Source organism: Molothrus ater, chromosome 24 (genome assembly GCF_012460135.2).
Source record: "Molothrus ater isolate BHLD 08-10-18 breed brown headed cowbird chromosome 24, BPBGC_Mater_1.1, whole genome shotgun sequence".
Classification (NCBI taxonomy): Eukaryota; Metazoa; Chordata; class Aves; order Passeriformes; family Icteridae; genus Molothrus; species Molothrus ater.
In genome coordinates this window covers 5,116,600-5,172,883 of record NC_050501.2, presented here as the reverse complement: position 1 = coordinate 5,172,883, position 56,284 = coordinate 5,116,600, and the positions used below count along the sequence as shown (strand labels likewise).

Genomic DNA, 56,284 nt, shown 5'->3' with positions numbered 1-56,284 from the left:
AAGGGTGGCACCCCCCTCCCCGTTCCCGGCCGTACCTGCCGCGCCCGCCGCGCAGAGACCCCGGGAGAGGAGCGGAGGGTCCGGTGCTGGATCCCTCACGGAACTCATGGGGCGGGACCCCCGTTCTCCTCCTGCCTGGCCCCCCCCCCCAGCCCCACCGCGTCCCCCCCGAGCCCGTGCCGTACCTGCCGCTCCCGCCGCTGCCGCCGCCCCGCGCCCGCCGCCGGCCCCGCCGCTCCTTATAGCCGCGCCCCGGCCGGGGGGGCGCGGGGAGGCGCCGAGACAGCCGCGACCGGCCCGGGGCGGAGCGCAGCGGGGCGGGGGTCGGGCCTGGGGCTGCAGAGAGGAGCCCCGAACCTGTGGCCCGCTCTGTCCCCGCGGGGCCGGGGTGTCCCCGGTTCCTCATCCCCTCCTCCCGGTGCCCCCCGGCAGTGCCCTCGCCAAATGGGGGGGGGATCCCGGCTATCGGGGCAGCCCCCCCTGCTCCGTGCAGGGCCGGGAGCTGTCCTGGGGAGCTTCCCCATTGCCCAGGTGTGCGCAGAGGAGGGGAGGGGGCTGCATTCCTGCCCCTTCCAGGGGTCCAGCTGCGACAGGGACACCCCAGGCCAGCCCAGGGCACGGGGCTGGTGTCACTTGGATCCAGCCCGGCTGTCAGCGCCCAGCCTCGCCCTCAGGACCACAACAGAGGGGGGCTCTTGGCCACCCCTGCGGCTCCAGCACCTGCTGCGGGACCTCGGCCGCCCACGCGGGGCTCCGGCTGTCCCCGCCCGGCCGGGAGCGTCTCCAAAGGATTCCTCGAGGATGCCTCACGGCAGCCAGGACGGGAGCACCGCGGCGTTCCCCGGGCGGCCACGGGCCAGGGGCTCCGGGGGGATGCCGCGGCCAGGGTGGGCTTCACGCCGGGCCAAGTGGGGAGCACCAAATCCCGCCGGGCACGGGGGCTGCCTGCTCCCCGGGCTGCTCTGGGCGCCTGCACCGGGGTCCTGTGGAGCCCCCTCGGCCGGGAGCCCCTGTTCCAAGCGCTCTTGGAAGGGCCTTTTCCTGTGAGCGCGTCCTTGGGCAGCGCACGCAACGCGGAGCTGGAGCTGCGCAGGAAGGAACTGAGTCCAGCCCAGTCCGTCTCCAGCATGACTGGACTCGCAGGAATCCACAGTGAGTCACGAATTCCCCCAAGACCCCCGGAGAACAAAGCAAAGCCACTGGCACAAAGGACATCCCCGGCCGCTGCTCTGTGTCCTTGTGCCCCCGCCAGCTCCCTGACAGCTCAGAGACGCCGCGGGAGCAGCTGAGCGTTCCCGTAACAACCCTGTCCCCCTGCCAGCTGATAAGAAAGAGGCGCAGAGCGGAGGCGGCAGCGGCGGCGGTCCAAGTGTTTGGAGCATCCCCTCACCCCGTTCCTGCGGCTGGGCTCCGGCGGGACGCGGCCAGCTGGCCCTGCCAGGTCACAGCTCCCTCTCGGTGTCACTCTGCGCGTCCCCCCGGCGGGGAGTGGCAGCCTCGGCACACGTGGGGTAACCAAGGTGCAGAGGGACAAAGTCCTGCCGGGGCACCTTGCGCCCGTGTGACGGCGGGAGGCAGAGCCGAGGGCTGGCACAGGGCCCCTGTCCTGCCCGTGCCACCGTGCTGGGGGAGGGACAAGCTGCCAGCACCCCGTCCTCACTGCTCAGAGCCACGGGAAGACCCCACAGCCGGCTGGCTGTGAAGACCCCACTGCTGCAGGGATGAATGCCCCCAAACCCACCCGGGAAAGCCGCCCGCCCCTCTGGTGGGTGGTGCAGTGCCCCCCAAAGCCAGCCCCCCACTGACCGCACCCCACACATCGTGCTCTGAGCGGAACCGGGCTGCTGGAGCCCCCCCCGAGCCCCCAGCCCCGGGCAGGGCAGCTCTGGGGCGCTGCCCCCGCAGGGCTCGGCTCCGAGGCGATCCTGGACAGGATTTCTTGGCAGGAGGCAGCCAGGAAAGGCAGGGACCGAGCCGCGGCCAGCCCCGGCTTCCTCCCCGGCCAGCGGCACGGGAAGGAGCCGCCTCAGCCCCGACATCGCTGCAGGACGTGCTGTCCCCCGGGGGTGAAGCTTTGCTGTCCCCACAGGGGTCTGGGGGCTCCTGGGGGAGGGGGCTCCACCCTCACCTCCCTGGGGTGGCCTTGGGGACATCGCAGCGATGTCGCCATTGGAGGGGGACACACCAAACAGGCAGGGGGGGCACAGCCCTTCCCGGGGCAGCGACCTTTCCCTGTAAGGTGCCAAAAAATCAGGGCACGGGTCCTTCTGCAGTGACACCAACCCTGCACCCCTGCACGGACAGGAGGGAGCTGGAGCTGCGCTCTCAGCCCCATCTCGGTGGCTTTAAGGGGTCAGGGAGGCGTCCGGATATTTGTGTCCCCTGCTGGATACTTGTGTCATCATCCGGACATTTGTGTCCCCTGCTGGACATTTGTGCCCCCTGGCCGGACATTTCTGACCCCTGCTGGACATTCGTGTCCCCTGCCGGTCATTTGTGTCCCTGGCCGGACATTTGTGTCGTGTCCCCGTCCGGTCATTTGTGTCCCCTGGCCGCGGCTCGGTGGCAGGGCTGCAGTGCCACCTCTCGGGAGACAGACGGCAGCAGGCGGGCGGCCTCTACTCCAAATTTTAATGAAACAAATAAATTAATAAGTTAATCAAGTGAGGTAACTACCGCTGGCTCTGGGCGGGGGGGATCTGCGGGGACCAGCCAGCCCCGGCAGGGGGGTTCTAAAGGGTTAAAATTCCTGCGTGCGGCTGCGGGCAAAGCTGTCACATTGTCACATGCACCTCGCCCAGCGCTGTCCCCTGGTGCGGCACGGCCCGGGCACCCCCGGGATGGGGGGGTTCGAGCAGCCCTGGCACGGCCCGCGCTGGCCACATGCACTGATGGGGAGAGGGGACGAGCAGGGTCGGGAGCGGGAGAACCTGGAGCAAATCCCGCTGTGCCAAACGCAGAGAGGGGGAGCGGTGGGAGCAGCCCAGGACAGGTCCTGGCACTGTGGGGTGACCACCGAGCCCCCCCTGGAGCCGCTCGGGCACAGCCCCAGCGTTGCTGGGCAGCGCAGGCGGCTGGGGCAGCGCGGGAGCGGTGGTGGCGCTGCTGTAGGTGACATGCAGGGACACCACCACCCTGCGGCAGGTCCCCTCCGGGCCCGGCCCGTGCTCCCCGGACCACAGAGGAGACAGGGACGGGGACAGGGACAAACTGAGCACCGCAGGACCCAGCCAGGAGGGAATCCCCTAAGCAGGAGGAGGGGCACAGCGGGAGGGACAATCCTTGGGGACAGCGCTGTCCCCACAGCCCCATCTCAGCTTCCTGGCTCCAGGGCCACCCTCGGGTGGAGGTTTCCCCCCAGCCCTGAGCTCTCAGGGCCTCCAGGGCAGCACAGTCCAGCCCTGGGAGCTGGCAGGGGGTTGCTTATTGCCTATGGCCCCTCGGGTTGCTCTTCCCAGGGGTGTTGCATATTAAGACATTATTGCATAAATATATATATATATATATAATCTATATATATATTGCCCTGGGAGCATGCACGGGCAGGCAGAAGGCTCTGCTGTGCTTCTGGAGAGGTGCAACCTGGGCAGGGGGGACAGTCCCCTGCTCCCCACACTGGGGACCCCCAGTGACTCGGGTAAAACCACCCTGGGTCGTGCCCCCACACCCCTGCACTGGCAGCAACAGGGAGATGGGACCTTGCATAGCTGGTGGTGGCCCCGGCTCAGCTCTGGGGGACCAGGCAGGACCTGTCCTGAGGGCTGGGGATGGGGTTCAAACCAAACCCCGGGGGATGGGGCCAGCCCAGAGCATCCCCACCACAGCTGGGGAGCACCCAGGACCCCAGAGCTGGGGGGGTGTCATCCTACAGGAAGCCAGGAGCACCCCAGGAACATCTCAGGAGAAACCCAGGAACATCCCCAGGAATATCCCAGGAATATTCTAGGAGCATCCCAGGAGCACCACAGGAACATACCAGGAGCATCCCAGGAATGTCCCAGGAGCATCCCCAGGAGCATCTCAGGAATATTCCAGGAATATTCCAGAAGCACCCCCGGAATGTCCCAGGAGCATCCCAGAAACATCCCCAGGAACATCCCAGGAGCGTCCCCAAGAATATTCCAGGGGCATCCCCAGGATCACCCCAGGAACGCCCCAGGAACGTCCCAGGAGCATCCCCAGGAGCCTGGGCTGGCCATGCCCCAGTGCCACCCTGCCGCAGCCGTGTCCCCACAGAGGAAGACTCGGTTCAAGTAACGCCCTGAGTGACAGCGAGGGGACAGCGAGGGGACAGCGAGGGGACAGCGCCCCGGCTCCCCCATCGCCCCGGGTCCATCCCGCCGCCTCCTGCTCAGTCCATGTTGGCGCTGGCCGACCTGGAGCTGCTGAGGGTCTGTGCAGACACGGAGATGTCCTCGTGCTCCGCGGGGCTGTGATAGTCCGAGGTGATGTCGGGCTCGCCGGGCGGCGCCCGCACCGCGGCCAGGCTGAAGGAGTTGCTGGAGCCCTTGCGCAGGCACTGCGAGTAGAGGCCGAGCAGCAGGTCCAGCTTGTGCTCGATGGATTGCACCTGGCAGGAATGAGGATTGAGGCGGTTTAGGGCTAGGATGCCCCCCTGGTTTGTTTGGAATTGTTACCTTGGTTTTTTTAAGGTTTTCTAAGCCTTCTGATGTTGACGTTCTTGTAGTGAACTTTCTCACACACTTTCTGTAAATAACTCATTGTTTTGCATTTCTTTCTGGAGGAGGAGAAAGTTGATGGACTGTTGGTTTGACCAGTGTCATCGGAGAGGTGGCTCTGTCACCCTCCAATCCCCTGTCACTCTTGGAAAACTATAAATGTTGGAGTCAGAAAATAAACTTCTCTTTATCTTTACCTTGAGAACAGCAGTGTGAGCTTGTGTTCTTTCGTGTCCTTTAGTGACAGGAATGGATTGGAGGATGGCAAATAGGAAGTATCATTCGGGTTTGATGTGTGGAGAAGTGACCAGTGGGTTGGCTGGTGTAAAGTTTGCTGGGTCACCCAAGAGGCTGGGGGAGAATAGGGCCAGGGAGACGAGTAGGGAAAGTACCAGTACGAACCCTAGAATGTCTTTAATGGTGTAGTCTGGGTGGAAGGGGATTTTGTCACAGTCTGAGGGGGTTATTTGAGCCTGTTTCGTGGAGGAAGGTGAGATGGACGACTGTGAGGCCTACGATGACGAATGGGAGGAGGAAATGAAGGGCAAAGAATCGAGTTAGTGTAGGGTTGTCGACAGAGAACCCACCTCAGGCTCATTCGACTAGTGTTTGCCCAGTGTAGGGGATGGCTGAGAACAGGGGTGTGATTACAGCAGCCCCTCAGTGACCCCCGGCTCAGCCGGGCCCAGCCCCGCGGGAGGGGTGGCGGGGGCTTGGCTGTCCCTCCCAAGGGACGGTGACACGGCTGGGTGTCCCCTCCTGACCTGCCGCTCCACCTTGACCACGCGCCCCATCATGCTGAGCTCGTCCACCAGCTCCGCCTCCAGCGCCGGCTTCTCCCCCTTCTCCCGAACCTTCTTGTCCGCTGGGAGCGCCCGATCCCTGCCCACGATCTGGTCCACACTGGCAGGGAGGGAAGGAAGAGGCCACCCATCACTGCCGAGACCCCACCAGGGAATGGCCCAGGGTCGGGAAGGAAGGGGCAGAGCCCATCCATTGCTCCCGTGGGCTCAGGACTCCACTAGGGAATGACCCTGGGAATGCCCCAGGGTGGGGAAGGAAGGGGCAGAGCCCACCCATCACTCCCGAGGGCTGGAGACCCCACCAGGGAATGCCCCAGGGTCACCTGCAGGGCACCTCACCGTGTCTGCAGGCTCTTGATCCTGCCCAGCATGTCCAGGTGTCCGGCTGAGTACTGCTCGATGACGTCCTTGACGTCATAGGGACGCAAGGTCTCCTTGAACTTCCTCTTGGCCACCAGGAACTTCAGGATCCTGCAGGGACAGCCGGGATGGAGGCACGGACAGGGTGCCCAGGGTGGGGGTCTCTGTGCACGCTGGGGGACACGGGAGGGGACAGTCTCACCTGACAGCCCGGATCAGGGTTTTCACGGCCGGCATGATGTCCTCGAAGGTCAGCTCGCATGGGGAGCTCCTCTCCTCACCGCTGTCCTCCGGTGGGCAGTCGGCTGTGGGTGACAAGAGGGGGCAGATGGCAGAGCCCCAGGGCTGTCCCCAACCCTGCAGCCCCCCCAGTGTCCCCCAGGGCCTCACTGTTGAAGATTGCAATGCAAGATGTTTTCTATTACCATCTGCATGGCAGATTGCCTTGGTCAAGTGGGCAGTTTGCCTTATCTCTCTCTCTGAGTGACCACAGTCACACCTCCCTCAGGAGGGGACACCTGCTGATAACAGCTCTGGAATGTCCCTGCATGGCTGATAAGAACTACAGCATCCCATTGGCAGATGGGAGCCCAGAGGGAGGAGCCAAGCATTCCTACCCGGATAGAATCTGAGATTTCAAACATTCCTACCTGGATATAATCTGAGATTTCAAACATTCCTACCCAGATATAATCTGGAGATTCTGGAACACCAGCGCAGCTTCTGCACTGGATTGCCCAGAGGAACAGCAGCTGCCTCTTGCCCTGGATCTGCAGAGGCAGAGACTGCACCTTTCTCCAGGATCCCTGCTCCAGCAGAACCAGCCCTGGCACCGCAGGAGGGCTGAGCCACAATTCAATGGTTCTGCTGCCAACACCACACAGGGTGTCAGGTTGTGTTCTGACTCTGGCAGTGTTGTTCTAGTGTACTGCATTGTTTATCCTTTTATTTTTTTCTTTTCCCTGAACTGTTATTTCCTGCTCCCATTTTTTTTTTTTTTGCCTGAGAGCCCCGTTAATTTAAAATTTATAGCAATTCGGAGGGGTGGGGAGGGTTCACATTCTCCATTTCGGGGAGGCTCCTGCCTTCCTTAGCAGCCTCTTGGCTTTCCCAGCCAAGACACTCACCCTCAGTGGGTGTCCGCGGTTTGAGCCTCAGCGATGCTCGGAACCGGGTGCGGTCGTTGAAGCTCCAGCTTTTCTGCACCTTGCTGGGGCTGGAGGCTTCGGGGATGTCCTCGGTGCTGGGGGAGCGGTGCAGGGGCGGGCCCAGGTGCTGCTGCTGGCGGCCGCGGCCGCCCTGGCGCTGCGAGCTGCTCAGCCGGATCCGCTCCTTGATGGCCATCTTGTTGCTGCGCGGGGACAGCGGCGTCAGGGCCGTGGGGACAGGGACAGGCACGGGGTGGCCCCTGTTTGAGGTGGGGGTGGCCGTGCTGAGCTCACAGAGAGCCCCCAGCGGGTGATGGGCACCAGGAGCCAGGTGGTTCCTGCTGGGCAGCTCTGGGGTTGTTCCTTTAAATCCCTTTTATTTTTTGGTCCCAAGAGCAGAGAAAGGAGGTGACAGACAGGGAGAGAGGGGACAGATGGGTGTGGCAGCAGGGGACACGCGGCAGAGCCACCGCCGAGCTGAGCAGAGCTCTGCTCCTGCTCCATCCCTCCAAACCCAGCCAAGCTGCTTCATCCTCCTCCTCCACCTCCTCCAGGCTCTGCTCCTGCCCTACCGCGAGTTCTGCTCCCAAACCCAGCTGCAATTTCGGGTTTTGGGGGGAAACACCAGGCATTGTTTATGCAGGACCTACTCAAAACCCCCAGATTTTGTATGGTGAGAGACCCCAAATGCAGCTCAAGGGGACGCACGGGGAAGGACCCTAAAGCTGGGGAGGGCATGGAGTGAATCCCACACCCTCTGCAGGACAGGATCCATAAAACCCGGGTGTTTGGGGAGGTTCCTGGATTTCCTCAGGCAGGGCAAGGCAGGGATAGAGGCAGGGTCCTGGCAGGGATACAGGGAGGGATTCAGGCAGGGTCCTGGCAGGGAAATAGGCAGGGATGGAGACAGGGATACAGGCAGGGATTCAGGCAGGGATTCAGGCAGGGATTCAGGCAGGGATTCAGGCAAGGTCCTGGCAGGGATACAGGCAGGGGTAGAGGCAGGGATACAGGCAGGGATACAGGCAGGGCACGGGGCTCCCAGCCCATCCCTGTGCTGGCAGGGGGGGCTGCCACCCATCCCACACATTCCCAGGCTGGGAAGGGCTGTGTCCCGGGAATCAGGCCGCAGCACACAGCTGGGATTTATGGGATTTATGGGATTTATCCAAGTGCTGGAGGTGATTGCCACCACCCCGTTCCCATCCACATTACAACGGGGAAACTGAGGCAGTAAGGGACAGCGGGACAGCTCAGCCCAGGCCATGCACAGCCTCCCTGCCCTCAGAGGGACCCCCAGTCCAGCCTCCACCCCCTGTCACGGTCCCAGCCCCGTCCATGCCGCAGGCACGCAGGCAGGCGGTGCATCCATGCATCCCGAGGCTCTCAGCAGGACACGGTACCTCCTTCTCCACGTGCCCCACGTCTGCAAGAGCCTCCTCTTACCACTAAAGATGGGGCTGGAGGGGCAGGGCCAGGAGAAGACACAGGAGAAAAGAGAATCAGCCCCGGTGGGCAGGAGCGGAGCGTCCCGGGGCCACCGCCCGCTGTCCCCGCGGTGCCACCGCTGCGAGGGCAGGATGCTCGTGTAGGTCCTGCATAAACACCTGGGCGCCGTCTCGGCTCGGCCAGAAGGATCTGGGGACAGTCCCCGAGCAGAGGGACCGCGGTGGGGGCTGCCCGCGGCCGGGGGCGAGCGTTACCTGAGGCGTAAACACCTGTGGGGCTGCGCGTCCTCCTCATTCCAGCTTGGGGAAGGGCGGAGGGATGGAGAGAGGAGGAGGAGGAGGAGGAGGAGGAGGAGGGTGAGCGGGAGAGGGGAGGAGAGAGAGAAGATGAGATGTTATGAGAGGTGATGCTCGCGGGGGGAGATGGGGGGGGTTCGGTCCTTCCCCTGCCGGTTCCTGGTTGGTCACAGAGCCCAGGGAGGAGCCCCCCCAAGCCCCGAACTCACCTGGGGGAGCCGGTGCCGCTCATCCCCACAGCTGCACGCTCAGCCCTGCTGATGGGGCATCACAGGGGAAACTGAGGCACGAGGCCTCTCCCCACCTAACCCTGGCGCTGTCCTGGGGGGTGGCCAGCGTTGGTGGCACCCTGGGATCTCCTCTTGAGGGCAGAGGGGACAAGGGACACGGTGCAGAGCAGCCGCCGGCAGCAGCAGGGCAGCCCCAAGCCCTCCCTTCTCTCCTTAAGGGCTCAGGGAGCCCTTCCCAGCCCCAGGCTCTGGGATTTGCTCCTTCCCAGGCTCTGGAATGTGGCTCCATCCTGCCAGGATGGCACCGCTGCCCCTGCCAAGGGGTCTCCTGCCACTCTCAGTTGCCCTGTGCCACGTCCTGGGGTCACGGCCACATGGAGAGGGCAGGGAGGTGACCTCACAAAGGTAAAACAGCCCAGAGGGTCCCCTGGGATCAAATCTGCCCCTTCTGGAGCTGGAATGGAGCTGGGTGTCAGAACTCAGTGCATCCCTCCGGGTGTCCAGAGTTGCCAAAGACCCTGTTGGCTCAGAGACCCTGGCACACAGCCCAGAGCACCTGGGGATTTGATTGTGACCGTTGAGCAAGTTACCAGCTTTGTATGAGGACCTGAAAGTCACACAGGTTTGAATGGTGTAATAATAAAATGATCACAGGGTGAAAATGTAGATTTTAGGATTTTTGGTATGGGGGTTATGGGGACAAGATGGAGGAACTTAGGCGTGTCCAGCTTTTCTCCTTCTTCTTGTTCTCCATTTTCTGCAGTGATGTTGGCACTTTGGGATTGGTTTAGAGTAGAAGTGCACTGTCTAACACAGGTGATAGGTATTGGGAATTAAGTGTCAATATGTTATATGTAGTTTGTAGTATAAAAGGACAACACCACCCTTGGGGCGGTCACAGTGCCTGTGGCTGCCCTGCTGAGCAGATCTCGGCTGGGCAGAAAGAAAATTTTATAGATAAGAATTAATGAACAACCTCAAGGCCGAAAAGTGAAGAGTCCAGACCCTTCCCTCTCCAAGCAGAGACATCCTGCACATCTCAGGGCAGCAATTAACAACCAAAACCCGAGGGCTGGGAGCAGCAGCAGGAGCAGCAGGGGTGCCCAGCACCAGGGGGGAGCAGGGGACACTTTGGGGTGGTGGCACTCGGGTCTGGCCTGGCAGTGACAGTGACATCTCAGGAGGGCACAGAGGAGACAGAGCAGAGAGGAGGGAGAACACGGGGGCTGCCCCCTCCTACCTTTCCCCTGAACACACGGCCAGGCTGAAGCTTTTCTGGGCAGGGGTGGAGCAGTGATAGGGTGGTGGGGCTCTGTCAGGCCATTTTTTCACCTCTGAGTTCCTAAATCCTCCGTTGCGGACCCGGTGCAAGTGGTCAAACATAAGGACCAGCTCTCTGAGGTCGGGGTGAAATAAAAACGGGGAGAAATTAAAGTTTCCAAAGCAAACAAAACCAGCAAAGCGAGGCTGAGCAGCGCTGGGTCCTCCTGAGCGCAAACCAAAGCAAAACCAGAGGAAAACAGAACAACAAAACAAAAAAATCAGCATTTTTGTTCAAAAGATGGTTTCTTAACTGGGGGTTATGGGGCTGGGGAAGAGTCCTGGGACAGGATTGCACTGAAGGATGGGCTGGACGTGCTGAGAGGGATGGATCAGGAAAGGACAAATCTGGGACGGGGTGGGGACATGGGGACCTGTCACCATCAGATCCTGGGCTCCAGGCAGAAGGGGAAAGCTCCGACCCAGCAGGGGTGGAATCTGGCTCTGTGTGAATTCCGCTGCAGGGAACACAGCTCCTGGCACAGCAGGAGGGGCAGCAGAGCCCCCAGAGATCCCCAGGATCTGGGGTGATGCTCGGGAAGCTGGGACTCAGGGCTGTGGATGCTGAAAGCTCTGCCTTTGGAAAAACTGAGAGTGGGACAGAGGGATGAATTTGTCACAGAGCCAGAGCAGGGCGGGCAGGAGGGCAGGGATTGCTCACAGAAACCCTCAGGATCTGGAAGAGAAGTCTGGAAAACCTTTGGGAAGCCTTTGATCCACCCACAGTGCCAAAATCCCAGGGATCACGGGAGGGGCACGGTGCAGGCACGGGACATGGGGCTCCCACTGGATCCCCCCGTGTCCAGAACTGGAACCAGCTCCTGTCCTGCTGCAGCTCCACCACCACAACCGTGGGGTCCCCGAGGCACCACCCCATTCCCTGTGCTGCTGGAGGAAGGCTGTGGATGGAGTGAGAGGGGATGGGACGGGCGCTGTGAGGATGACGAGGATGAAGGAGGCTCCTTCAGCAGACTCCCGTCTTGGGAAGGTGTGGGCGCTGCTCGACCCCACCGAGCTCCTGGGGGTTCCACAAGGTCCCTCCTGGTTTCCCAGGCCGTTCATCCCCACGGGGAGCCCCGGGAGCCGCCCAGCCCTCTGCCCCGCTCCCGCCTACCTGAAGGCGGGCAGGAGGCTGTCGTAGTAACACCAGGTGGCCGTCAGGTAGCCCCGGCTGGCATCCGTGGAGTACAGGCGCCAGGCAGCCTGCAGGGAGCGAGATTCCCGGGAATCCGGGTTAATTGGGACGGGAGAACCCCCCCGGCCCCCTCCATCCATCCTGGCCCCCGCAGGCGGCAGCAAACAACCCGCAGGATGCCAGTGCTGTGCCACAGACGTGGTTTCTGAAAAATCCCTTTCCTTAGGATTGTTCCTCCTGAGAAGCTGAGAGGCCTCAGGAACAAAATGCAAACATTGATTATCTGCTGCTGTGGAATGCAACAGGTGCATCTGGGATTGGGCTCATGTGGTTGTTTCTAATTAATGGCCAATCACAGCCCAGCTGGCTCGGACTCTCTGTCTGAGCCACAAGGCTTTGTTATTCATTCCTTCTTTTTCTACTCTTAGCCAGCCTTCTGATGAAATCCTTTCTTCTATTCTTTTAGTATAGTTTTGATATAATATATATCATAAAATAATAAATCCCTAAATAAAATAAATATTAAATTAATATTTTGATTTGATTAATAATTAATTAATATTTTGATGAAATCCTTTCTTCTATTCTTTTAGTATAGTCTTGATATAATATATATCATAAAATAATAAATCCCTAAATAAAATAAATATTAAAAAGAAATAAACAATAAAATAATAAATAAATAATAAAATAATAAATAAATAACAAAATAATTTAAAAATAAATAAATTTTATAATAAAATATAAAATAAAATAAAATAATAAAAGCCTTCTGAAACATGGAGTCAGATCTCGTCTCTTCCCTCATCCTCAGACCCCTGTGAGCACGGTCACAGTGCTGGATGTGGGGCCGGGGGTTTGGATGGGCAGAGCAGAGGAGGGGACAGCAGAGCATTCCTGGGAAGGGGTGGGGTGGGACAGGCCAGCCCTGCCTCACCTGGATCAGGTTGGCTGCTGGAGTCCTCCTCTTCTCAAAGTGCTTCTGCCGATGCTGCTCCTGCACTTTAAGGGCAAAACCGGAGCCCAGGATCCCCTGGGGACAGGAGGGGACAGGACAGTGGGTGCCAGCACAGCCTGGGCCCCACACAGAGGCAGCTCTGCCCCTTTCTCCCCCCTGCTTTGAGCTCTCCCAGCCCTACTCACGGCGGGCAGGGCGAAGAAGGAGATGCCGAGCAGGGCGAATCCGGCCGCCAGCATCCGGCCCAGCCACGTCTGCGGCGCTTTGTCCCCGTAGCCGATGGTGGTCAGGGTCACCTGCCCGGGGGCACAGCAGCCGGGGGCCTGCAGGGCGCTCCCCCAGCACGGCCCCGTCCCCTCATGTCCCCGGGGAGCCGCGGGGGCTGAGCTTACCGTGCCCCACCACAGGGAATCGGCGTAGGTGGCGAACTGCACGTTGGCGTCCTTCTCGGCCAGGTAGACGAGGAAGGAGGCGAAGATGAGCACCAGGAAGCCGATGTACCAGGCAGTGATGAGCTCCTGCAGGGCATGGTGAGGCTCAGGGGGGTGTCCCTGGGTGGTTTTTTGTTGTATTGTGCTAAATAGTTACTTATTTGTTTGTTTTGCACTGGGCGATTGGAGATTTGCGCTGTGTGGTCTTTGTATTGCACTGAATTTTATGTTATGTTTATAAGTTTATGTTATATCACAGGTGTGTCAGTCACCTCTCCTTTCCCCTCCTGGCACTGTCTGTCACTCCTGGCATTCCAGAGGGCATTGAGTGATTGGCAGATTCAAAGGATGCCCTCTGCCCCTGAGGAGCATTGGGCCATCCAGGTGTCCTTTGTCCCTTTGTCCCTCCCCTCCTGTCCCTGCTTGGTGCCTCCCTGCCCCTTCCCTGCCCCTCTCCCCGGGGTTAAAGGAGCAGCAGCCACGGGCTCAGGGAGTTCTGTTGGAGCTGGTGCTGCATTCAGAGGCCTGAGGGCCAGAATAAAGCTCTGGATCCAAACCCTCCATCAGAACTGACTCCTTTCCTTCACCATCCCCTTAAAGCTTCTCTGCCAGAGGGAAACCCCAGGAGCAGCCCCTGCTATGGGGGGAAGCTCCATCCCAGCACCACCAGAGCTCCTGCAGGCCTGGACTTGTCTGCAGTGCCAGCTGCAGCACCCAGGCAGCCAAAAGTGTCTGTGGGGTGAAACACCACACACCCAGCCAGGCAAAAGTGTCTGTGGGGTGAAACACCACACACCCAGGCGGCCAAAAGCATCTGTGGGGTGAAACACCACACACCCAGCCAACCAAAAGTGTCTGTGGGGTGAAACACCACAGTGCTGCTGTTTGGTTCAGACACAGGGGCCAGACAAGCCAAGGAACCTCCCGTGCGCAATATTGGTAACAACAATATCTTACAATTTTTCTCACCTTGCTGTGGGCGTAGACGACGGAGCCCAGCAGCTTCCAGGTGCCGCCGCGGCGGTCCATGCGCACCATGCGCAGGATCTGCAGGAAGCGCATGCTGCGCAGCGCCGACGTGGCAAAGATGTTTCCCTGCGTGCCCGCGGCGATGACGGCCACCGAGGCGATGAAGACGATGAAATCTGAGGGGGCAAAGAGGCTCAGGGGGGGTACGTGAGTTATCCAGAATTCCACCCGTAAAAATCGAAATCGTCGTGTTGTGGTAACGTGTTGTATTGTTAATTTATTATTGTGAGGTTGTCATGTGGTACGAACGTGTTGTATTGTTAATTTATTATTGTGAGGTTGTCATGTTGTACTAATGTGTTTTATTAATGTATTATTGTATTAGCTGGTAAAGGGTTTGAACATAAGTCCTGTGAAGAGCAGTGGAGGGAGCTGGGGTTGTTTAGCCTGGAAAAAAGGAGGTTCAAGGGTGATCTTAGCACTCCACCGCTGCCTGGAAGGAGATGTGAGGACACAGGAGTCTGTTTCTTCTCCCAGGCAACCAGTGAAGGATCAAGGGGAAATGCTGTGAGAAGCTCAGAGGAAAGAATGAGAAACAATTCTCATCTTAACCTGCTGCACCTGGTGTTGTGCACATGAGGAATGTGTTATGGAGATTTGTTTACCAAAGGGTGATTTCTTAATTGGCCAATGGTGACGGTGTTTGGATTCAAGAACCAATTAGATCAAAACTGTATTGGACTGTCTGTAAGGGTGATGGGTTTCTCAATTAGTACCTTAAAGTGATTGATCAGCCTTCTGAGAATCATGGAGTCAATGCTAATTATTACACATGGTTTTTCTCTTTGTCCCTGATCCCTTCAGCACGCTTTGGAATAAACCTTCACTGAAATCCATCGTACAAAAACCCTTCCTGTCCTTCCTCTGCTGAGCTATCCACGTCGTGTGCGTGTGCATGGACTTGAAATGGCTGCTCTGGTGGCCTGACCCTGAGCAGCTTCTGGGGGAGACACCTCAAAGAAAGTTGCAGCATTTCTACCACCCTGCCACGCTGCAGCAGAGAGAGCTGGTCGCACTGGCAGACCGTGTGGTGATAAGCTAGAAAGTTGCAAACTTCTCTAGATTTCTCCAAAACTGAAGCTGCCGGCAACTAGGACCCTGTAAGTCCTTAGAGCCCCAAAAGTCACCTTCAAGTAGATACCCAGACCCTGAGGAAATCACTTTATCCCATGGAAAATGGCCTCTGTTTGCAGCCGCTCGCACTGGCAGATAGGGCGGTGCCAAGCTAGAAATTTGCAAACTTTTCTGGATTTCTCCAAAACTAAAGCTGCCAGCAACTAGGAACCTACAAGTCCTTAGAGCCCCAAAGGCCACCTTTAAACTGACACCCAGACCCTGGGGAAATGACTTCTTTATCCCATGGAAAATGGCCTCTGCCTGTGGCCACTCACCCTGGCCGACAGGACAGTGCTTAGCTCGAAATTGGCAAACTTTTCTGGATTTCTCCAAAACTAAAGCTGCCAGCAACCAGCACCCTGCAAGTCCTTAGAGCCCCAGAGGCCACCTTTAACCTGACCCCCGAACCCAATGGAAATGAGTTCTTTCCCCGTGCCAGCCCGTACCTATCACGCAGAAGGGTTTCCTGGCGAAGCGGAAGCGCCCGCGCCAGCCGCGGTAGCGGCAGCAGCAGCCGGCGGCCCACACGCGGATGATGTACTCCATGCCGAACACCACGATCATCACAAACTCCTGCCAGGGGGAAAAAAAAAACGGGGGTAGGGAGAGTGGAGGGCTCCGATTTGATGGGGGAAAAGCGAACGGGGCTGAGCGCGGCGCGGGGCGGGCGCGGCAAGGCCGATGGAGCTGCCCCGGGGGATGAGGGTGATGGGACGGAGCTGTCAGGGCTGTGAGGGAATCGCTGCTCTCCTCCTCACCCTGAGCTGGGTCCTTTTCCTCCTCTGTCAGCATTGTCCTCCTACCTCTCGCACAAACAAGCCCCCGTTCTGCTTACTCGCAGGAAAGTCACAAGGACCTTCCCAATTTAGTCTCCGTCACTCGGGAGAAGTCCCTGCGTCAGCTCTTTCTGACAGTTTGGGGGAAAGTTGCCTTTTTTAGCCCCTCGTGCCCTGCCTGTTCCAGCGGTTTTTGCACAGGGAGACAATGGTGGGGTGGAGAGACAATGGTGGGATGGGCTCTGGTGACACCCACGGCCAGGCCACCCCCGAGGTGCCATCAGCTACTCGTGATGAGGTCACAGGGGCTCTGTCCGTGATCTTCCCCGATTCTCTTAGGATATAAAGCGGGGAAAAGAAACCTGAGGAGCAGCCCCGCTCGTGCATCACTCACCAGGATGAAGAGGCACTCGTTGGCCAGTTTCTGGTGCTCCTGGATGGTGGAGAAGACCGACAGCACCAGGCAGCTGAAGACGAGGAGGAATCTGGAAGGACAAAGTGTCAGTGGGGGCACAGGGACAGCCAGGAGACCCCAGCCCACAGTGCTACCCCCCTCCCCTGAACCCCCAGTCAAGACCTCCCCAGGCCGTGGCAGAGCCGCTGGGGACACGTTTTGCCTCTAGATGGTGGCATGGAGCCTTTGGGGAGCCCAGGAGCTGCCGTGGGGCTCGGTGCCAGCTTTGCTGCAGCCCTGCAGCTTCTTAATTAAAGGCAGGGAGGGACACGGGGGGCCCGGCACTGTGGAGGGCCCAGGAGCTGCAGGAAGGGCACCAGAGCTGCTCAGGACTGTCCCCAGCATCACGGCCACTGTGGGCACCTGCCAGCAACGCCTGGGAAGTGTCAAAAAAAAGGGGAAAAGTCCCCAGGAACAGCTCTGAGGCTGCTCCTCCCCGAGCGCTCAGGCACGAGGGGCTTTGGCCCATTTAAAGTAAGGAGGGGAATTAACAAAAAAAAAAAAAAAAAAAAAAAAAAAAAGAAAAGAAAAAAAAGAAAAGGAAAAAAAGAAAGTCGACTCTGAAGCTGAAGCAAATGAAACCTCCAAAAATACATTTTTTTCCCCTGATCCAGCGATTCTAAAAAAGGAAAGCGGAGGGCTTGTGCCACCAGCCCACGTGACACAAAGGGCCACTCGCTGCTCTGTCTCCACTGCCCTGGGTGGCACTGGGGACCATGGGCACACCAGGGACCATGGGCACACCAGGGACCATGGGCACACTGCTCTGAGTGGCACCAGGGACCATGGGCACACCAGGGACCATGGGCACACTGCCCTGGGTGGCACCAGGGACCATGGGCACACCAGGGACCATGGGCACACTGCCCTGGCTGGCACTGGCACAGCCTGGCTGAGCCCTGGTGGCCCTGGCACCTTGGTGGCACCCATCTCAGCCCCATGGCTGTCTTCTCATGGTGACAATGCCCAGGGGCCACCAGGGGTGGATGAAATGTCCCCAAGACAATAATGAAGACCCAATGGGGAAGGAGAAATCTCCTCAATTAATCTGGGGGTTGCTGGGGGCTCATCCCCCCCTCAGGAGGACATTCCCATCTCTTTGTGTTGTTGATGTGGGATTTTTGGGCAGAATCAGCTGCCTGGGCCATCAGAGGGGTGAATCCTGTCCCAGCTGTCCCAGTGGCACTGGGAAGGCCCCAGGGGACACAACAGAGAGGGGCTGATGCTCTGCCCCTCAGTGGGACCATCCAGGACCCCCCCCTGACCCACAGCCTGTGTGGGGCTGGGGGCTCTCAAACCCAGCCCTGCCATGAGGGGCATGAGGGTGGCACAGCCTAAAGGGGACCTTCTCTGGGTCCTTTTCCCCAAAATGCTGCTGGAGGTGGGACCCACAGCAAAAAAAATCCTCAGGAATGGGAGAAGGGCTGGATGCAGAGCAGGGAGGAGGGAGAGCTGGGACCAGGAGGGGGCCAGGGGTGTCACAGCCGTGTCACCACCCTGTCCTCCCTGCGCTGCTGCTCTCCCGGGCACTCCCCAGCCGCAAGGCAGAAGGTTGGAGCCAGCTCCTTCTCCCTCTGAATTATTAATTGGGTTTTTTTTTTCCTCCAGCACAGCAGTTCTGGAGTGAAACCCCACAGGGAACAGCAGCACCCCCGTGGCACGGGCAGGAGGTGCCAGGCTTTGAGCTGAGGAGCAAAACACGGCCCAGGGCAGAGCTCAGAGCTTGGAGCATCATCAGCAATAAAAGATTACCCAGGCAGGATTTAGCAGGCAATTACACGGGCAGCGAAGCACAAAGCAGAGGAGAAGGCAGAAATCTCCCAGCTTGCAAAGATTTGTGCCCCTTCTGCAAAGATTTGTGCCCCTTGCCTCACGCAGAGAGCCTGGGCACATGTGGGGACTCTGCTGTGGGTGGCCCTGGCCCTGGAGCACCACCGTGATGGGGTGGGGAAACCTCCCCGGAGTCATCCCGTAGGATTTGGGGAAGGACACAGGCAGGAGAGGCCCCACGGGGCTGGCTGGGAAAGGAACTTTCTGGGAACACATCACCTGCTAGGAATTAACTCGCAAAGCCTGGGCAAACGCCCCGTCCCGGCTGCCCGCAGCGCTTAAGCGGCTTAGGGAAGGGTCAGATGCCTGAAGGCAGAGAGGGGAGCCAGGAACCAGCGTCCCCCCGTCCCTCCCGGGCAGGAATTCCGCTCTACCAAGCACCCAGGGGGGATTTTTACACCCTCAGCCCTGCACCGACACTGGCAGGGCTGTCCCTGTCCCTAACCCTAACCCTGTCCCACTTTGCCCTCGCCCCGGGGTTGGCATGGGGGTGACACCGGCCCTGGCAGGGCTGTCCTGGTCCCCACTTTCCCAAATCCCTGGGGGTGACACCGGCCCTGGCAGGGCTGTCCTGGTCCCCACTTTCCCAAATCCCTGGGGGTGACACCGGCCCTGGCAGGGCTGTCCTGGTCCCCCAGTTTCCCAAACCCCCCATGGGACAGGCAGTGCCAGGCTCCCATCCCAGTCCGATGCTCTTCCCACCCTCCAAGAGGAGCTGGAGAACCCAGGAATGCTGGCAGGGGAATGGGGAGGGGGCAGAGAGAGGGACAGGAACTGCAGGGCTGAGGCTGAGCTGGTTCTTCACTTCTCCCAAATAAAATTCCCATCTCCAGCCCCCTCCCCGCAGGGTTCAGCACGGACACGGGGACAGGACCCAGCAGGAGCAGAGCCCGGCCCCAGCAGCAGCGAAACCTCCCCGAAACAATAATGAAAACCCGGCAGGGAAGGCAAAATCTCCTCAATTAATCTTCATTAGGGTGGGCTTTGCCATCTGCTGCCGCCCGAGCCAGCCTGGGAACAGGTGAGCCCGGAAAGCTGCTGAGCTCAGGGGAAGCAGGGCCAAGTCTGCATGGGCAGGCGGGCACCACTTGGCTCCCAGTGCCCCCAAAACACCGCTGGGCAAAGGGGCTGCACCCCAAAACAGCCTGGGATGAGCCAAAGGAGTGGGATCCTTGGAGCTGGTGGGGTGGGATGGGGCAGCACAGCCCCCCCGGGATTCATCCCCAAAGCCCCGGGGTTGGCACGGGGGTGACACCAGCCCTGGCAGGGCTGTCCTGGTCCTTGCTTTGCCCTCGCCCTGGGGTTGGCATGAGGGTGATACCAGCCCTGGCAGAGCTGTCCTGGTCCTGCTTTGTCTTTGCCCCACGACTGGCATAGGGGTGGCACCAGCCCCATCAGGGCTGTCCCAGCCCCACTTTTCCCACTTTGCCCTCAACCCAGGGTTGGCACGGGGGTGACACTGACCCTGGCAGGGCTGTCCTGGTCCCTGCTCTGCCCAAACCCCCCAGGATTGGCACGGGGGTGGCACCAGCCCTGGCAGGGCTGTCCTGGTCCCCACTTTCCCAAATCCCTGGGGTTGGCACAGGGGTGGCACCGGCCCTGGCAGGGCTTCCCTTGTCCTTGCTTTGCCCTCGCCCCGGGGCTGGCACGGGGGTGGCCCCAGCCCTGTCCCGGTCCCGCTTTGCCCTCGGGGATGCCCCGGGCAGGGGCACAGGCAGCGATAACTCAGCGCAAGGCAAGCACCATCCAAACAGCTCCGCCGCGGGACGAGCGAGCAAACCGGCTCCGGGAAGGCACGGATCCCTTCCCCGGCAGCATCACAGCACCTAAACCGTCCCCTCCAGCTGTGCCACCGCTGGGAATTCGGCGTTTGGCCCAAAACCGCCCGAGCGCAGCTCCAGCGGGGATGGGGATGGCGTTTCACCCTCCCGGCTCCCCAGGCCGCGAGGTTCAGCTCGGTCTGCAGCTGTATAAACAGCACATCGCATAAATCCCCGTCCCTCGGCCCCGCAGCCCTCCAGGAGAGGTGGAGCAGGGGGATATAAATAACCGGGCTGTGGCGGCCCTGTTTGCGCCCGTAACCATGGCACGGAGCGTCCCACGCCGCCCAGAAGAGAAGCAGAAAAGCTCCGGGAGTGTTTCCCCACGGGCAGAGGCGCAGCAAAGCCCGGCACACGCTCAGAGCCCGGCCCTGAGGCGTTATCAGAGCTGTTATCAGGAGAGTGATGCTCTCAGAGCCCCGGGGAAGAGGCAGCACGGGATGGCCCCCGAGATGTTATCAGAGCTGTTATCAGGAGGGTGCTGCTCCCTGAGCCCCAGGGAAGAGGCAGCACGGGATGTTATCAGAGCTGTTATCAGGAGGGTGCTGCTCTCAAAGCCCCTCAGCCCCACCACAGAAGCAGCACGGGATGTCCCCAAGCTGTTATCAGGAGGCTGCTGCTCTCAAAGCCCCACAGCCCCAGTGGAGAGGCAGCACGGGATGTCCCCCGAGATGTTATCAGAGCTGTTATCAGGAGGCTGCTGCTCTCAGGGCCCCCCCTCAGCTCGGATGTCCCCCGAGATGTTATCAGAGCTGTTATCAGGAGGCTGCTGCTCTCAGGCCCCCCCCCTCAGCTCGGGATGTCCCCCCAGATGTTATCAGAGCTGTTATCAGGAGGGTGCTGCTCTCAGGGCCCCCCCTCAGCTCGGATGTCCCCAGCAGCCTGGGGAAGGCAGGCAGCAAAGCCAGGATGCGAAGCCTTTCCCCCACCCCATGGCAGCAGCCAGAGGCTGACGCCCCACAGAGCACCCAAGCCCTAAAATCTCGGTGTTTTGGGAGGAGAATCTCGCTGGTGGCACCCCCGTGGGCGGCAGGCGGCACCGGCCGTGGAGCCCGGTCACAAGGCTCCTGCGGCCGTGCCAAGGCGCTCACACGGAGCAGCCGGGATAGTTTTGCTCTTGGATCATCTGGCAAGGAACGGGCTGGAGCGGGGGGGGAAGGAGCCAGAGTGTTTTCTGAGGCGCCCCAGCAGAGAGAGAGATCGGGGCTGTCACCCTCTGCCAGCACCTGGGGGGACATTTGGGGCACGGGGGTGCGAGTGACCCCAAAGAGTGGAGGGGAGGTTTGGGATCAAACTGAGGGGGACAAAGAAGCAAAAATTCTCCAGCATCACCCCTGCACCCCACTGGGGTGCCAAACTGGCACCCCCTGCACTGGTCTGGGGGCTCCAGAGGGAGAGGGAAGAGGGGAAAAAGGAAAAAACCCAGAAGGAAAAATCAATGCACCGTTTCATGTTGCGCCGAAGTCGCTTAATTTTATGCCCCGGTGACACCACATGGGGCTGGGGAAAATGCTGTGCCGGCTTCTCCTGCCGCTGGCGCTGCCCCTGGAGCAGCTCCCGTTTCAGCCCCGGGCAAGGTGGCCCTGGGGGCACAGCCCCAGCTCGAAGGGAACAGCCCGAGTCCCTCTGGTGTGGCCGTGCCACCACCCAGCTGGGGGACACACCGGCGACGGCGAGGTAAAAACCTTCAACCAGCTAAATTCAAAAGGGGAGGGTTCAGAATTGAATTCAAGAGTTTAAGAGAGGCTGAAGAGTTAAATTGAAGAGTTTAAGAGAGGCTGAAGAGTTAAATTCAAGAGTTTAAGCGAGGCTGAAGAGTTAAACTCAAGAGGTTTTTCCAAGCAGGCGTGGAGAGTCAGCACTGAGCAGGGCTGGAAGGATTTTCCTGCAATCCATGCCGGCCTCAAGGCCTAGGAATTGCCCAGGGGGTGTTGGCAAGGGCTGGGCACTGGCCATGGTGGCACTGATGGGGGTTTTCTGGCTCTCCAAGCGGTGCTGGAGGGATGTGACACGGTCGGGGAGTTGCGGGGGTGACAGCCCTGTCCTGCCCTCCACACCTGGCTGGAACAGGAGCTCAGGGATGCTCCAGGAGGGACAGACTGCCACCACCCAGCTCCCTGGCCACAGGGGAACACGTCCCACTGCCACTGCCCCAAACCAGCCGGGATTTCCCTCTGGAGGCCAACCCTGAGCAGGGACAGCCCGTGCCTGGCACCCCTCACCCCGTGCCAGGCTTGCCCTGCGACTCTGCCACCACAATGCCACCAAATACCCGGCAGGGACAAGGCTCCTGTCCATCCCTTCAGGGGAATTCCTCTCCCAGAAGGGAAATAAACCCCAAGAACCAGGGAAATTCCTCTCCCAGATGGGAAATAAACCCCAAGAGCAGCACAGAGAGCTGGGCCTGGCACAGGGGACGCTGCTCCAGGCAGGGGATTGCGGCTGCTCCTGGTGCTTGCCGCTGGCTCAGGCTTCCCTAATTTGCTCCAGGTGAAACTGTTCTGCACGGAAATGCTCCTCCAGGACCGGCAAAAGTGCTGAGCCCAGCTGCTGGTGCCGTTTCATAACCATGGGCACCAGCAGACCCTGGGAGCCGCCGGGAATTTGGGAGCCTGGCGGGTGGGCAGGGACAAACCACAACGGGAATAGCTGGAATTGGACACCTGGAAAAATTCATGGAGCAGCTCCAAGGTGCAAAAAAACCCCTGGCAGGGCAGCCCCTGCCCACGGGCACGCAGCCGTGCCCGTGCCAAGCCCGCAGCAGCTTTGCCGGCAGCAGGGAAGAGCCTTCCCGCCCGCGAACGAGGAGGAGATTGCAGAAAGGAAGTTCTTATTTTGCCTCCTGGCTCTAAAGCCTCTGGCTTAATGCTCTGGGCTCCCTCCCGGATTTGCTCCGTAAGCTCCAGGGCTGGGAGTTCTCATTCCAAGCGGGCGAGGCTCGGCTCGGTGAGGCCGGGCAGCGCCTCCCTGCATGGGCTGGAGGGGCTGGGGGACACCTCGGAACTCGGATTTCCACCTGCACGGGCTCCCATGTCCTCACCACTCCCCTCCCGGAGCATGGGGGGCTTTGGGGACGTACATCAGAGCCCAAAAGTGGCTCCAATCCCTCCCAGCCCCCAGGGCCAGGAGCTGCTGCAGAAATGATTCAGTCACCAAAGCAACGGAGCCCAGAGCAGGTGCTGGGATAAGATTTGGGATCAATTCGCCGAGACAGAAAGAGGCTGAAGTCGGTCAATAAGCGCGATGGGCTCGGCCCCGCTCCGGGGAGGGAAGCGCGTCACTTCTCAGCGGGTATTTCCATTTTTGCAGCTTTCAGCCCTGTCTCGGAGCCAGCCTGCTCGGGGGAGGCAGCGCTGGGGACCCGTTTGTGCCACCAGCGCTGCCCCGACCTCGGGCCGGGGGCTCCGTCCCCTGCCGTGCCTCGGGGTGGGGAAAAGGGGAGGGGGTAACACCTTCCTCCACTTTTGTTAAAACCCAGGGACTGCGGCACACAAATCACCCCCGACAACTTCAGAGCCGCTGCAACAGCTTCGCAGCTCCCATCTGCTGCGAGAGAGAGAGAGAGAGAGAAAAAAAACCAACAAAAAAAAACTTGGAAGAAGCCAGAAATGAGCAACATTACGGGAGAGGCTTCACAGAACAGATGTCTGCACCTTGCACCCACCGCGGCGTCTTCCCACAGCATTCGGGGGGTCCCTGGCAGGACTCTGCCCTGCAGCTGCCTAAAATTAAGCGAGCAAGTGAACAAAAAGCCTCCCCAGCAAAGGCTGGAGACGTTTGGCTGCTGCTGCCGGCGGCTGCACATCTTGTGGAACAAAGCCCAGCACCCGGGAGCTGAGGCCAGGCACGCTGGGGTGGCAGGGGAGGGACTGGGGGGGCTCTGCAAATGGGGCCGCTTGTGCCACGTTGTTGTTTTTGGGGTAAAACAGGCTCGAAGCGGTGGAGGATGCTCAGGGGTGGGTGTCCCAGCTGGGAGGTGAGCAGGGGCACGGCTCTTCCACTTTCCATGGGGGTGTGTGTGTGTGTGTGTGCCATCCATCCCCACCGCCTGCCCTGGCAGGGGCTTTGGCCGCCTTTCCCTGCTGGAAAAGCTCTTCCCAGGGTGGGATTTTCCACGCAGGGATTCTGGCGGTGGGAGCCCGCTCTGGAGGTGCGGTTTACAAATGGGCCCCGGGCTCGTGTCCCGGCTCCCTGGGGAGCTCCAGGTGCCCTTTCCTCCAGTGACAAATCCCTGCTGCCATCTCGATGTGCTAACTTAGGCAAGACCCATTTTCCTGCCTCTTAACGAGCTCCGGCTCCCGCAGCACCCCAGGAACGACGCAGCCCCGCGGCACCGCTCCAGGTGAGAGGGAAAGAGGCGAAATCTTCCCTCGTGCCCTCACAGAAGGTCCGTGCCCACACCTGGAACGCACCAGGCAAAGAGGGGAAAACACGTCCTGCCCCTGCAGCTGTGATGTCCCGGCAGTGTCCCCAGCAGCGTCCCCAGCTCCTGGCTTGGGACAATCCCAAGAATGGAGCCCCCCCTGTCCCTGCAGCCTCCAGGTGTGTTGGGGACCTCCCCAGCTCCCTGTCACAGCCCCCCCCGAGGCAACAAACCCGAGGGGTGAAGCTGTTCTGAGCCCCGAGCTGAGCCCGCACGCCAGGAGCCGCGGGATGCTCGGATCCAGCGAGGGAAGCTGGAGCAGAGCTTAGGAAAACACCCGGAGCAGGGAAAGGAGCAGGTGCGCTCCCGGGAACATCCCTCCGGCCATGGAGAGGCATTTCCAGTGCTGGGGATCCACGGTGAGCCAGGAATGGGCGCAGCTCTCGGGGTACAGCAGGGACAGGGTCACCCCCGCTGTCGCCATCCCAGCCCAAGGGTGGCACTTCTGCGTTGTCCCAGCAGTGCCACAGGTACAGGACAGCAGAGTGCCCCCGCTCCCACCCACAGCTGTCACCCCCCTGCCTTTGAGGGTCCCCCCACGCCCAGAGACCCCGGCAGAGCGGGACGGTGACACCGGGAATGGACTCGGGGCCACCCCGGAGGTTGAGTCCCATCCCCGGGGACGCGCTCCGCTCCTCGCCCCGGACCCTCCGCCACCGACCCGGGACCGGCTCCGGGGCAGGAACGGCACCGGAGAAACTTCCCGGTGGAGCCCGGGAGGGGTCTCCCGGTACCCCCGGTGCTCCGGGCAGCCCCGGGGCTGCGTGTCCCCGTGCCCCGCTCGCGGAGCCCGGTACTCACATGAAGACGTGGTAGATGAACGCCCAGCCGCGGGGCCGCTCCAGCACGTTGTACAGGCAGTTCTGGAGGCGGCGGCGGCAGCAGCGCGGGGCCCCGGCGGGGCGGGGGGCGGCCCCGGGGCGCGGCCCCGCCAGCAGCAGCCCCCGGCGGCGGGGAGGGGGCGGCGGCGGCGGCGGGGGGGGGCCGGGGGTCCCCTCCGAGCCCTCGGTCCGCACCGCCGTCAGCGCCGCCCGCCGCTCCCCGCCCGCCGCCGCCCCGGCCATGGCCGCCCCGCTCAGGCCGCCGCCCTCCGCATGGCCCCGGCCACCGCGGGACCCCCGAGCCAGCCCGGGGCCGCTCCCGGGGCCGCCACCTGCCTTTAGCTGCCCGCCGCCGGCTGCGGGCCCTCCCCCGCCGGGCCGGCCCGCCCCGCCGTACCTGGCCCCCGCCCCCGGGGCTCCGCGGGACGGGGCGGGCGGGGAAAGCGCCGTGCGGGGCGGGGGGGGGCGCGGCTGTCACCGCCCGGGTGTGTGCGGGGCGCTGCCGGGGATGGGCAGAGTCCTGGGGCACCGCATCCCGACCCGCGTCCCGCAGCTCATCCCAAACTGCGCCCTGCACCGAGCGGCATCCCAAAGCGCGTCCCAGCCTCATCCCGCAGCGCAGCCCAAATCGAATCGCGTCCCAAAGCACGTCACTGCCTCCTAAACTGCAGCCCAAATTGCATCCCAAACTGGATCCCACAGCACACCCCAAACAGAGGGTGGGGAGCACCTCTGGAGGAGATGGGGCATCCCTGGAGGAAATTGAGCACCCCTGGAGGAAATGGGGCATCTCTGGAGAAGATGGGACATCCCCGGAGGAGATGGAGGATCCCCGGAAGAGATGGAGGATCCCTGGAGGAGATGGAGGATCCCCGGAGGAGATGGAGGATCCCTGGAGGAGATGGAGGATCCCCGGAGGAGATGGGGCATCCCCGGAGGAGATGGAGGATCCCCGGAGGAGATGGGGCATCTCTGGAGAAGATGGGGCATCCTTAGAGGAGATGGGGCATCCCTGGAGGAAATGAGGCATCTCTGGAGGAGATGGGACATCCCTGGAGGAGATGGGGCATCCCTGGAGGACATGGGACATCCCATCCCCTCCCATCCTTCACAGACTGAGCCTCGAGCCGGGCTCCAAGTGTTTCCCAAGTTCTGCCCTTTGCTCTTCCACCTCTCCCCAACACGGCGGGGAACTGAGGCAGGGGCTGGGAATTCCCTTTCCAAGCTGGATCCCAGCTGGCTCCGTGTGCTCCCGCACCTTTGGGGGGTCTGAGTGCCCCACTGCACCCCTCCAGCTCCTCCTGGAGCAGAGATGGAGCTCAGGGCTTTGGGCAGTGAATTATTTAGTGGCAGTCAGAGATCCTGGCGCAGCACGGGGCCCTCGTGAGCACTGCGGGATTTGGGAGGCCTGGGCAATCACACACACAATAAATAGACAATTTTATTGACTTGGAGGAAATGGTGCTGTTAAAGCCACAATTCCCCCCCAAGGACGCCACAAAAACTCCACACAGGTGGGGTAAGAGCCGTGGAGGCTGAAATGCTGAAATCCAAAGGAATTTCTCTCCTCCATCCATCCCTAACTCCTGCATCCCTCCCAAAATTGCATCCCAGAGCATCCCCAGCTGCTCTGGCCCTGCTCCAGCAGGAGCACCCTGACCTTCATCCCGCTGCCTTTGGAGCAGCACATTCCCCTCACTGGAGGTTTAGGTTTCACCTGGGATTGATTAAAACCTCGGGGCTGCGGGGGGAGCAGGGTTGAGGTGACCTGGAAGGGACTTGGTTGGGTATTCCTGGGGCTGGGGGTCACCACACGTGGCGGGGCAGGTGCCATTCTCACCTTGTCACCTGCCCAGAGCCTGGGAATCTCCATGGATCTGGGAGCTGGGAGGTTTTGGGATGGAGCCAGGCAGTCTGAATCAACATGGCACCAACCCATCCGTCAGATGGGTGGAGGTTTTGGGAAGGCATCCCAGGATTTGCTGATTTTACCCCACAGCTGCCCGGTTTTGGGGGTCCCACAGAGCCACTCGTGTCCCCAGCCCTGAGGAGACTTTGAAGAGGATTCCAGAGGCCGGGAATGGCGAGGGGGAGGCCTCTGTGCTTGGAGCCTGCTGCCCTCTCGGGATTGCAGCTCGAGTTCCTGGCACAGACCGGCGGCCAGGATTTGCATCCACAGGATTTCCAGTAAGTTTTGCAGGCTTGGAATGCAGCTGCAGGGCTGCGGGGCTGGGGACAGGGGCTGTGGCACCAGGGACAGCCAGGACCCCTCACCGGGACACAGAGACCGGGGACAAAGCCCCAGTTTGGCTCCCTGGGCGGGGGATACCGGGAAGACACCGTGGAGGGGAGGATTAATCCATTGTGAGCGGGGCAGCCCGACTGGGGTGACTGGGATGGGCAGAGCTGGGGACAGCGGGCGCGGGGGTCGCAGGGGTGGCATTGTCGCGGTGGGGGGAGCGCTGGTGACAGCGGTGACAGCGGCGAGGGGAGCGGGGAGGGCTCAGCACCTGCTCGGCCTCATCCCAGGGCAATCAACCCCTGGCAGCGGCGCTGGGACAAAACAGCGCCTGGGACAGCCCGGGATGGGGAACCCCGAGCAGGGGATTGGGGGCTGCTCTGCCCCAAGGCCACCCGAGCTGTCCCCGAGCTGGGACAGCTCCAGCGGCACCGCCCGGAGCTCGGGCACGGCCGAGGAGGAGCAGGGAGGGGGACGGGGCAGGGCTCGGCTCCGCAGCTCCGGAGGCGAGGAAGGAAGGAAGGATGAGGACGCCGAGCGCTCGCCAGCGCCGGGACCAAACCCCTCCGGTCGTGCCAGGTCCTGCGGAGATGGAGCAGAGCGGAGATGAGGCAGAGCCGATCCCCGGGGAACGGGACTTTGGTGGCGCTGGCTGCAGGTGGAGACTCCAGGACCTTCACCAGGAGCGCCTTCCCCTGCTCCAGGGTCCCTCGGGGGTCCTGCACCCACAGCGGCAGCAGGACCCCCACGGCAGGGAGATTTCCTTGGAAAAGGGTGGCCGGAGGTGGCAGATTCGGGTGGGGGGACAGCAGCCCTGAAAGGGACAGCAGCTCTGGAGGGGACAGCAGCCCTGGATGGGGACAGCAGCACTGGAGGGGGACAGAAGAGCAGCTCTGGAAGGGACAGCAGCCCTGGAGAGGGACAGCAGCCCTGGATGGGGACAGCAGCACTGGAGGGGGACAGCAGCCCTGGAGGGGACAGCAGCACTGGAGGGGACAGCAGCCCTGAGGGGGACAGCAGCCCTGGAGGGGACAGCAGCACTGAAAGGGGACAGCTGCCACCAGCCAAGCCCGCAGCAAACCGAGCGTGGCAGCGGCCGGTGCTGCGCTCATCACCCCGGTGAGAAACGGGATCTCGAGCCGCTCCTTGGCAGGGGAGCGCTGCCTCCTCCTCCTCCTCTTCCTCCGCCTCCTTCTCCTCCTCCTCCTCAGCTTCATCCCGGGTCCCTGGGGGTGCGACCAGCTCTGCTCCTGTCGCACTTGCCCCGCAGAGAGGTGGCACTCACAGTGTCACACACAGAAGGGCCGGTGTCCCCCCCGCGGGTGCCACCGCTCTCCGCAGGGACGCGCGTTTGCCTCTGTGCCATCCCACGGCGCCCGATTTGTCACCGCGGTGCCCTGGGCAGATCGAAGGAACCTTCCTTGCAGGGAAGGTCTGGCTCCTGTCAATGCCCCGGGTTCCAGTCCCTGTGACAAACGATGCTGGCTGTCCCCGAAGCACCCATCCCGCCCCAGTGTCCCCTGGGAGGGCAGGCAGAGCTTTGCCTCTGTTATCACCTAAATAAAAAAAGAACTTTCGCCCCGTTAAGGTTCATTTAAATATTAAAACCCACATCTTGTATATGCTAATGAGGTTAATTAAATACGCACTCTGACGTCCATGATTATTGCTCAGCTCTCTGCCCAGACCCGTGAAGGAGGAGAAGATTCCATCCTGAAACTCTTTCTGTGCCTTCAACAAACTCTATTTTTGTGCATCTGATCGGAAAGTTTTTTATTGAACATGACCACATTTCCCATGCCCAATTCGACACAATCAGGAATTAAAATAATCATCCCGGCCACCCCCAGCCCCTCTGATCCCTCAGAACTCAACAGGGTTTATTTCCAGCCAAATTTCATTCACTTCATGCAACAGCTGGAAACTCCCTTGGGGGAGCAGCGTCTCCCTCCCATTTTCTGTCCTTTAAACGATTTATTCCCATTCAAATTTAACCAATTTCCAGCAAACCCGGCTGCTGCGGGTAAAGAGCTTTTCCCCAGCAGCCGGGGGCTGATAAAGGCGAGCGGCGCCCGTTCCGCTCTCCAGCTCTGCCTTCCAGGTCTCTCTCCATCCCCACAAGCGGATTCCCAGCTCTCCCAAACCCGAGGGATGCTTTTCCAGAGGGGTTTTGGGGGGCACAGGAGGTCACTCATCTCCTCTGGCTACGGGGAGGGCGGTGGGGCAGCCCCCGATGGGTGGGATCAGCTCTTGGGATCGGAGATCCAAAACCCCATCCCTGGAGCAGAGGCAGGGCTGGGGCTGCCGGGAGAAGGCACCTCCGAGAGCCCAAATTCCAGGAAAGGAGGGACCTCTGAGCCCCCAGATCCAGGAAAGGAGGGACCTCTGAGCCCCCAAATCCAGGAAAGCGACCTCTGAGCCCCCAAATCCAGGAAAGGAGGGACCTCTGAGCCTCCAAATCCAGGAAAGGAGGGACCTCTGAGCCCCCAGATCCAGGAAAGGAGGGACCTCTGAGCCCCCAGATCCAGGAAAGGAGGGACCTCTGAGCACCCAATTGCAGGGAAGGGTCCTCTGAGCCCACAGCTCCAGGGAAAGGACCTCTGAGCCCCCAAATCCAGGAAAGGAGGGACCTCTGAGCCTCCAAATCCAGGAAAGGAGGGACCTCTGAGCCCCCAAATCCAGGAAAGGAGGGACCTCTGAGCCCCCAAATCCAGGAAAGGAGGGACCTCTGAGCCCCCAAATCCAGGAAAGGAGGGACCTCTGAGCACCCAATTGCAGGGAAGGGTCCTCTGAGCCCACAGCTCCAGGGAAAGGACCTCCGGCACCCGAATTCCAGAGAAAGCAACTCTGAGCCCCAATCCCGGGTGCCCCATCCCTGCTGTCCCATCTCCCTGTCCCATCCCTGCTGTCCCATCTCCCTGTCCCATCCCCACTGTCCCATCCCCACTGTCCCATCCGGGTGTCCCATCCCCGCTGTCCCATCCCGCTCCAGCCCTTCCCACGGGGGCCCTCTCGTGGCCAATCTCACGCTCGGAGTTTTCCCGAAAAGTTCCTTTTCCACCTCAAATCCATCTTTTCCCAGCCCAGGGGATGCTGCTCCAGCCTGGCACATCCCGGCTCTGCCCCGCACACCGGCGACGCTCCGAGAGCTGCAGCTCCTCCTTCCCTTCCCTTTCCTTTTCCCTTTCCTTTTCCCTTCCCATCCCTTCCCTTCCCTTCCCTTCCCTTCCCTTCCCTTCCCTTCCCTTCCCTTCCCTTCCCTTCCCTTCCCTTCCCTTCCCTTCCCTTCCCTTCCCTTCCCTTCCCTTCCCTTCCCTTCCCTTCCCTTCCCTTCCCTTCCCTTCCCTTCCCCTTCTCCTTCTCCTTCTCCTTCTCCTCCCTCCTGCTGCTCCCAAGAATCTGTGAAAATTCGGGGAAAAAACTCGGGAAAAAAATTCGGGGAATCAGGAAAAGGGATATTTAGAAAAATTGACAGATATTTACAGATATTTACAAATATTTACAGATATTTTCAGATATTTACAAATATCCCCAGGAGAGCCAAAGGCTGAGGCAGAGCTTTGCTCCTCTTCCTGCTGGGTCTGGCAAGGGGCACCTGTGCCAGGTAAAGGGGACATCTGTGATGGGGTATGGGGGACACCTGTGCCAGGTAAAGGGGGGCACCTGAGCCAGGTAAAGGGGACACCTGAGCCAGGTAAAGGGGACACATGTGCCAGGTAAAGGGGGACATTGTGCCACACCAAGGGGGCACCTGAGCCAGGTAAAGGGGGACATTGTGCCACACCAAGGGGGCACCTGAGCCAGGTAAAGGGGGCACTTTTTTCCAGGCAAGGGGGACAACTGTGCCAGGGACAGGGGGACACCTGTGATGGGACAAAGGGGTCACATGTGTCAGGATAAGGGGGGCAACTGTGCCGAATGTCACAGATTTACCCCCAAACCCCTCACATCACCCGAGCTCTCAGCCAAGCCCTTTTCCAGGCGTTCTGTGGCTGATTTCCCTGCTCCAGGTGTAACAATTCCAGGGGTTCAGGCTGCTCCTGGCCCTGCATCTCATGGACAGCACACACAGGATCTGACAAAAAGCAAATTTATTTCCTTTCATGAAGCTTATATTACATGCACGGACCAAAGCCAGGACAACAGGTAACAGCAGGGTTGGGGTTTTGTCCAGATTCCATCGGTTCTTCTGGAATCCAGAGGCCAAGTTCAAGGATTTTTTGCTCTTAAAAAATACAATCATAATACAAGGAATGTTTGTTGTTTTTTTTTTTTTTTTTTTTTTTATTTTGTTTCACTTCAATTCCTCCTCCTCCTATTCCCTGCATACAGCAAATGCTCCAAAAAAGGAGGCAGGAGGGAAAAAAATTCTAAACCACACACACTCCCCCCTCCCTAAAAATTCCCTAAAACCCACTGAGATGGGAGGACCAAACCTAGCTCTATCCAGAAAAAAAATAAAAATACAAACAGAACAGCAGGAATAGAGCTCTGACAGGAGCAGTACCCTTAGGATTCTCCTAGAAATAAAAACATTTCCCACATTTGTTCAATGAGATGCTCCAAATCCCTTCGGATTGCTTCTCCCAGGGTTTGGAAAAAGCAGCTGGATACACAAAGATTGGTTTGGAAAATAAAAATATTGCATTCTTGGCAGAGTCTGCTGGATATCCTGGATATTCCCACAGCCAGCAGAGCGAGGTGGAGATGGCAGAGCCTGCCACAGGCTCAGTCCCAGGTGTGTTGCTGGGCCCAGGTGGGGCTGGCAGAGGTTCAGGGCTGGATTTGGGGACTTGTCCCCAGGTCCCTGCTCAGTCCCCTGTCACCTGTGTGGCCTGGGTGTCCGAGCTCTGGTTGGTGGACTGGATGAACATGGGCTGGGTGATGTCCTGGCCCGCGGGCATTGTCACCTGCTGGATCTGGTACAGCTGCTGCAGGCACACGAGGTGACAAAGGAGCCTCTGTCAGTGCTCAGCACACCCACAGCTCGCCCACATTTGGTCCCTCTGAGGTACCCTGAAACCCCAAACCCACCGTGAGCTGCCACCAAATCTGCTGCTAATTCCCACCAAAGTCCTTCTGGGAATTGCTGATGCCCAGGCTCACATCAGGGCCCCTCTGGATTTCCCAGAGCAGCTGTGGCTGTCCCAGGATACCTGGGAAGTGTCCAAGGCCAGGCTGGGCAGGGCTTGGAGCACCCTGGGATGGTGGAAGGTGTCCCCCACATGGCTGGAAGTGGATGAGCTTCAAGGTGCTTCCAACCCCAACCATTCCATGATTTATGATACTTATAGACCATCCAGATGTTAAAACCTTTATTCCTTAATTAGGAATTCAGGATTTCACCCAGAGTGCCAGGGACTGGATTAATTCAGAGCAAAGGCAGCAGAACTTTAAAAATCCACCTGAATTTAGACTGGCACAACATCCCCTTACCCTGCTGCAGGCCAGCAGTGTTTTATCAGGAGGAACAGGTGGGTTTAGGACAGTCCCTGTGCCCCTTGTGCCCCCCAGCTCTTACCTGTCCATCCGTGAACTGGCTGAACTGCTGCTGCCCCTGCTGCACCTCCGTCTGCGTTATCTACAGAGATGAGAGCAGCTGATCACTGCCAGCCCTTCCCAGAGGGTCACAACCCCACCAACACCATCCTGCTGCTGCCTGGCAAGAGGTTTTTAACCTTGGCCAACTTTTCCAGCACCCCAAACGCGAGAGGACACCTCCAGACCAAACACCACCTTCCAGACCAACACCAGGTCCTTCCAGACCAACACCAGGTCCTTTTAGAGCCCAAACCAGGTCCTTTTAGAGCCCAAAACCACATCTTCTCTGCTTCCCCCAAGGAGAACGTGGCCTCCAGATTTTTATTTCTTTTTTCCTCTAACAGGTGTGGTATTTTGCAGCTGGGAAGGATCCCTCAGCCTCAACGCCGCTGCCGACGTTCTGCCTTTCCTGCACCCTCACCCAGGCAAGAAGGAGAAGGAAAGAGAAGGTTGATGAGCCCAAAATGTCACCTGCAAGCAGCTCAAAAGCAGCGGGGGCTTCACCCAGAGCCACACACACACACACACACACAAACGAGCTCTGCATGCACCTCTCACCGACACCTAAAGGAGGTTTCCGCTACGCTCCTTTATTTTTAAATAAAACCACTCTGACAAAAAAACAACAGGAAGAAAAGAAAAGTAGGAATCCTAAGCCAAGAGGTGGTTGAAATCCCAACTTCAGGAGCTGGGGAAGGAGCCTTGGAGGCAGCTCTGTGGAGTGCATACCTGCTGTGCATTGGTTGCAAGCGTCTGGATCTGCCCCTGGACTACCTGGGTGCCTGACACGGGTTGGGCTAAGCGGATATACTGCAGCTGGCCAGCATTCAACTGGACCTGGAGACAGGTGGAGGGGGCAGGGAAAGAAAATGAAACAGGTCACTCTGCACCCTCAACACACAGCAAAATTCCCTGCTCGATTCCACCACGGGAGCTGGAGTTAACGGGGGAGCTTTCCCCCGGAGCTCCGCGGAATTCTGAACCACCACGAGGGACCCTAAAGGCAAAACCCCAGGGCACAGAGCTCCTGGGTAGGCACCACATTCCTCCTTTTTTTCCAGCCTGGGAAGGGTCAGTTAGTAGCTAAAGCATATTAATGGCTCAGTTTCTCAGGGATTTAGAAGCAATTTTGGTTACAAGGATTGAGTTTTACTCCTTTGAGGCAGCGTTTGACATCAACCGTTAGGAGCTGGCGGCACCAAATCAAATCCTGCACCCCTACCAAATCCTGCACCCCTACCAAATCCTGCACCCCTACCAAATCCTGCACCCCTACCAAATCCTGCACCCCAATCAATCACATCTGCCAAAAATGAAGGAATAGACAGGAATTTTCCCCACAAATAAAGCCAGCAGAGATGGCAAACCCCAAAGATATTTTTGGAGGCTTTGAAGGCAGCTCTCTGCTCACACCTGTCAAGTCCCACCTGGCACAAGGTTTTCAGCTTTTTGGTGTCAGTGATTCATGGGAGAGATTCAACCCCAAATTTATTCCCTAAATCCCCTCATTTTGGATCCTTGGGAATGTGGCACATGGAGAAAATACAGTTAATACACACCTGAGAGCAATAAAAATGTCACAGATACCACTGCTGAATTTTCCTTCTGTTCTTTAACTTTACAACATTGAAATTCACAGCTTTCAGGGTAATTTTATACCAAAAATCTTTTTTTTTTCCTTTTTAAGAAGGGGAAAGAACACACAGAACACTCTAAGAAACTGCTGACTGATAAAGAAGTGCCTGGAACGTGGTCCTGGCACCAACTCCCTCATTTGTGTCTGAAAGCTCCAAAAATTATTTCAAGAGCAAATAAACTTCCCCTGAGCAACAAAATTTCAATAAAGAATTGGTTTCTGCCTTGAGAACTGCAGGGAGATCAAGTTTTCCATGCTGGGGGGAATTAGGTTTTAATTACATGATTAAAACACGGTGGAAGAGATTTGAGAAAAGCTCTTCCAACAAGGAGAGGAAGCCCTAAAGAACCTGCCCAAAATGAGGCCTGGCTAAGACAAAGATTAAATTTCACATAAAATTCATATGGCCAAACAATTATCACTTCATTGATGGATTCCCTTCCAATTTTTCTCTGTTAAAAATTCCCTTTTCCACTTCATTTCTGGAATAAAGAGCAGCAGGAACATGTGGAAAATCAGGAGTAAGATGCTCCCAACACAGCAGAGGCAATTCCAGTTTCAGGAGAGAGTTTCCAACTCTTGTTTGGGTGATCCAAGATTCTCTGCTGAGCCCTCAGAGTGCACAGAGCTGTCAGAAGATGGCTCTGACTGTGCCAAAAGAGAAAGGAAATAAAAGGACAAAATAAAAGCAAAGCAGAAAGAGCAGAACAGACCAAGGACTGGAATTTCGTGGAGCGAAATCCAAGTTTTCCTCCAAGTTTTATTTTATTTCACTTGCTGGAAGCTCCTTCAGCACCAACTGTGGCTCTTCAATAGAAGAATCCTCTTGGTTGCAGGCAAACAGGATCTCTGCTGGATGGGGGGCTGGAAATTGGGATTATTCCATCCCATAGTTCAGTCTTGAAGCTGTCAGAGATCCAGGTATTCCCAAAAAGATTCCACACTCCAAATCCCTGGCAGCTCCTGAGGAGCAGCCACAGCTCCCTGTTCTCCCACAGTCCCAGGGAAGAGGGAGGAAAAAGCAAATCCTTGGTCAAAACCAGACCCTAAAACCCCTGCAGTCTGTCCAAAAGCACAGGATCGCTTCCCAAAGGATCCCCTTGGATGTTCTTCAGGAGGTTTTGGCTCCTTGGTAAGGAATTCTTCCTCCCAGGAGATGTCCAAGCCCCTTTCTGTAGTTCCAGTGTTCTCTGGGGACAAATCTGAGCTGTTCTTTTTCTTGCTGAGGATCCACTGGGGATCTCCTTCCACGATTCTTTGAGGAACAAGTCTCTCAGAGAGATTTTCACAAGGAAAAGAAGAGAAAAAAAAAAAGAAAAGGAAAAGAAAGGAAAAAAAAGAAATGGACAAGAAAATGAAGAGAAGAAAAAGGGTTCCTTGTAGTAAAAAAGACAAATTGGGAATTTCTTCCTTCCTGATCAACACCTCAAGGCAGCAGGAATCAGCTGAAGACTCAAGAGGATGAAAAGAGCTGGAAAAATCTGGCACTCCCCCAGTCCAAACCCTTTCAAGATGCTCTGGCCACGAGCAGAGGGAAGCTCAGGCTGGAAAGGCAAAACCTCTGTGAAAGCTCCAATTTCACAGCACAACTGAAACCCAAGTGAAATGCCTGGCCCTGGGTGACCTTTGGGTTCTGGAACACAGAAATGGCTGATTTTTATTTATTTTTTTCCTCTAACAGGTGTGATATTTTCCAGCTGGGAACCAAAAGCCACAGCTTTGTTGTAATTCTAAGTTAATGTGACTTTTTTAACTTCTCTGTTTACTTAGGACACATTTCAGAAAGTTTGGGTTATACTGGGCACCCCAAATCCCATTTTTAAGGCTGATGTAAAAGTGAGGAGATATCTCCTGGTTCTGCAAAGCCATTTCTCCAACCAGCTCCAAATATTTTGGAGAAATATTTCTTTTAACATCAAAGTTTATTAATAACTCCCAGATGGCAACTTTCCCACTCAGCCTGCCAGGTCACGATTTCAGATTGCAGAGGCACAACCAAGTAAAGGCAAAAGAAATGAATTCTCTTTTATTCAAACCAGGCTGTGGGTGAAGAGCTGAGGTTTACCCAGGAAATCTTTTGATTTATTGCTTCCTAATCACAACTATTTCACTCAGGGGAAGGTGTTTGGGGGTGAGCAACAAGTCTGGATTAAATGAGTTAAGATTTATTTCCCCCTTCATGTCACACTTGGTTGGTTTTCCTAAGTGCAGGAACCACACCACTCAATCCAAACTTGCTCTGCCAGTTAACAAAGCAAACAGAAACAAGCCTCATGCTCACAAATTTGCTCAGGGGGGACTTTTCCACCTCTATTCCTGGCCAAATCTTACCGGGATTTGTTGGATTTCTCCCGTGTTGGTGATGATTTGCTGCATCACTTGCATGGTTTGTCCTGTGCCGCTCTGAGCCTGCTGGCTCTGGCCCTGGGGCTGGGCCTGCACGATCTGGACCTGCTGCCCCTCTCCCACCTGCATTGTCACAGGGGTGGTCTGCACAAAAAACAACAGGGATGAGGGTCAGGAGGTGGAAAATCCATGGGATGTCAGGATTGGGGCAGACTGAGCCTGTCCTACACCCACAGACTGTGGGGATTAAACCACCACAGATGGAGCTCAGAGCCTGGTGAGGCACTGTCCTGGAGGATCTGACCCAGGAACAGGACCAGGAACCCCATTTGGCCCTGAAAAGCTGAGGTTGTCCCACAGAAACGTCCAAGGTAAGGCAGGACAAGGATTGGAACAACTTGGGACAGCAGAAGGTCCCTGATCATGGAACAGGTGAGATTTCAGTTCCTTCCCTCCTGGAAGGATTAAACCCATAATTTCCATGCTGTCACTGATGTTCCTGAGCAATCCACCCCTGAGGACTCTGTCCTGGAGGATCTGACCCAGGAACAGGACCAGGAACCACATTTGGCCCAGGAGAGCTGAGGTTGCCCCACAGAAATGTCCAAGGTGAGGCAGGACAAGGATTGGACCAGGGTGAGGATTTCAGTTCCTTCCCTCCCAACCCAACCCAACCCAACCCAACCCAACCCAACCCAACCCAACCCAACCCATCCCATAGGTTGAACCCATGATTTCCATGATGCCATTGTTGTTTCTGAGCAATCCACCCCCAAGGATCCCCCTCAGGCCTGGCTCACCTGGCCCTGCTGGGGCTGGGCAATGATGATCTGGCCCGGTTGGATGGTGGTGGTGGCCGTGGTGGTCTGCTGGCCCTGCTGCTGGCCCTGCACCTGCACCGCTGCTGGCTGCTGGGCCAGGGTGAAGTAATACTGCACGGGCTCGGCCGGGGTGACGGCCTGGCGCACCTCCTCCTGCAGGGAAACACCAGGAATGGGCATGGCAACATGGCACCCACCCCATGGCCAAAGATCCCCCCAGACACCTCCCTCAGAACACTTCAACCCAGTCAGGGTGAGCTGCTAAAAATTTGAAACCTTTTTACCAGGCTTGAGCTGGTAAAAGTTTGGTTGTTGAGCTCTGTGGAAATCAGGTGCCCTGGTGCACCTCCTCCTGCAGGGAAACATGGCATGGGAACATGGCAACGTGGCACCCATGGCCAAACATCACCCCCAGACACATCCCCTGGCAAAGGAGCTTCAACATCTCCCTCAGAACACTTCAACCCAGTCAGGGTGAGCTCCATTGCTCAGCTCTGTGGGAATCAGGTGCCTGGAGCATCTCCTCCTGCAGGGAAACATCAGGAATGGGCATGGGAACACGGATCCCTCCTGCCCCACAGCCAAACATTCCCCCAGACACATCCCCTGGCAAAGGAGCTTCAACATCTCCCTCAGAACACTTCAACAATCAGGGGGAGCTGATAAAAGCTCCATTGTTGAGCTCTGTGGGAATCAGGAGTGTTCCCAATAAAGTGTGGATAATGTGCTTTAAAAACCTCAGCCACCTCACTGCTGAGGTGGAGTCACGGTGAGGAAGAGGAGGAAATGAATCAAACTACCAGAGCTGAAAGCCATGGAACTTCTTCAGGGGTGAATTCCAGGCAAACACCCCAGGAAAACTGACAGAGCCACCCAACCCCTCATCCTGAGCTCATTCCCCACCTTCCATTGAGCTCTGCTGTCAATACAAGTTATGATCTGACGCTCACTGTTGTGCCTGGAGTTATTCATTTAAACCCAGCTTTTCCAGGCTGACAAACATTCCCTGCTGAGGGAGCAGGGATAAATCAGCAGTGGGAAGCCCCAGAGGGCTCTGCTCTGCCTCCCTGGCAGCAGCAACGCTGCTTTCTTTCACCTCAGAGCAGAGAAAAACCCCTCACGATCAACGACATTCCGGGATATTCAGAGATTATGGGATGCGAATACTCCAGGATCACAATTCCTGAGCTCCTCAGAGCAGTTGGACGAGGGCAGGTGCAGCTCCCAGGCGTTGACTCCATGGCAGAAGGCGTAAACAATCCTCTCCCAGCCACCTCGAGTTCACAGCTGAGAGTGTAGGATGTTTACACGTGCTACAGCATGGGACATTCCCACTCCAGCAGCCTGCTGGAATCCCTGCTTTTCTCAGGCTTGCTCATGGATTCCCCTCCACTTGATCCAGCTGGGCAGGAAAAGGAAAATTCACATTAAACAGGAGCATGTCTGGGTGGGCATCAGGCTGGAGTGAGGAGTTTGTTGGCTTAGAAGTTGTTTTTTTCGGGGAGCAGAACAACTCAGGAGTTGCTCCTGGGAGGTTTCCCAGAGTAAGAATCCCAAAATTCAACTGATCCCAGCTGGTTGTAAAAAAAGAGACCAACTTTGAGCCTGGCTCTCAGGGTAAACATCATCACAAGCACCACCAAACACAACAATTCCTACTCCTCCTCCCTGTTATTCCCATTCCTCCGAAGGAAAGGAGTAATAATATTCAAGATATTCAAATCTATTTTCACCAGGGCAGGTCTGCAGTGAACCAGAGCTGGGGCTGCTCTAAGCCCAGTCCTCAGGTTATTTCTGGAGTGCCCCAATCCCCAATTCCAGCTGAATCCTGAAATAATGAAGGCCACTGAGCCCTTCCCTGAGCATCTATTCCAGGGTGCTCAATCCTGTTTGCAGGAATGGCTTTAAATCCAAATCTGCTTCCACTCCCTCCCACCCCAGCATTTGCCATCTTTTATTTCCAAGCTGGAGCTCCCAGAGCCAACACAACCCCAGGATTTCATTCCCAGCTCCTCCAAAAACCAACACTGCCTCGTCAAAGAAGAGATAAATACAGATTGTAACACCAGGAAAAATAAAATTAAAAAAAAAAAATTAAAAAATATCCAGGCACGGGCAGCTTTTCCACAGGATTTTCTTTGTAAATCCTTAATCTACATTGCTACATTTAACTTTTCCTGCTGGAAAAAAGCATTCCTGGTGATCACAGATGGGTGAGGAACATCTCCTCAGCCTCATTGCTCATTTCCATCCAAAATTCCCAGGATTTCCTGGCTGGGATGGATCAGAAGTTATTCCAGATGCTGAAGGCACTCCTCAAGTGCTCCAGGAAAAATTCCTTGGATTCCAGAGCTTGGATGTTCTGTAATCACAAGGTCCCTGATGGGAATCAAGCAAGGAGAAGCCACAGGGAATGCTCTCCCCTCCCAAACATGGTGCACTGCTAAAAATAGAAAAGGAACAGGAATGAGGCACCTCAAGGATAAAAAAAAAAAAAAAAAAAAGTGGATTTCCAATGCCAGAATGGAAATTTCAATGATTCCAACTGTAAAAGAAATTTTTTGTCTTTTAATTAACAGCAAACTAATGAGTTTGGGAGGAATCATGAGGATTTGTGTTGATATTTCTGTTTGATGTTGAGTTCCCAGCACACCTGGCACGCTGATTTTAAGCCCAGGAGCAGCAGGATGGACTCTCCCAGATTTTGGGACATGGAAAAGTGTTTTCCTTGTTTTCTAGACCTTCTGGAAATGAGGATGGGAAGTTAAAAGCCAGCTCAGGGCAGCATCCCAAAGGAAGAGGTGTGGATTTTATTCCCTCCCACCACTGTGACTCCAGGAGCAGCACCAGGACACAAAATCCAGCTCCAAATGGGAACACTGCTCTGTGCACGCAGAATTTTCCATGCTAGCCAGGGTTTACAGTGGAAAAGGGGAAAAAAATTTCAATTTTAGAAACAAACTTCCAAGCCAAGATGTTCCACAATGTCCCAAATCCCTCAGGTTTTTTTTTTTTGGGACAACTTAAACTTTTCCACACTTCAAACCTCGAGAAGCAGCAGGAAAGAGTTTGTTTAAACAATAATTTTAATTTTTACTTTTGCAGGAGGCAAGGAGCAAAATGATGCAAAGCTTGAGGGGGACCCAGAGGTTTTGATCCAGCAGGGAAGGGATAAGAAGGGATTTGCAGGAAAGGGATGGGGAATTGTTGCAGCTCAGCTGAGAGCAGCAGCCTGCTGCTGTAAACATCCGACTGAAAGCTCCTTCCAGCACCTTCCAGCTTCCAGTCAAGGATGTTTACAGAGGCACTGACTGCCCCAAAGGATGCAGGAAGGGGATTTTTCAACCCAAAATACACAGAAATCCAATTTTTTTTTCATGTTCAATTCTTCCCACTGGCACCATTTGGGATCAGGAGTGGGTTTGGTTTGTTGGTCAGACTGGTGTGATCTCCACTAAATCGCTATTTCCATAAAAACCCAGTGGGTTTTAGTTTTATTTATCAGTTCTGTTTTTATTGAAGAATTTTATTTTTATTTAAGGACTTAAGAACCTGAAATTTGAAAATTTTAAAACTTGAAACGAAAGAATTTAAGAACTTGAAAGAATTTAAAACCTTGAAATTAAAGAATTTAAGAACATCAAATTAAAGAATTTTAAACCTTGAAATGAAAGAATTTAAAACCTTGAAATGAAAGAATTTAAAACCTTGACATTAAAGAATTTAAAAACATGACATTAAAGAATTTAAGAACATGAAATTAAAGAATTTAAGAACATGAAATTTAAGAATTTAAAAATATGAAATTAAAGAATTTAAGAACATGAAATTAAAGAATTTAAAACATGAAATTTAAGAATTTAAAACCTTGAAATTTAAGAATTTAAAACCTTGAAATTAAAGAATTCAAAACTTGAAATTAAAGAATTTAAGAACCTGAAATTTAAAAATTTTAAAAACTTGAAACGAAAGAATTTAAAACTTTAAATGAAAGAATTTAAAACCTTGAAATTAAAGAATTTAGGAATATGAAATTGAAGAATTTAAGAATATGAAATTAAAGAATTTAAAACCATGAAATTTAAGAATTTAAAACCATGAAATTTAAGAATTTAAAACTTTGAAATTAAAGAATTTAAAACCTTGAAATTTAAGAATTTAAAACCTTGAAATTTAAAAATTTAAAACTTTGAAATTAAAGAATTTAAAACCATGAAATTTAAGAATTTAAAGACATAAAATTAAAGAATTTAAGAACCTGAAAACCACAGAAAATAAAAAAGAGAACAAATCTCACGTTTCAATCTGTGTTTCTTGATCACCTGTCTTCCATCAGAGGCTGAAGAAAAGGATAAAAATTGCAGAATTTTGTGTCTCACCTGCCTTTTTGGAGGCTTCAGCTCATCCCTGGGGACGATATCGATCAGGAAATCAAACTGATCAAATTTGGTGATGGCCATGGCGATGTCATTCCTCTGCAACAACAGAAGGAAAAAACTTTCCTCAGCTCCAGGAGGAATTCAGGGGTTTGGCACGGATAAATGAAATCAGAGGTGTTTAAAGCTGATGGGAAAAAGGGGGGAATGTCTCCTGCAGGTCCCAGCTGGTGGAAATTCAGTTTTGTGCTGAGCAAAGCCTCTAAAATGTGCAATACAAAAGGTTTTTAGCAACTTTAGCCCAGTTTAATGGATACCAGTCATGGGTGCCTGCCTCTAAATCAGCAATTCCTGCCCAGGGACAGAAGAGCTGATGTGGGCCTGAATATCCCAATTCTTCCCCTGACCCGAGGGCTGAATTCATGGTTATTGCATTTTCCAGCAGTTCTGCTCAATATGTAAGACTAAAAGTGAAAACCTCCTCTTTTTTTCCTCCCTAAAATGACCTTAATAGTTCTATTTTACTCTTTACTTAAGAGTTATATTTTACTCTTTACTTAAGAGTTGTATTTTACTCTTCAACCATTAAAAAAAATACAGTATTATTGAGGAAATGGATTCTCTCTCCAATAATCTGTATTTTGTTGTATTTTTATTTCCACCTCCCCACTTCAATCACCACAAAGCAAACCTCTACAAATTTAAATCACAGCTAACAAACAAAACCAACCAGAAATTCAACAGCTGCAGCTGTTCCAGCAGGTCACAATCAGCTGAGAGACGGAGATTTATGTTTGGGTGGGTTTATTTTAATTAAATTAACAAAAAAAACCCCTTTCAGCTGGGCAGTTCTGTGTACAAAACACGGGTGGCGTTATGGAAACAAGGAGTGGGGAAGGGATTTAGGAGCAGCTGGGATTTAGGAGCTGCTTTACCTGCAGGGTCCTGCGTTTGTTGTCCTCTGTGTGGATCCAGGCTCGCAGGGTGAGCTCGGTGATGAAAATCTGAGCAGCTTTTGCAAACAGCACAGGGGCCTCTGCACTGATCATCTGCCACAAAATCAGATTATTGCAAATTTTAGCGCTCGGTTTTAACGGGGCGAGGAGGAATTTCACTGCCTGAGTGGAAATTGGGTGGTTAAATGGGAATTTGGGGGAGTTTTCACCTCAGGATTTCCTCAGGTGTGACTGAGTTAAGATGAGCTGGGTATCTAAAATATTCTCTGGGTATCTGAAATATTCTCTGGGTATCTGAAATATTCTCTAGAGGAATTTTTGTATTTTTTTCACCAAATTTCCTTTTCTTAAAAAAATATCTGGCTCCAGTTTAACTCAAATGAAGGGGGAGTTTTCACCTCAGGATTTCCTCAGGTGTGACTGAGTTAAGATCATGGAAGAAGAGTTCTGGATATGTAAAATATTCTCTAAAGAGAATTGTTTGTATTTTTTTCACCAAATTTCCTTTTCCTTAAAAAAATATCTGGCTCCAGTTTAACTCAAATGAAGGGGGAGTTTTCACCTCAGGATTTCCTCAGGTGTGACTGAGTTAAGATGAGCTGGGTATCTAAAATATTCTCTGGGTATCTAAAATATTCTCTGGGTATCTAAAATATTCTCTAGAAGAATTTTTTGTATTTTTTTCACCAAATTTCCTTTTCTTAAAAAAATATCTGGCTCCAGTTTAACTCAAAAGAAGGGGGAGTTTTCACCTCAGCATTTCCTCAGGTGTGACTGAGTTGAGTTGGGTATCTGAAATATTCTCTGGGTATCTGAAATATTCTCTGGGTATCTGAAATATTCTCTAGAAGAATTTTTTGTATTTTTTTCACCAAATTTCCTTTTCTTAAAAAAATATCTGGCTCCAGTTTAACTCAAATGAAGGGGGAGTTTTCACCTCAGGATTCCCTCAGGTGTGACTGAGTTAAGATGAGTTGGGTATGTAAAATATTCTCTGGGTATCTGAAATATTCTCTGGATATTTAGAGAATATCTAAAATATTCTCTAGAAGAATTGTTTGTATTTTTTTCACCAAATTTCTTTTTCCTTAAAAAATATCTGGCTCCAGTTTAACTCAAATGAAGGGGGAGTTTTCATCTCAGGATTTCCTCAGGTGTGACTGAGTTAAGATCACGGGAGAAGAGTTCTGGATATGTAAAATATTCTCTAAAGAGAATTATTTGTATTTTTTTCACCAAATTTCCTTTTCTTAAAAAATACCTGCCTCCAGTTTAACTCAAATGAAGCAGTTTGGTTATCAGCTGCCTTGGCATTAAAGATTATTAATTAACATTTAAATAGGAATATTCCAGACAGGCCAGAGGCTTTCCCTGTTCTCCACTCTGCCTTAAAATCTCATTTTCCCCTTTTTATCATCACAAATTTGGCATTTTCTTGGTTCAGACAATGAGTTGGGCCCTCAGAATTCTGGGATCATCCTTTTCCAGGCAGTCTGAACAGAGAATTTTCAGGATCTCATTTAAAGTAAGGGATGTCCTGACAGGAGGATGGTGTCACAATGAGGGAAAAAAAAAAAAAAAAGAAAAAAGGACAAAAATTCTCTTTTCCCTCAGGAATTAAGTGGCAGTTTTCCAAATTAAAACCAGGGATGAGTGGAGCAGCACAGAGTCACAAACTGCAGGTGATTCCTTTTTCCTTCTTTCAGTGTCAGGGAGTTTTCATCAATTTGTGTGTCCTTGTCATCAAAATCCCAAATACTGGGATCAAACCCAGGTTATCCACCTGAATTGTTGCTTAATTTTCCATAAAAAAAACTAAAATAAATGGCACAAATTTAAGTGATGTCAATCTACTGGGATTAAACCCATGTTATCCACCTGGATTATTCTTTTTCCATAAAAATGGAATTATTGTGGCACAAAAATCACTCTAAATCTTTGTGAGAGTGGAGAAAAACAAAGAGGGAACTTGAGAGGAGATAGTTAAGCACTAGGGAAAACAGGAAATAGCCAGAATTATTTTTGTATTTATTCTACCCTTAAAGTGGTATTTATCACAAGAAAACAAAACTGCAAAATCAAAACCAAAATCTCAAATATTTCTGCTTTCCCAGCCCAGTTTAATTACACAAGGCCAAGGGAATTTTGCTAAAAAATGCTTTAAAAATTATAATAATGAGAAGAATAATGAATTTCAAAGAACAATGGGTAAAATATCCAGGAAAAGGATCATAAATTCCAGGTAAAAACCCTGAATATACCTTCACATCTTCATCCAGCTTCATGATCTTCTTAATCCGAGCCAGGGGCAGCTCCTGGACTCTGAAATCTTTCTGCAGAGAGATTTGAGAGACTTTTTACTGATATTTAACTAAAATAAAGGTAAAAAAAATGTTAAAACAATCAGTGTTTTCTGGGATTGATGATTCCAGCGTTGGGATCCTTTCCTGTTGTCTCTTTTCCTTCCCTGCCCTCAGTCCCCAAAACCAGGGACCAACAGAAGTAATTTCAATAATAAACAGAATAAATTTCAATATATGATTCCACAGCATTAGAATGATTTCCTATTATCCCTTTTCCTCCCTGCCAGGGACCAACAGGGGAGCAATTTTAATAATAAACAGAATAAATTTCAAGATTTGATTCCACAGTATTTGGATTGTTTCCTGTTATCCCATTTCCTTCCCTGCCTTCAGCTCCCAAAAATCAGGGACTAACAGAATTTTCACCCCTACATCCACAGGAGTAATTTCAGTAATAAATTGAACAAATTTCAGGATTTGATGATCCCACAGTGCTGGGATCTTTTCCTGTTATCCCTGTTCCTTCCCTGTCCTCAATCTCCAAAAATCAGGGACAACAGGGGAGCAATTTTAATAATCCCAATATTGTAGAATCAAATCTTGAAATTTATTCTATTTATTATTTCCTGTTATCCCATTTCCTTCCCTGCCTTCAGTCCCAAAAATCAGGGACCAACAGGGGAGCAATTTTAATAATAAATAGAATAAATTTCAGGATTTGATTCCACAGCATTGGGATAATTTCCTGTTATTCCTTTTCCTTCCCTGTCCTCAGTCCCCAAAAATCAGGGACCAACACAGGAACAATTTTAATAATAAACAGAATAAATTTCAGGATTTGAAGATCCCACAGTGCTGGGATCTTTTCCTGTTATCCCTTTTCTTTCCCCGCCTTTAGGTCCCAAAAAATCAGGGACCAACAGATTTTTCCCTCCCTGCTCTGCTCCTTTCACACCCACATCCACAGCAATAATTTCAATAACAAACAGAATAAATTTCAGGATTTGAAGATCCCACAGTGCTGGGATCTTTTCCTGTTATCCCTTTTCCTTCCCTGTACTCAGTCTCCAAAAATCAGGGACCAACACAGGAGGAATTTAATAATAAACAGAATAAATTTCAGGATTTGATTCCACAGCATTGGGATTATTTCCTGTTATTCCTTTTCCTTCCCTGCCTGCAGTCCCCAAAGATCAGGGACCAACAGGGGAGCAATTTTAATAATAAACAGAATAAATGTCAATATTTGATTCCACGGCATTGGGATTATTTCCTGTTATCCCATTTCCTTCCTTGCCTTCAGTCCCCAAAAATCAGGGACCAACACAGGAGGAATTTCAATAACAAACAGAATAAATTTCAGGATTTGAAGATCCCACAGTGCTGGGATCTTTTCCTGTTATCCCTTTTCCTTCCCTGTCCTCAGTCTCCAAAAATCAGCGACCAACACAGGAGGAATTTTAATAACAAACAGAATTAATTTCAGTAAATTTCAACAAATTGATGATCCCACAGTGCTGGGATCTTTTCCTGTTCTCCTTCCCTGCCCTCAGCTCCATTCCCAGTGACTCCTGAGCTGGCAGAGCAATAAATAGATCCAGTGACAGTTGAAAATGAAGCTGCCCATCCTTGATAAGCTGTAGAATAAACCCCTTTCATGTGGAGATGAAATTCCAGCTCACAAGAATCCTCTGTGCTGAAAGAGCAGAGTAATTAATTCTGGTTATGCATACAAATTTCTACATCTGTTTCTTTAATCAACTATCTGCACACAGGAAAAAAAAAAATAAATAAATCAGCTTATCCTGGGCCTGGTGGGTTTGGGTTTTTTTGTACTTTGAAGAGCCCAGCTTGGACTTGGAGTTCTTTTGTTTTCAGCTGCATTAAAAGCACCAGGAGAGTGATTTTTGGATCATAGGAATGCATCAATCTCCCCTCCAAAGTAGTTTTTATTAAGTGCCCTTGCTCCCACAGCTCTTGTGGGGATGGAAAGGAAAAGAAGTTCCTTGGTGCAGTTGTTAATCTCAGCCTAGATGGGATTTTTATATCAGATGTCTTTCATTTAATAACACAACTGATGATGACACACTTGGAATCTGAGTGATTTCAACACTTCAGGGCTCTCAGAGGCTTGGAGCTTAATTTTTCTCCAAATCTAAATATTTTAATTGGGATAGTGGAATTGCCAAGGAAGACCTGGAATTGTTCTATTTTAATTCCCAGTTCCTGTGCCCAAGGGACAGGGACAACCCTGAAGATCTTTTCCAAACCAAACCATTCCATGATTTTATGACTCTGCCACAATTCCATCTCCATTTTTTGGAGATTCCTGGATTATTCCTCACTCCCTAAACCATCTCATCCCACAGAAACACTTCCCAGATCCCAGAGCATGAAGCTGAGCTTTCACAGGGGTTTTTCCATTATTTTTTTGGGAATATCTCAACCCTGGGGATGCTCCTGGTTCTATTTTAATTCCCAATTCCTGCACTTAAGGAACAGGGAAAATCCTGATTTTTTCCAAGCTAAACCATTCCATGATTTTATGACTCTGCCACAATATTCCATTTCTATCCCCCCTGGCTGATTATTCCTCACTTCCTAAACCCCCTTATCCCACAGAAACTCCCAATTTCCACATCCCAGAGCAGGAAGCTGAGCTTTGACAGGGATTTTCCCTGTTTTTTTCTGGGAATATCTCAACCCTGGGGATGCTCATGGTTCTATTTTAATTCCCAATTCCTGCACTTAAGGAACAGGAAAATCCTGATTTTTTCCAAGCTAAACCATTCCATGATTTTATGATTCTGCTACAATTCCATCTCCATTTTTTTGGGTTTTTTTTTTTGGAGATTCCTGGCTGAGGGATTACTCCTCACTTCCTAAACCACCTTATCCCATAGAAACTCCCAATTTCCACATCCCAGAGCAGGAAGCTGAGCTTTGACAGGGATTTTCCTGTTTTTTTCTGGGAATATCTCAACCCTGGGGATGCTCCTGGTTCTATTTTAATTCCCAATTCCTGCACTTAAGGAACAGGGAAAATCCTGATTTTTCCAAGCTAAACCATTCCATGATTTTATGACTCTGCCACAATTCCATCTCCATTTTTTTTTGGGTTTTTTTTTTTTTGGAGATTCCTGGCTGAGGGATTATTCCTCACTTCTAAACCACCTTATCCCACAGAAACACTTCCCTGATCCCAAAACAGGAACAGGTTCAAGCTGAACTTTGAGAGGAATTTTTCTTCATTTTTCTGGGAATATCTCAACCCTGGGGATGCTCATGATTCTATTTTAATTCCCAATTCCTGCACTTAAGGAACAGGGAAAATCCTGATTTTTTCCAAGCTAAACCATTCCATGATTTTATGACTCTGCCAACAATATTCCATTTCTATCCCCCCTGGCTGATTATTCCTCACTTCCTAAACCCCCTTATCCCATAGAAACACCAATTTCCACATCCCAGAGCAGGAAGCTGAGCTCTTGACAGGGATTTTCCCTGTTTTTTTCTGGAATGCCCCAGCCCTGGGGTGCTCACCACGGTGAGGTTGCGGATCTCCTCCATCACCCGTGGCCAGAAGCTCTGCAGGCTCTGCTGGGCATCGCTGTTCCCTGTGCCAAAGCCACCGTCCGTGGACATCCTGGCACCTTGGAGAGGGAAAAAGAAACGGGAAAAAAACCATAAAAAATCAGGAAATAAACAGGAGGAGGAACAGGAGGAGGAACGCTCAGGAGTGGCTTCAAACTGACGGTTTAGGTTAAAGATTGGGAAGAAATTCCTTCCTGTAAAGGGTTGGGATGGATTTCCCAGAGAAGTGTGGCTGCCTCATCCGTGGAAGTGTCCAAGGCCAGGTTGGAGCCATGGATCCATCCATTCCTTCATCCATCCATGGATCCCTGCATGGATTGATCTGTGGATCCATCCATTCTTCATCCATCCATGGATCCCTCCATGAATTTATCCATTCCTTTGTCCATCCACCCATCCATGGATCTGTCCTCCTCTCCATGGATCCATCCATCCATGGATCCCTCCATGGATTTATCCATTCCTTTGTCCATGGATCCATCATTCCTTCATCCATCCATGGATCCCTGCATGGATTGATCTGTGGATCCATCCATTCCTTCATCCATCCACAGATCCTGCATGGATGATTGATCTGTGGATCCATCCTCCTTCCTTCCATCTCTTCATCCATCCATGGATCCCTCCATGGATTTATCCATTCCTTTGTCCATCCATCCATCCATGGATCTGTCCTTCTCTCTATGGATCCATCCATCCATGGAACCCCTCTATGGATTTATCCATTCCTCTGTCCATCCATCCATGGATCTGTCCTCTCTCCATGGATCCATCCATCCATGGAACCATCCATGGATCTCCATGGATTTATCCATTCCTCTGTCATCCATCCATCATGGATCTGTCCTTCTCTCCATGGAACCATCCATGGAACCCTCCGTGAATTTATCCATTCCTTTGTCCATCCATCCATCCATCCATCCATCCATCCATCCATCCATCCATCCATCCATCCATCCATCCATGGATCTGTCCTTCTCTCCATGGATCTCTCCATCCATCCCCTCCATCTCTGGATTTCCTCCCTCAGGATCCCTGATCTCCCAAGGTGTTTAAGCGGAAAGCAGCCGCTCCAACCCCAAATTCTGCTGCCAAACAGGGAACAGATCCAGGAATGGCTGGAGCTGTTCCAGAGGGGATTTAGGTTGGATTTGGGGCAAGGTTCTTCCCTCAGAGGGTGCTGGGCACTGCCCAGGCTCCTCAGGGAATGGGAACATTCCCAAGGCTGCCAGAGCTCCAGGAAGGTCTGGACACCACTCCCAAGGATGCCCAGGATCTGGATGATCCTTGAGGACCCTTCCAGGATATTCCAGCTGTGCTGGGATGAGCTGAACTTTCCAAGGGAATGTTCCCATTCCCTTGGAAAGCTTTTCCATCGTTCCCTGCTGGTTGGGATTGGATTTTTGGGAAGGGTTTATTTCCTTCAGAGCTGTGTCCATGGATCTCCTCATTGGGATCCTCCCAGCCTGGATTTTGGGTGCTTCAGCTCATCCCAGCACAGCTGGAATATCCTGGAAGGGTCCTCAAGGATCATCCAGTCCAACCCTGACTGGGCATCCTTGGGAGTGGTGTCCAGACCTTCCTGGAGCTCTGGCAGCCTTGGGAATGTTCCCATTCCCTTGGAAAGCTTTTCCATCGTTCCCTGCTGGTTTTTTGGGAAGGTATTTTTCCCTTCAGAGCTGTGTCCATGGATCTCCTCATTGGGATCCTCCCAGCCTGGATTTTGGGTGCTTCAGCTCATCCCAGCACAGCTGGAATATCCTGGAAGGGTCCTCAAGGCTCATCCAGACCCTGGGCATCCCCAGGGGCTGTTCAGGGCTGGCCTGGGTGATGGAGTGAATCCCAGGAAAACCAGGATTCACCTCCATCCATCCCATCCTCACCACCTCTCCAGACAGGAAACCATTTTATTTTCCCAGACTGAGAGGAAAAAACAAAAAGCAGGAAAAGCTGAGGCCTCGCTGATCCCCGAGCAGATCCCGGGAATATCCCAACAGCTGCTGGAGCTTTTCCACCCACCAAACATCCAAAGTCCCCAAATCCTGCAGAGCTGACAAAACCTGGGAGGGTTTCGCTTCGTGGAGAGCAAAGGAAGCGTGAAGGAGCCTCTGGATGGGTTTGTTTTGGGGTTTTTTTGGGGTTATTTTTTGCTTTTTCTGCTCTTTTTTTGTTCGGGCGCCCTGGGAAGGGGGAAGCAGCCAAACGGAGCCGGCTCCCCTTGGATTTGGGAATCCCTTGGGAAATTTGTCACTTCAGCTGCTGGAAAACACAACCCAGGGGGAAAAATCCCAATGAAAAACCCAAAAGCTCTGAGCCTGCAGTTCCACCCTGAGGTTTTTTTTCCCCTTGGACAAACACCAGATCCAGGGCACAGCCACATTCCAAGGGAGGTGGGATGGGGACAACGGCCCCATCCAGGGAGGGAAGTGGCACAAGTTTGAAATTTTTGAAGATTTCTTTTCATTTTAAATGTGATTTTGAACTTTTGCCAAGTTCCTCCTGTGTAAGAAGCCGAGCAAATCCTGAATTTCCAATGTTTGGAAATTTGTCCAAATTTTCCAAAGGATTTGCAAGCAGGGAATGTCAGAGGGAAGGAATCCGGGGGATCACAAATTCCAGCTGCTTTCCATACAGAATTCCCCAAATTCTGGGGAGAATCCCATTGTTTTCTATGGAAAAAGCAGCAATTCCTGCCCAAAATCCCATTTTTCTCTGTCCTCTGGCACTGGGAATTTATTCCCCCTCCTCCCTTATCCCAAATTCCTCTCCAAAGTTGTCCCAATAAAAATAAAGCACAAAAAGTTTAATAATTCAAAAAATTAAATAAATGAATAATTATTAAATTAAATTATTAAAGCTAATTAAGCACTGAACCCACAGCTTCATCACCATTCCACTGTAATTATTCAAATATTAAAAAAAAATCCCAACATTATGGACAAGCAAACAAATAAAAAACCAATTAAAACCAACCAGAATAATTAAGATTTTTTTTTTACATTGAACACTGATTTATTTATCCAAAAAAAGATTCTATAAAATGATGTTCTAAAATCCAGCAGAACAGTGGGAAATGGGGATGGACACAAACTCAGGGGAGGCTGAAATTCTGTTTAAAAAAACACAATTTTCAACTGAATTTTAAGCGTTTAAAAGGTTATTTGAGAATTAAATGAGGATATCAGAGGTTCAGGCTGCAAATTCTTGGGTTGGTCTTGGAAAATTCAACACCTGAGCACTCCAGGTGCCTCCAGGAATATTTAGAATTTTTCCAGCTTTAAATTTCCATAAATTCTGCACCACATCCCCTGTGCTGCCAGCCTGGGACTTTATAGGGGAAACTTTAGGAAATTTATAGAAAAGCCCCAAAGGGAGTGGGGGGATCTGGATCCCAACTTCCAGCTCCTCATTCCAAGGAAATTTGGTACAAATAAATTATTTTAATCTGTATATTTCTATAAATTCATTTATTTCTGTGTCTATTGAGAAATATCTATTGAATCCTATGATATTCAATACTCCTATTGCTGCCTTTAATCAATTTTATAAATGAAATCATCCAAATGAAAAATTAATTCTTTTTATAGAAGTTTTCCAATCAAACCCAACCTGAAGTGCTCCAAGGCAGCCAGGATGGTTTTAATTCCTTTTTTTTTTATTTTTTTCCTTTTTTTTTCTTTGATTTTTTATTGAAATCAAAATATTTTGGTGTTATCAAGATGCAAATCTCCCATAAAAAGGGACAATTCCTGCTCTGATTTGAGCGGGAAGTGAAATAAACAGAAAATCCAAGAAAATTCCTTGGATTTTGGGAATAACTCCCAAAAAAATCTCATTTTTGAACTCCCAGGATGCTCTGGAATGGGGCCTGAAGGGTTTTTAACCCTTTGAAATAAAAGTTAAATTATTCTCGATCATAATTCAAAAGTTGAACTAATAAAGAACATTAAATCTTTAAATAATTGATGATTTTTGGTTCAAAACTCCCCAAATTGAATTGATTTACAACACAATGAACCCTGAAACGAAGAAATCACCTCGTGAGGGAATTGAATTCAAATCCGGATGTCAGCCCCATTATATAATTCTAAGGTATCAGCTTGATTAAATGAAATAAAAATCCAAATTTAGGGGCTGGAAGGTGACCTCATGTGGGCACCCAAACTCCTGCCAGGCTCAAGTTGGGGACAGCAACGTCCCCTCCCCAAAAGTGTCCCCAAGACTTTGATTGGTGCAAAACAAAAAAAAAAAAAAAAAGGGTGAAAAATTAAATTTAAAATAATAAAAAAAAGGGTGAAAAATTAAATTTAAAATAATAATTAAAAAAAATGGAAGTTCCAGGTTAAAATTTGAAGGGGAATTAAAAATTGAAATTTCCAGGAAAAGCAAACTGCTGGGAAATCAGGGGGGATTAATTAAATAAATTAAGTTTAGAGAGAATAAAAGAAAAAAAATCAAATTTGTATAGAGAATAAAAGTAAAAAAAATCAAACTCGTAGAGAATTAAATTTAAAAATCCAACTTCTAGAGAATAAAGTTAATAAATCCAAATTATAGGGGATAAAATTAAAAAATCAAACTCATATAGAGAATAAAGGTAAAAAAATCCAAATTATAGGGGATAAAATTAAAAAATCAAACTCATATAGAGAATACAGGTAAAAAAACCAAACTCAAAGGGAATAAAACCAAAATAAAACCAAACCCATAGAGAGTAATATTTAAAAATCCAACTTCTAGAGAATAAAGTTAATAAATCCAAATTATAGGGGATAAAATTAAAAAATCAAATTCATAGGGAGAATAAAAGCAGAAAATCAAACTCGTAGAGAATAAAATTTAAAAATCCAAGTTCTAGAGAATTAAGTTAAAAAATCCAATTTATAGGGCAAATTTGATCCAATTTTAGTATAAAACGAAAATAATCAAACTCATGGAGAGATTAAAACTAGAAAATCAAACTCTTAGAGAATAAAATTTAAAAAATTCAACTTCCAGAAAAGAACAACACAAAGAAATCCCTGGAGATTTTTGGAGCAGAAGGGCCAAAATTCACTCCTTAAAACGGGACCTTCCTACCCCTCCAAAGCTGGAAAAAATCCAAAGGAACTGGAATAATAATAAATCATAATTTATTTGTTAATAAATCCATTTCCAGATTTCTTGCTGCTCTTGACCTAAAAAGATCAAGCAGAACTGATTCTTCCTCAGCCTCCTGCAAGCTGAAAGCATCGAAATATTCCAAATTTTGGGTGGAATCAAGATTTCTGCAGGATTTTTATTGGGATTTTTTTATTCTGTAGATTGTCCTCGTGCGCTGCCAACACTTAAAGCTGGATAAATCCTAATTTCTAGGGAAATCAATGATTCTAGGGAAATAATTCTAGGGAAAAAAGAAATGATTGTTAAGGAAATAATTTGAATTTTCTTCTTTTTTGCTTCAAGATGCTGACAATGACCTTCATGCTCACGGGGAATTCTCCAATCCTGGCCCACAGGCGGCTCCAGAAGTTCCTCCAACATTCCCCAAAATATGAAAATGGGATTTTTTTGGGGACATTTCTCCTCTTATTCCCTTCTTCACCGCAACTGTGACAACACCGAGGAGTGGAATAACCCGAGATGAGGCGCTGGGAGCGTTAATTTGGAATAAAGCCCAAATCACACTTGGACTAAAACTCAAACCTCAGCAAACCCTGACAGGAGGCAAAGCTCAGCTTCAGGCCCTGCACCCTCACCCTAAAACCCTTCCATGAAGTTTCACCAATTAATTATTATTAATTTCCCAAACCAGCGCTTTTAACCTCAACAACCGCCTACTAGAGAGGGGGAAAAATGTGATTTTTCACCCTGAGAGGAGCAGAAACAGCCACGGAGCGCTCCCAAAACCCAACTTTAATCTAAGCCCGGACTATCCCCGTGTCCTTGATGCCCTCGGCCACCGCCAGCGGCTCCGGGTTTTTTTTTCCCCTCCTCTTTTATTTATTTTTTTTTTCGAATTTTTTTTTTTTTTTCGGTCCAAAGTGCCGCAAACAAACTTTGTCCTTCAGAGTGTCGGCTCGCAGCGCTGGCATTTCAAGGTCACTCGTGCAGGCCCCGCTCCAAGTTGGGGCTGCGCCGGGGCCGGAGCCGGAGCGCGCCCGGCCCGGGGCTCACCGGGGCCGCGGAACCCCTCAGATCCTCCAACCCCCGCTCCCCCCCGTGACCTTCGGCACCGACTTCCCCACACAAACGACAACAAAGAGCCGCCAGCCCCGCCGGGGGTCCGGGGGTGCCGCGGCTCCGCTGTCGCCCCCCGGCCCCGCGGGGTGATGGCGGCCGGGCCAAGGGCACCGCGGAGCCCCGCCGCGCTCGGGGCACCCCCGCTGCTTTGTCCCCCCCCGCCTGCAGCGCTGCCCGCACGGCGTTACCGGCGCTGCGGGAGGCTCGCCGGGGGTTTCACCGCGAAGCCCGCAGCGGGTACGTCCCGCCGCGCCCCCCCCTTCCCGCACCGGCACGCACGAGCATCCCCCGCCGCCGCGGCCTGTCCCGGCGCACGGGCCGCCCTCCCCCGCCGCCACCGCGGCGACGGCGCCCCGGACTCACCGCCGGCCGTGCCCGCGGCCGGGGGTTCCCCGCCATGGCTTTGTCTTTGAGTGACCCCGGGAGCCGCACGGGCCCCCCGGGCCGGGCCGTGCCCGCGGCCCCTTTAACGGCGGCGGCCCCGCGCGCCCCGCTGCGCGCGCCCGGCCCGCCCCGCGCCCGCGCCCATTGGCTGCGCGCCCCGCGGTCGAGCTCTCCCATTGGCTGCGCGCCCCGCGGCCCCGCATTCCCATTGGTCAGCGCCGCGGCGCAGCCTCGCCGGCCGCTTCCTGCTTTAAAGTTACCTTGAGCGGCGGCCGCAGGGGTCAGGAAAGCCCGCCCCTCAGCCCCGCCCGATTGGCCGCCTCGCCTCCTATTCAAACGCCTGAAGAGGCTGGAGGGGACGGCCGCTAATTGGCCCGCGCGCCTGTCAATCACGGCGGTTCCCGCCACACCTTCCCGGCGGGGCCGCACGTGCGTGAGGCGCGGCGCGAGCGCGCGCGCTCCGAGCCCCGAATTCCAGAAATTTTGGGAATTTTGGAGATGAACCAGCCCGAACCCCCTGCCAAGGGGGAGCGGGTGACACAGGGACAGCTCCAGGTGGCGTTGGGATGTCCCCAGAGGGAGCTCCGCCACCCCCGTGGGATGTTCTTCCTCGGGGAGAGGAGGAACTCGCTGTGGTTTTTAATTTATGAATTATGGCCATTTATGAATTTATATTATATTATATTATTATTTTTATATGTCCCCTGATATATTAATTATATTAATGCTATATATTATACTACATTATATTATAAATTATATAAATGTTATAATATTATATTGATATT

The 56,284-nt window shown here is 53.3% G+C and overlaps 2 protein-coding genes across 3 annotated transcripts; both read right to left on the bottom strand.

Moving 5' to 3' along the window:
• Nucleotides 1-2,614: 2,614 nt before the first annotated feature.
• On the bottom strand, nt 2,615-27,521 carry KCNQ4 (potassium voltage-gated channel subfamily Q member 4). Its single transcript, XM_036397235.2, has 16 exons — nt 27,408-27,521; nt 25,059-25,549; nt 16,125-16,215; nt 15,401-15,527; nt 13,779-13,954; nt 12,771-12,896; nt 12,564-12,701; nt 12,358-12,453; nt 11,400-11,488; nt 10,206-10,361; nt 8,694-8,738; nt 6,970-7,193; nt 6,045-6,147; nt 5,822-5,953; nt 5,444-5,582; nt 2,615-4,570 (listed from the first exon to the last, which is right to left on the bottom strand). Exons 1-16 carry the CDS (start codon nt 27,519-27,521, stop codon nt 4,352-4,354), a joined length of 2,466 nt encoding a protein of 821 aa, XP_036253128.2. The 3' UTR covers nt 2,615-4,351.
• Nucleotides 27,522-31,391: 3,870 nt separating this feature from the next.
• Nucleotides 31,392-55,599, bottom strand: NFYC (nuclear transcription factor Y subunit gamma). Of its 2 annotated transcripts, XM_036396981.1 has the most exons (10): nt 55,476-55,599; nt 48,840-48,949; nt 45,255-45,326; nt 42,973-43,086; nt 42,041-42,136; nt 37,641-37,814; nt 36,826-36,984; nt 33,588-33,695; nt 32,839-32,898; nt 31,392-32,248 (listed from the first exon to the last, which is right to left on the bottom strand). In XM_036396981.1, exons 2-10 carry the CDS (start codon nt 48,939-48,941, stop codon nt 32,129-32,131), a joined length of 1,005 nt encoding a protein of 334 aa, XP_036252874.1. In that variant the 5' UTR covers nt 48,942-48,949; nt 55,476-55,599; the 3' UTR covers nt 31,392-32,128. The 2 variants fall into 2 exon arrangements, with proteins under 2 accessions (XP_036252874.1, XP_036252875.1); XM_036396982.1 differs by lacking the exon at nt 33,588-33,695.
• Nucleotides 55,600-56,284: the final 685 nt, after the last annotated feature.

Excerpts from the sequence above, each read along its gene's own strand:
- NFYC (XM_036396981.1), bottom strand. The coding sequence starts at position 48,941 with ATGTCCACGGACGGTGGCTTTGGCACAGGGAACAGCGATGCCCAGCAG. Across the intron at positions 45,327-48,839 it reads AGATCCGCAACCTCACCGTG|AAAGATTTCAGAGTCCAGGA; the intron begins GTGAGCACCCCA and ends ATCTCTCTGCAG. Across the intron at positions 36,985-37,640 it reads CCCAGCCCCAGCAGGGCCAG|ACCACCCCTGTGACAATGCA; the intron begins GTGAGCCAGGCC and ends TTTTTTGTGCAG.
- KCNQ4 (XM_036397235.2), bottom strand. The coding sequence starts at position 27,521 with ATGCCACCCCTGCGACCCCCGCGCCCGCTGTCCCCAGCTCTGCCCATC. Across the intron at positions 12,702-12,770 it reads ATTCCCTGTGGTGGGGCACG|GCCCCCGGCTGCTGTGCCCC; the intron begins GTAAGCTCAGCC and ends AGCGCCCTGCAG. Across the intron at positions 11,489-12,357 it reads CAGCAGCCAACCTGATCCAG|GCTGCCTGGCGCCTGTACTC; the intron begins GTGAGGCAGGGC and ends CGCTCCCTGCAG.